The following is a 72089-nucleotide window of genomic DNA, read 5'->3' as shown; positions in this document are numbered from 1 at the left end:
ATGACTTACGTTACAAATAATGTAAAATACTTAGTCTAATCAATGTGACATGTGTACTCACCAATTTGGTCAAGCTTTAATGCTTGGGATAGTCAGTTAACATTACTGATGATTTGAAGAGCATATTTTAAAAAGCTTCCTTAGAGGGGGCTAAAACAAGAATTTCCACTATTGATATCTGGATCTCTCAAGAAATTTCACTAGTTTGTATAATGAAAGAAACATGGATTTTTTTGAGGAAATTTAGCAATGTGTTAGTTAAAATGGTGAGTAGACAGATTTTCTTTTCTTTCTTTTCTTTGAGACAGAGTCTTGCTCTGTCACCCAGGCTGAAGCACAGTGGCATGATCTCGGCTCACTGCAACCTCCACCTGCCGGGTTCAAGCAATTGTCCTGCCTCAGCCTCCCAAGTAAGTGGGATTACAGCTATGTATAATCATGCCCATGTAATTTTTTGTATTTCTTTTAGTAGAGGTGGGGTTTCACCATGCTGACCAGGCTGATCTTGAACTCCTGACCTCGTGATCCGCCTGCATTGACCTCCCAAAGTGTTGGGATTACAGGCGTGAGCCAGCGCATCCAGCCTGACAGATTTTCACTGGTAAAATTAAGCCTACTCAAGCCATGGATTGGTGATTACGGTTTAGAAACATGCCCACTCTTCTCAAACAGGCTAATAGTCCACTATAACCTCTCTCATGCATCCCTTATGGATAAATGTCCACAGCTTGGTCCCTGGTCAGCTCTGCATCCAGCCATTGGCTAAGAAGAATATCTGATTGTGTGATTCATGGAGAATGAGTGTCATTGTGTAAATACTTGAAAGGACAGGAGGCTGGTAAGTCATTGAGCTATGAAACAGGCGCATGGATTAGTTCCTGTTAACAGAACGTTTGTTTAATAAATTTCTTTTGCTGTAGCCTCTTTAATTAACTCTTATATCTCAAGTGACTTTGATAATCATCATTATTGGCCAAAAAATATTTATGATACACTGTTAGGTATATATGAACATAATTGAAAATAGATATTCAAATACATGCACACACATATTCAAAGCAGCAATATTAACAACAGCCAAAAGGTGGAAACAATTGAGATGCCTATTGATGGATGAATTAATAACCAAATTATGCCATGTACATACAATGGGAAATTATTCAGCCACAAAAAAGAATAAAGTACTGATCATGGAACACCTGCATGAACCTTGAAAGCATCATGCTAAGTTGAAAAACATGCAAAAAATGATGTATTTTATGATTCTACCAATATAGAATATGCAGAGTAGGTAAATCCAGGGGCTGGAGGAAGGTGGGGGAGAAAAGGAATAACTGCTTATAAGACACAGGGCTTCCTTATAGGGTGAAAAAATATTTTGTAACTAGATAGAGTTGGTGGTTGCAAAATATTGTAAGTGTACTAAATGCAAATGAATTTCCACTTCAAAATGGTTATTTTCATGTTATGTGAATTTTACTTTAATTAAATATATAAGCATATATTTTATATATAATATATATTTATGTATATATCATATATTATGTATAAATATATAATATATATTTTAAATATATAAAATATATAATATATATTAAATAATATATATTTTAAATATATATTTATACATAATATAAGATACATACATAAATATATACACATAAATATATATATTTTAAATATACATATTTGAAAGCATATATATAGTAGGCATATATATATATATATAAAAATATATATATGCTTTTTTTGCCCTAATTGGTTTAGGGCAGCTTACAGCAGCTCAAGTCACATAATGCGTATTAAAATGCTTTCTAAGTATTAAAATATTCTGAAATCCAAAGTGTCTTTTTCTTGCAGGGAAACCTTGATATTTTCAAATTCACGAATCTTATTTTGAACTACTTTTAAATAATCCCTGCACATTCTGATTTACAACAAATTATAATGCCAATAAAAATAACTACTCAAGAACTTGTGAGAATACATGTGCCTTGGGTGGCTTGTGCGCTAGTCATTTAATTAGCTGGTTGCCTAGTATCCTTCAATTAGTGGTAGTGCAGTAGTTGAGGACTGCAGAATACCTCTGGTTATTCCCAATTAAGGTGGCAAAGAACTACTCATGATTAGCATTGTTGCAGATGCAGTTATCACAAATGTCTCCTTGAATCCCATGCGACCTATTCTGTATGGGAAATACAGAGAGGAAATAAACAAAGGAGCTACTTTGTTCAACATTTCCCAGGTAGTAAGCACCAGTTCAAGCTATGCATTTTGCACTGTATAACAACCTCATTCAGTAGCTATCTCATTGTCCTTTCACAGAAGTGGACACAGAAACACAGAGAGGTTAAGTAATATGTCTGTGCTCCCTTTCTTAGTCAGTCATAGATCCATCCATCAAATTCTGGAGGGCCAGCTCTAGGAATTGTAGTCACACATTGCTTCTCACGTCAAGATCTTCAGGAGTGATGAGGTAACACTCCTTGTGAACCAAGGTGTGTTAATACTCAATGCGGCACAGGTATCTGACGACTTGAGGATAACCAGTTTAGTGAGAAAACTTTGCTCTTTCTTAGGTCACGTGGCATTTTGAATGTCTGCTTTCTGTGACCACTAGAGAGAAAAGTAAATATGTGAAGATAATCAGAGAACTTGTGTTTAGCATCTAATGAGCAGTGAACAACAAGCAAATGCATAAAGAGGAAAATGTTTAGACCCTTTAAGAATATAGGACAAACCCTTGGCAAACAAAAGGTCCAGCCCTGCCAGGATGTCAAGAAGCAGAAAATGGGCCATTCCAGGGAGACTGGTGAGTCTGAGATCATATCCCAGGACCACCTGCCCATTGTGGGACATAGGTTAGCTTGAGTCAAAAGCAGTATGCAGCCGTCAGGTTATTGTGAAGATTAAATGAGATGATATATAAAAGGTGCTCAATAAATGAATAATAATTTAAATTGTGTTCGATAAATAGCTATGGTGATAATGAAGATGGTTTTTATGTAGTTTGACTGTTGTGTAGGCATCTGCAGTTTCCTGCAACTGCAAAATGCCAGTGCGCTCATTACATACCAAAATCCACCCAAAATGCAAAAAGCAAATGGGATGGCTATATTATGGATTGAGAGGGATTTAGTGTAGGTCAGTAAACTTGAAAAGAAAGGAGAGTTTTAGACATAATTTCTCATAACTCCTTCTCCCCGTTTTGAGCACTTTCTCTGCTGAAACAGAAAGTATTCTCCTTCTGCATTTGAATCACTCCCATGATTAACAAATCACTCTAGTGGAGTCAAATGTCCTCAGTTCAATTACCTTTCTCAAGGACACACAGGTCAATTGCTTCTCCTTCTCCATAAATACTGAAGTCAAACGAAGACCATTTATTGGAATTTAACTAGAAATATCTTCAGCAAGATGAAGAGTTTCACATAGGGCCTATGACTAATGGCAACAATCCATTCTGAGCTCATTACACAAACCCACATACAGAACATTTATCCTTTCTGAAAAGAACAATGAAGTGCTTCAGGAGAGGGGTCCCTGAGGAGCTGTGCATAAACACGTGGAGATTTACAGTGAAGTCAGAGAAGAAATGGAAAAGGCCTTTGCCCTTTCTCTGTATTTGTTGATGGTTTCTCATAATATAAAATACTCCTTTAGCAAAGGCTAATTGCAAGCCCTGTTCTCCAGAAACAGTGTGATTGATTGATTTGGATTGTTATAAAAAACAATGATACAGAGAGAGCTGGAATGCTTCTTTTGTTTTCTGGTGGATTTCTCATCCAGATTCACAGCAAGCCCTGAACTGAAGACATGATGTGCAGCGTGCTCAACTGTAATTGTGAGTATTTGTAACACAACACAAACTTGCTTCATAACCAGTTTTCTGTTCTTTCTTGACAGACTGCATCAAGTATTCTCAGTTTGGGATTTTGGAAAATAGTGACATGAGTTACTCAAATCTGTTAACAGCACCGCAGGCCAGTTGTGCTCTCCTGTGATCGCTTTGAGCCTTGCTTTTTTGTTCTTGGGTTAGTAATGGAAACCATTAAAGCAGGGAGGCAAAATTATTCAAAGAGGTGCAGGAGAAACAATGTGTTCTTTCATCACAGGGATTTAATGCTTTTATTATGTATTTTTCGCTTCTCTTTCCACAGAATATATTATCCTTGGAGAGACATGGTTTTCAGTTTTAAAAAAATACCATGCAGCATATTTCCACTGTTGACTTTGGTTTGTATTTATGTTTATAAATGGTAGCCAAAAAGGGAAGCTGGGCTTTGTTCGTGGCTTCACTATGCTTTTAATTTTGTCAGTGCCTTTTTGCATATTAGTGCATTTCATACAAATCCACAAAATAGATTGCATTAGTTCATATTCAGATTATAGAGGTATCTCTGAATGAAATTTGTAACTCGGAAAGCTTGTCACAAATATTATTTTTAATATGTTCACTTTCTTAGAAGAAATAGAAATGAAATGCTGTGTAGAAAACATTTGATGTTTTACACTCAACATTGGTGATATCATCTATTTACCAAAACCCTGAAGGGTCCGACTGTGGTGGCTGCTGCCCTGCAGATCCCTGCTTGGGGACCTGCCCGGCCTCTGCAGCTCAGCTCAGCTTTCTGGTCTTGACCCCTGGTGAAGTCACTGATTTGGTCATAGTGCATGCCTATCCAAATCCCTCTAACCATCGCTCTTCACCTCCAATGAACTGATCTTCTTGGCTAGTTTACTTTGTATTTTTCTTCTCTCATTGCTTTTACCGTTTTCTGTCAATAGTGAAGCAAGGTGTCCATGTCTATTGAATTAAAAATAAACTAGGGTCTCTACGGAGAAAAAAAAAAAAAGCCAATAAAAAGCAAAGCTAATTTTGAAAATAAGCAAACAAAAAAGTCCTATTTATCAGTTCTTAGTTAAAATCATGTATCTAGTAAAAAATTCAAAAATGAATGGTGACTGGCAAGTCCATTGATACATCTGCCTTCATCCTTGGTCACCTCTAGAGGACATCCAAGGCTCCATCAGTCTTCATCTCCGCCACACACACACACACACACACACACACACACACACACACGTGGTTGTTGGCAGGATGCCTCCATTGCTCACCATGTGGTCTTATAGGGCTGTGTGTGTTCTCATGACATGGCAGTTGTCGTCCTCTCTAGAGGAAATAATCTAGGAGAGCAAGTAGGAAGACAACTCCTTTTATGACCTTATCTGGGAAATGACGAAGGCTACTTTCATCAAATTCTATTCCATAGGGGCAAATGACTGCATCTCACCAACACTCAAGAGGAAGACAATCAAACTCCACCTTTTGAAGGGAAGAGTATCAGTGAATTTGTGGACATTTATTTAAACCACCAAAGAACTCCCCAGTGGAAGACATCACAAAATTCAACCCGATCTTTGTATTCTGCTCACAGTTTAGTAACTTGGGGTGATATGAAGGTAACTCCATCAAGCCAAATATGGCTACCCTTAGTCCAGAAAACTAGATAACAAAAAGTTATGTTTCCTTAATTCTCTTACCTTACCCCCCAACACACAATAAACAATATAGGGGAAACAGGAAATTCCCCTGGGAAAACTCTTTGAGAGCCACCTACCCATTGGGCAAAAGATGATGGTTCATTATACAGTGTTTCTCCCTTTTTGAATATCATCCTTATCTTTTATTCTCTGTAGTAAAATCTGTTCCACTTTTGGGCCGTCATTTTTTTTTTTACTATCCTCCTTGTCCATATCTGAAAAAAGCATAAATGCATATACCCTCTTCGAGGGCTTCAAAACTTTCACAAGTCACTTCTGATCATAAATTGTAGACCCAAGGGTTATTCCTAGGCTCAGAAAGTCTAGGATTTTTTTATATAAGGCTCACAGTTTCTTTCTTTGGACATTCAACTTGCGAAACAACAACAACAAAAACAAACAAACAAACAAACAAACAAAAAACACCCAGTGGGCTTTTTTATGTCTCTGCCTGTGGTTAATTCGTAACTGTAGTTTCTTTCAACTTCTAATTCTCAAAGATGTTTTCTGTTACTTTCTCTTACCTATACTCCTTACCCACAGCTGTTTCTTCTAAGTTAATGGGCAATCTTCAGATTTGCATAACCAGGAATAATAAGTAGAAAGCAATGCCCAAATTTGCAGTAACAGTCATTACAGTACACATACCCTCAGTCTCATGTTTAACCTAAATCACTTGAGCCTGTGTTTCATAGACGCTTTTTCAGAAAGATCTATTTATTTGGAGAACTATAGTTATTGGTCTTCCTCATATTTGAAACAGTTAGATTGTTACACTTTTTCTAGAATCTTTTATTATTTCTGCTTGCATATTGACTGCTATTTGCAGAGCTCACATTTGTGTGTGTGTGTGTGTTGTACCTTGCAAAAAGCAGCCAAAAAGAACTATTATGCAGTATTATACTATTATTGGGACAATTTCTTTACATTTTCCCACAATGAAGCCTGATTGACATATACAAAATTCATGTCCCAAGAAATTCAAGTGAGAGTTTTACCTTCTTAAAATATTTTAGGTGTCAAAGTTTGTACTTTTGGGATTGTGTTTATCATATAGCCTTTCCCAGCCTAGATTAATGCAGCACTAGTACCAGGTGTCTGCGCTGCTTTTAAAAATTCTAACACATGTATCCAAAGAAGATCTATAAACAGCCAACAAGCACACAGAAGGATTCTCAACATTACTACTCATGATGAAAATAAAAATCAAAACCACACAGAGACATCACATCACACCTACTAGAATGGCTATATTTTTAAAAACTGGAATATCACACGTTGGTGAGTATGTGAAGGAATTGGAAACTTCATGCTTCATATTTGCTGGTGAAATTGTAAAATGGTTCAGCTGCTATGGCAGACATCTGGCAGATTCAGGTAAGGAACTGGAACTGGAACAATAGGAACCAGAGGCTCCTACAGTGAACTGATCAGTTGTGGCGATGGCCAAGGCTGCTGTGGCAATTATAGGAATGGCTGATTCTGTGAATGCCATATGGAGGAGGAGGGACCAGTTACTGTAAATGGGAAGGGAAGGGAAAATCTATCCAGAAACATTGTTTCAGGAACATGATGCTTACAAATTTTTCATGGTATAATTTCTAAAGACATGTGGTATTAGGGAAAAAAAAGAAAAAAAAATAAACTTTAGGAAATAGTGACTAGAAACATTAGTCTCACTATTACAGTGATTACTAGAAAATCACCAGGATCCTACCTCTTAATTACAACAAAAATATGGTGAGACACTTTTCCAGGTTTTATTATTTCACCAATTTATGAAATCAACAAAATTTAAAATATAATAATAATTATTGTTTACTCATACATATTGTTAAAGTTATGTTAATTTAATAATTAACATAAATGCTCATTTTATGGTCATAATGCAATATACTATTATTAATTTTTTCACTTAATATGTTTTATAATATACCAACTACAAGAGATTTTTTTTTCACATTTACGCATTTCTGAAATTTAGATGCAATGTCAAATTTTGGTGGTGTTGTGCTTAAAAAAACTATGTTAAAATAAATATTAGATTTTACTCAGATGGAAAGGACAGTAGAAGGAAACTGACATAAATAGGATCAAATCTCACATTTTTAAATACGGAACAATTTCCATTTTGTTTTGTTTTTTGATAACAGATTATCAAGGAGATCTAGGGTATCATGAGTAAACTTAAACGGTGAAAGTAGAAACTGCAATTTCTCACTGAGGGTTTTCTTTTTGGTGAGAATTAAATTTTTCAGAATAGTAGTCCATCCTGTGTGCACTGCTTCCCTCTATTGCTTTTAAATCCTGAGGGTGAAGACTGTATTCATTCTCGGACTGCTATAAAGAAATAACGGAGACTGGGTAATTTATAAAGAAAAGAGGTTTAATTGGCTCATAGTTCCTTCCACAGGCTATACAGGAAGCATGACTGGGGAGGCCTCAGGAGACTTACAATCATAGCCGATGGCAAAGGGAAGCAGGCACATCTTACATGGCTGGAGCAGGAGGGAGAGGAAAAAGGGGAAGAGCCACGTGCTTTTAAACAACTAGATCGCCTGAGAACTCACTCACTATCAGGAGAACAGCAAGGGAGAAATCTGCCCCCATGATCCAGTCACCTCCCACCAGGTCCCTCCCCCAACACCGGGGATTACAATTTAACATGGGATTCAGGCGGGGACACACACCCAAACCATATCAAAGATGAGTTAATCATCCCAGAAATTCACCAAACTTTCATAAATAAATTTTGATCCTTGTATCATTCATCATATGAGAAATAGGGAAAGTAACATAGATTTTGTAGTCATTGCTTGAAATGAGTGTGATGTGAAACCCATGTCTCAGATATATGTCTCTGAAGGGCTTTGATAATATATTGTAAGTTTCCATCTTAGAAGCAGCGAACAATGTATTAATTAATAAAATTATTCAGTCAGAGGGTGAGAAACATTATATTAGAGTTCAGAAGTGAGCTACTGCTATTAATTTTACCTAAAGCAACTGTCATAAGTACAATGGACTAATTGAAAGTAACATAAAATGTAAGATTCAATGTAGGTGTGTTTATGTTTAAATAGCTACAAGTAAATGTGAAAGTCTGCAGTTTATGAAAAAAGCAGTGAAGGTAAATATTCACCATCATGCCACTTGAATAGGTTAATTCTAAACCAGAATAGGGTATGATATTGGGTTTTGAGCTATGCAAAAGGTGAATATATGTGGGACATCTTGTTAAAAATAGATTCATTGTGATCCTGTATGCTAACCACAGATTGTCTTTTTATTATATTCTGTAATTTACTTTACCAACCTATAGATACATATATGAGTAAATTTACTCAATAATACAAAAATCACTAAGTGTAATTTATATCAATATTCCTTGATCTTGGAAATTCTTTCTCAAAAAAATAGGGATTCTAATAGATCATCTTCTTCAAATTGCTATTCACAATGAAGGAAACATAAATCAAGGGAGAAGTTAGCACATTTTAATATCATCCTTTTCAGGAAGATATATTTCACACTCTACATAAATGAATGAGTTCACAGCTTAGACAATATATCTCTGGAGGAAGCAGATGAAGGATAAGCATAAAAAGCTTACAATCCAGGGTAGAGAGGCACCAAATATACATATTTTGTCCAAATGTTATGTGACAAGATATTGACAATCGGTATTTATTTGAAGTCGGAACTGACAACAAAGAACATAATCAAAAATGAAATTCTGCTTATGAGAATAAAACAGAAATTTTATCCAAAATTAGTGCTTATTATTATACCAGTATTACCAAATTGTTAGTTGTGTTTCTTAGTTTCTTTTTGCAATAGGAACAATAATTTATTCATACTGCCAACTGTTCGATTGCTGCTATGATAATAAATTGACTTTTACTTTCAACTGAAGTTCTTGGAAGAGAAAGATACTTTCTGGCTACTTCAGCATGTATGCATTACTGCTGCTGATGATGTTGCCACCACGTTATTAAGCTTCTCATCCACTCTTTCTGTAATTCTATAAAGTAAAAATTTATCTCCTCTTCAACAGCTTTCAGATTTGAAGGTTTGGTTGATGAAATTGATGGAATTTCATCAGATCAATCACACAAACTGAACTGTGCTCACTTCTTGGAGGTGCTTGCTGAATATTTTCAAAAGCAAATTTAAGATTGTTGAGTACACCAATATTTTTATTTATGAACTTGTGGTTACTATAGATTGGTTTGGGGAGCATTGCCATTCAAACAATACCATCGTCCAATTCATAACCCTGGAATGGCTTTCAATTTATGCAAGCATTTTTAAATATTTTTAAATGATATTTTGTATGTTTCAATGCAAAAGTAGGGCAATTCTTTTGTCACATATATTGCTAAATATTTTCAGGGTATTTTAAATTACTGCCTTAATTTAATACTCATCTTTTTAATGCTAGTGTAAAGGAAAACAACTGGGTTTTGCATATTAATCTTTAATTCTGAAACCTTGCTGAGCTACTTCAATTTAAACATTTTTAGTGAATTCCGTAGGATTTTTTTTTTTTTTTTTTGAGACGGAGTCTCGCTCTGTCGCCCAGGCTGGAGTGCAGTGGCCGGATCTTGGCTCGCTGCAAGCTCTGCCTCCTGGGTTTACGCCATTCTCCTGCCTCAGCCTTCCGAGTAGCTGGGACTACAGGCGCCTGCCACCTCACCCGGCTAATTTTTTGTATTTTTTAGTGGAGATGGGGTTTCACCGTGTTAGCCAGGATGGTCTCGATCTCCTGACCTCGTGATCCGCCCATCTCGGCCTCCCAAAGTGCTGGGATTGCAGGCTTGAGCCACGGTGCCCGGCAGGATTTTTTTTTATATACAAAATCATGCCATCTGAAATACAGCTGTGTTTACTTCTTCCTTCCTAATCTCAATGACTTTTTTCTTTTTCCTTTTCATCTTCTTGATCATTTTTTAACCTCATTTTTTTCTTTCTTTTTTTTTTTTGCTTTTGTTAAACTTCTCCATTTTTTCAAGGTCAGTCTAGCTAAAGATTTGCCAATTTGATTAACCTTTTCGAGAATAACTTTAGCTCCATTATTTTTCTGTTTTTCTATTCTCTATTTTATTTTTCCTTAATCTTTATTATTAACTCTTTTATGCTTGATTTATGGTTAACCTATTCTTTTTTTCCCCAGTGTCTTCATGATCAATGAGGGTATTGATTTTGTTTCTATTTTTAAAGCTATTGATTACCTTTTAACCATTGATTTTTTACTGTACTCCATATTTTAGCATATCATATTTTTCTTTTAAATTTGTATTTTCATTTCATTGTATTTCAACAACACTCTTTATATATTTTAATTTATTTTAAATTTATTATTATTTATTTTATAACCTAATACATGGTCTGTCCTAGAGAATGTTTCATGTGTACTTGAGAATAATTTTCATTCTGCTGTTGTTCGGTGCAACATTCTATAGACGTGTGTTAGGTCTGGTTGGTAGACAGTGTATTTCAAGTCTTCTATTTCTCTTTTGCTCATCAGTCTTGTTCTATCCATTACTGAAAGTGAAGTATTGAAGTCTATAACTATTATTGTTGTCTACTTCTTTCTTAAATTTTGTCAGTTTTCCTTCATATATTTTGTTTTTTGTTTTTAATAGCTAAATATGTATCCATAATTATTATGACTTCTTGATGAATTTGTCCTTTTATTCATATAAAATATCCTTTTTGTGTCTGAAAACTGTCTGATAATGTAGATATTCAAGCTCTCTCTTAGTGACTATTCACTTGATATGTTCTTGTTGTCCTTTTACTTTTAAGCTATTTGTATCTTTTTAATCTAAAGTTACATTTGTAGTGGTAAGGCAGTAAGGAGTAAAATTAACATCTATACATATAATGATAAACTTTGAATTTATACCTAGTTAATTTCAATAGTCTACAAAACTTTACTCCTATATGGTTCCTTTTCTACTTTCCTCCTCTGGTTTTTATTATAACACCATCACAGATTTATACATTATAAGCCTTTCACAAAGTTGTATAATTATTGCTTCATGTAGTCATTTTTTGAAGTGGGTAGAAGATAAAAGAAACCGAAGTCACAAACAAAAAAATTTATTCCGTATTCCATATTTACACAATTATTTACTTTTCCTTGTGTTCCTTATTTCTTCATGTGAATTCAAGACTTTGTCTAATAGCCTTTTATTTCAGTCTGAAGGACTTTAGTATTTTTTGTATGAAAGATGTGCTGGTGACAAATTCAATTTTTATTAGTCTATAAATTCTTACTTTCTTCTCTGTTTTCTAAGTATAGTTTTGCTGGATATAGAATTATTGACTGACACTGTTTTTCTTCAAGCACATTGAATATATCATCCTACTACATTTTTGCCTCCATAGTTTCTGATGAAAAATTGACTCATTCTCTTTGAGAATCCCTTTATGTGATAAATTACTTCTATCTTCCCATTTTTAAGTATTTCTACTTGTTTTGGCTTTTGAAATTTTGATTATGATGTGGCCAGGTGTGCATCTCTTCAAGTTAATCTAATGGAGTTCACTCAGCTTCTTTTAAGTGCTGACAAATGTTTTTTTAAATTTTTTTTAGTCAAACTTGAGAGTTTTTAGCCATTATTTTATCAAATTGTGTTTCAGCTCTTTTCCCTCTATTTTCTCCTGGAAGTACCAACTGTGCACATGTTGGTAGCCTTCATGCTGTCCCTCAGGTCCCTAATGCTCTGTTATTTTTTCCTCATTCCTTTTTCTTTACTTTCCTCAGACTGAGTGATTCCTTTGACCTAATCCTAACCTAACCAAATCTGCTAGCTCAAATCTGCCCTTGAGTCCTTCTAGTGAATATTTTATTTCTATTATTTTGTTTGTTTTCAACTCTAATGTTTATATTCGGCTCTTCAACATTGCTTCTACATTTCTAAATTCATTCCTTTTTTGGCAATACATTATTCTCTTAATTTTCCTTAATTCTTTAACATGATTTATTTTAGCTATCTGAACATATTTTAAATTCCTGATTTAAAGTTTTGTTCAATATATGTCCCCCACACACACACACTCACCAGAATTGCTATTAATGGTTTGGTGTGTGTGTGTGGGGTGAAACTTTCTTATTTCATTTTAATTTGTTATTGTTGAAATGTTGAAAACCTAATATTTTAAATATTATAAAGTATATCTGGAACTCACATTTCCCCCAACCTAGGACTTACTATTGTTTTGGTAATTAATGTTAATGCTCTTTGTTTAAAAGTACCTAAACAAACAAACAACATTAACAATAATGACTGCTCTAAAGTATTTATTATTTATTTTGTGCCCAATGAACTGTCCTCATGATTAGCTTGGTGGTCAGCTAATGATTGGACAGATATTTCTTAAATGGCTTGAACCAATTAATCTCTTACCTCTACAGAGGGACACAATGTGTGTAATGAACTGTGTTGTATAATGAAAAAGAATTCCGATATCTGTTCCAGGCTCATAAATGAAAGAATATTGTTCCCGGCTCATAAATGAAAGGAATGTCTTTGTTATTCATAAGTCCCTTGGATCACACCTGAATATACTGACTATGCCAACAAGACAATTCAGGATGGGGGCTGGTAAACGGAAAGACCACACATATGATTAGAAGGCTGGGAATTTGAGCAAATCTGATTTTCAGTGAGTGAACAGAGGGCTGGATGTTGAGTCTAAACTGATTGACCATAGACATGCCCAATAAAATGTCTGGACATAAGAGCGTGGTGGGGCTTTCTGATGGGCGCTGCAAAGGGGATGCACCCTGATTTTATGAGGAGAGGTCATGGAAGCTCTCTATTTGGAATTCTCCCAGATTACACCCCATATGTCTTTTCATTTGGCAATTCCTGATTTGCATCCTTTATAATAAAACTATGTTCATACATATATACTTTCTTGATTTCTGTGTATTGTTCCAGTAAATTGTCAAAGTGTAGAGAGAGTCAAGGGGGCTCTCTGGACTTGTAGTCAGTTGGCCAGAAGTGTAGGTGTTCTGTGAACCCCATTTGCTATTGGTGTCTGAAGTGGGGTCAGCGTTGTTGGGGACTGTACTCTTAAAACTGCAGAGTTTGATGTTAATTCTGGGTAGTTGGTGTCAGAATTGAATCACGGTACAGAAACTGAAGTTAGAATAGGCACCCTTTTAATACTGCAGCCGGCAGTTTATAACCATGCCTTAGCCGTTTCTACTTTCCTGCACAGATCCTCAAGGTCAGCCAGTGGTGAGAGATTAGGCTTTCTCAGGTGTTTATTGGACATACATACAGCCCTGCACATGAGTGTGATCTAGATTCTCAGGAAAATATCTGAGCTTTTCAAAGACTTCTCTGGACATCTGATTTTCCATTTAAATGTTTTGGCCAGCTCTTGGCTAGCCTTAACTGTTATTGCTGCTTCAGATACCTGCAATGTAAAACAATTGCTGCTGTTTTTTTTTTTCCTGTAAACATCCAGGTGAAAAGCTGCTTGAGTGAGTGAATTCCGAATCATGTCAAATAAAGTCAAGGCCTCCAATGAGAAATTTCTAGGGAACTGCCAGAAAGGTCAGATACATTACAATTTTCTGGGGAGGGGGCTCTTGAGAACTCTAAGCCTTTCCTGCCTTGCTCAGTGGCTGAAAAACTGATCATATTCATGGATACTATGTTCCCTAGGCTGTTTTTTAAGGCTACTGTGGAACTAGGGAATAGGGCAAGTTGAAATGCTACAAAGCTCCATGTTCTTATCCACATTTGAAACTTTTACTTGAATAAATGCTCTTCTGAACATTGCAAGCCTTTGGTTAATTTCTGGAGTTCTGATAAAGATGACTTTGACAATTTTTCTAAGGTTCTCATTATTTTATGGATACGTTGAGTTTTCAGAGATACTTAGCCATTTCAAGTTGTTTTCATTTTCTGAAATTTTCAGTAAATGGGCTACATTCTGTATGAGAAAGTATAATTTTTAGAGGTCTTTCCTTGCTAGCTTTCTGACTCTTCTCTCTTCTCTCCCTATAATTCAATGTATCTAGCTCTAGTTTTATTCACTGTTGATTTAACAAGGCAGGCAAAGTCTTACCTCAGAGGCTTACCAAATACTATACCTTCTGCCAGTAAAACACCTCTTCTACATATTCATATAGGTAACTTAAATGCAACAGTTATTGGGTTCCTACTCTGACCACCCTGTTTCAAATTAAAAAGTCTTTTTCCTCCCTTGATTTCCCAAAGAGAAACCTGCTTTTATTAGCGTTTTGTTTTGTTTTGTTTTTTTTAACATACAGTTCATTCATTTAATTATGCATACTATCTGAGTCTGTCTTCTAGAATAAAAGCTTCATAGGCAGGGATGTCTGTCTGTTTTTGCTTTTGTTTTGTTTTATTCATCTTAATCCCCAGGGATACAACAGTACCTAACACCGTGAATGATGCAGTTAATATTCAATTAGTAAAAATAATAAAAATTGGTTGACCCTTTATTATTTAATTCTATAAATACTTGATCAATTGTAGTATGCTAAAAGAAGACACATTATTAGTTTCAACATTAAGCCATTTTGTTCTCAATGTTTTTTGACGATCTATTTTTAAAAATCACTAAACATTTTAGTGTATGTGTGTCTGTGTGTCTGTGTGGGTGGGTGTGAACATCATAGCACAATTTCTGACCATGTTTTTCTATTACTTATTCAGGAGAAAACTTTTTGCTTAGATCCATAGTTTAGTCCATTTTCAAAAATCCTTTGTTTTTAATAACTAAAAAAGTGAAAGTGTATAATGCATTTTGATAAGTTTCTATTGACTCAAAACTATAAAGATTAATAGTTTAAAGTAATGTCAAAAGTCGTGTTTTTGAAGCTTGCAAGAAAAAAATTTCATTATTAATATTCTCTAACATTTCCTTCTCTCATTCATACAATGAATTCATTACTGTGTTTGAATAATAAATAATTTATAGTGGCCTTTATTAATAGATTTGAAGTTCTTTCCTTTGCAAATTCTTAAAATAGTAAAGTGAAAATTATTCTCATTTTGTTAAGAATAGGACTTTTTATTTAAAAATATATTGCTTAAGTAGAACTGAATAACTAAAATTTAGACACAGTTTCAAAATATTATCTCATGTAATGTCTTTTATGCTAAAATACAAAACCATTTTAACAACATTACAATTATGATTAATTTAATTGCTACCTTTCTGCCTTGTGTTGCTTATGTTTTATACACTTTTTTGCTTAAATATTTAGTATTCTTCCATAACTTCACTAGCTAATATCATGAGAAGAAAAGGCTTAGCAGCTGAACTACTATTCATTTTCTTGCTTTGCCAGATGTAACATAGCCAGGAAAGAAAGAAGAACGGTGTTAGGATATATCTTCATGTAAACATGTTAACACTCTCTTTGTTAAGTATACAAATAGTATTTGTTAGTAAGAGAATTCTTACTTATGGAATGTTTTCAAAGGTATGTCCTTGAATGTCTAGGATTGATTATAATAAACTAACCTGCAATCTATGGTTTTATGGAGAACGATTCCCTAATAAAAATGCCATGTAAGTTCTGTGAATACCTAAGTATACAATGGTGAAATTTTATAACTAAGACAGATTCATTTTATATTAGTAATGTGGCTGCCAACACTACTTTTTCAAATAATCTCTTTATTTGAATCACTGAGAATTAATCCTAGGGCAACAGGAAAGGACCTGGGTTGCTATGCCAGCTAGATTTCTCTTGCTTCTTATGTGCCTGTGTTTGCTTCTATCCTGGAAATTATTAGCCCAGCTTGGTATTGGGTGAGATCTTCAAATCTTGTGAATCCAATTTGGCAACCTCATCCTTTGTGTAATTTCACACACTCTCAATATTTGTATTGACTCTAATCTGTTTTCCTATGCAAGTGTTTGAAGATCTTAATGATCATTTTGAAGGTAAATTAATAGCTTTCACTATCTTCTTTAATTATTGAAGTATTTTACTCTTCTAGTAAATGTACTTTTACACTTCAACCAAATGAGAAGATGTTTACTAAAAGAAATGTACATAAGGAGAAATTCCATGGATGTTACATAAAAAGCCTATCTATTTTGTAAGTGAATATTCAAACAACACCACCTCCAAATGGCATTCCTTGTTTGTATTATGGACATTTTACTTATTAGATATGATTGCAACCTCCATGATGACTTAGTCATTGATCAAGCAAAAGTGTGGAGGTGCTAGAAACATCTTCAAGCTATGCAAATGGGCCTTCAAAAGACAAAAACTTTACCTACAAAAGCTGAACATAAGCAAATCCTGTGACCCTATCATTCCCCTCCTATGAATAAACCAAACAGAGTTGTATATACATATATATGGGGTTTACTAAAATGCATGTGGAAAAATGGACATAGCAGCACTTTTTGTAATAACTGAAATCTGGAAATAAGTCAAATTCCCAATAAGAAGAGGATTATTAAATAATTTTAAAATGGGATATTATAGAAATATGAGCATGAATAAATAGTAATTATTTGCGACAATATGAATGAACCTCATAAACATAATATTGAGCAAAAGAAGTCAGATGAAAAATAGTATTTTGTTTATTATTACATTTATTTAAAGATAGGTAGAAAGAGAAGTAGGACACCAAACGAGTCTTCATGAAGTCAGAGACGTATTCATCTGTGCGCCTCAACAGGTACATTGGAATGGGTTGTAACTTGTTTGAAATGAAGACTTCAGCCTTGGTGTAGTTTCTAGAGTAATGGCAAGATTTGGGATGTGACTAGGTAGTGAAGGAAAAGGACAAAAAACGTTATTGAAAATAAAACAGTCGAGGAAGTGAGAGGCACCCAAATATATTTTTAATAATCTGAAAGTTTGGCAATAATCAAAGTGGAGGAAAAGTTGGGAAGAAATGCTGAGGACAGAACAGTGACAGGGCCTGGTCCTATCTTAATGAACACCTCCGGGAGAAGGGCTAGCACACCTCCAAACTGACCAAAATGTGCATTCCTTGAGTGGCATGATGTGTTTTGCAAACTGTATATGCACTGTTTCAACGTGAACACCAAATATGTCACTGCAACAGACATTCTGTTCAACCATTTCAGTGGTCTTGGGTTCCAGTTAACAACCAAACCCCTGAGACACCATAGGTCTGTGCAGCCTTAAGTTCATCAAGCTTTATAAAAGAATCTGAGGTACTAACTAGAGCAGTACACTCAGCAACTGCATAACAGACATCTGTGACTCCGAGCGCTGTTTCTGATATCCCCGTCACCCTGTGTTTGGGACAGTGTGGTTGCCAGTGATGACGCAGAGGTGAGTGTGGGCTTGGAGGAGCCATGGGCTCTGAGAGCCTTCAGCTTTCATGCCTGCTAGTCACACTGCCCTTAAGGTGAGTGATGGGTTCCCATTTCCACGTGCAGCTGCATCTTAGTTATTCATTCCTAAGTAAACAGACTCAGCAGTGAGGTGCGAGGTCTTGGTTGTATTCCGTTTCATCTTAGCCCTAGGATAAGAAAAATCTTCATAGCTTTGTGAGGTACCTTTGCCAAAAGATCAGATCAAGGAACAAATTCTGAGGTATGAGGCAACAGGCAAGGCCACAGAACCTGCTCCTAATCCCTTTCTTCCAGACACCAATAAAATTCCAATGTCACATGCAATATCTTAAAAGTTACATAATGACAAATGCACAGAACTTTTAGGTACAACAGTATTTGTAAAACAGTAGCAACAATAACAACAACAATAGTAACCTTTACAAAGTGAAATTGAAGGTTGCAATGAGGAATTCATCCAAGATTTGAAATTCCTTTTAGAGATAGCAGAGTGTAGTTGGAAGAACAAGAACTTCAGAGTCAAAGAGACCTGCTATTGGGTAATTATGTGATGTTGAAAAAATAACTTAGCGTAATTCCTTCCAATATGTTTACAGCTATACAATGCATTTTAAATGTGTTAAATAGTAACAACATGTTAACAAAATGAAATGAATACTAACATATACATTACTCATCATTCATCCAATGCTCAATAACTGTTTAACCATTTCTATTTTCATGCTATGGCTAATTTTTCAGAGGAAATCTGAGATACATGCCTTTCTTCCCTGAGTTTCTCTTCTGAGTTTTACTGCCAGTAATGTAAAACAAAACAACAACAACAAAAAATCACATCCTTCAACAAATAATTGTTTCGCTCTCTCACTTTGTCCCACTCTCTTTCTCTCTAGTTCTTTCTTTTAAAATAAATATAATGTCTTTCTCACTGATTAAATATGTCTAGCTTATGTAGAAACCATAGATATTAGTTAGAGAAAAACAACTAAGTGTGTATGGTGCTCTAATCACAACTGATTATTGGGTCCTTGTAGACCTAATCATACAGTGCTCCATACCTCAGATTTCTCATAGATAAAATGAAGGTTATTGGTCGTGATGAATACTCAATCTTTTTTAACAGTCAGATTTTAATGATTTTTTTTTTCATTTTGATATCTAGTCAGCAGTAAGATATTATCATATGGCTATCTCAGACTGCAAAAAAAAAATGCAAGTCTTCAGTGATTTTAACTTAATTTCAATATTGCTCAGAATATTTTACCAGGACATTACTTAGAAGGAGGACAACAAACCTACAGCAGCACTGGGTAGTGGAAGCATGGGAGAAAAATCATAGCCTCTTCCCAATCCCTCATGCATGGAGCAGAGATTTCGGACAGTTCTCAACCAGGAAGGTGAGTTGTGCAGTATGGCAAGGGGTACAGAGTTAAGTTGAAGGAGGAAATATTTATAAAAGTGAACAGAACAGGTATTTAGCATGTGTGTAAGCCATTTTTATATTTTTTACTTTATTTTTAATATTAAATTTAAATTAAGTTATATATAGTTTAATTATATATTAAACTATAATTATAATATAATTTAAATTAAGTTATATATATACACTCGCATACACATATATATAATGTAAATAGTGTAGGGAAATGTCTGATATGTGGCCTTCAGTGTCTCAAAATCCAGATATTCCAAAAAACCTGTAAGTTTCCCTTCTAATCTCTGCTTGGCAGTGTGATGTGGTATGCTCCATGTCTTTTGAATATAATTATTTTTCAAGCTGCTGCATATGGTGATGAACGTCTGCAGATTCAAGATAAAGCAAATCTCTTAAAATATACAACTGAACATTCTAGTCCTTTAGGCAGAGAGGGGAAAATAGGAGTTCCAGACAGACCCTGAGCATTTCACACACTGGTACTGTTCAGTGGGTAAGTGGCAGAAGCATGAGTAATGCAGGAATGTAATTGTCCTTAATATTCATATGCATTTGAAGGTTCAAAGGACCTCAAGCCTACTTTACTTGATAAGGAGAAAAGAACACGTGAAGAGGTGCAGTAGGTTTGGAAGAAGGGTTTGATCCCCTACCAGACAAGGCTTGCCTGTGGGCATGTTCAGGCTTTCTTGAAGCAGAACCAGGTGAGGTGCAGGCGGTAAATGAATTGGGCTGGGCACTTAGTACCAGGTCACTGCTCACTGGCTTACTCCAATCCATTCTTGCCTCCATGAAGACAGAGGGAAAACCCGTTTGGGCAGGACTTTTAACCTCTCTGTGTTTAGTAGCACTTTAGTGGCAGAACAGAAGTGCCGTGTGAAAATCATTCCTTTCTAAACGGTCTCCAGGCGGATATGCCCTCACAAATCTCCCATCCCAAACACACACAGAAATCGCAGTCTTTGTTTTTGTTTTTGGTTTTCTTTTTCCCCGTGTCTAAAAAGTGTTTCTTTTTCATTTCAGATGATTTATTCCAGGAAGACATGGCCTGAATTTTGACTTTCCATCTCAGCCTCTTTGAAGAATCCATAGCCCACACTGACGTCTCCCCTTTTCCTTAATTTGATTCACAAACTGTCCCTGCAACACAGTTAGCAAGTAATCCTGAGCCATGCTGTCTTTCAATGTGCAAACCTTGTAAATGGTAGGTTTGGTAATGGTTGTTGATAGATGAATTGACCTTTACGATGACTGAGTTCATTTTAACACAGCATAAGCAAAATAGACCATATATTATAAAATTCTGTAAGGCAAATAGTAATTCAATATTTTACTTTTTATTACGTAAAAATGATTATACAGATGAGCATTTAGGAAAAGTATTTTTAGTGATTCTTAATTCTAAAATGTCACACATTTCTAAGAAGTTGCACGAGACAAACAAATAACATTATTGAAGTTTTATAGAGTTAAAGGTCAAAAACAAATGCTGAACTAAAAACTATTCTTATCAGTCACATGTTCCTATTTCTGGTGTTCACAGCAACTTTTATTCAGTAATGAGACCAGTACTTTTTGATTTATAGATTCTCTAAAATTATCAAACAACTAACTGAATAAGGTGCAAGGAGGATTATGAACTCTCAAAACTCAAATGATAATAGTGACTCTTTAGGTCTGTACAAGATTTAATGATTTGCCATAATGATGATGATGATGTACAGTGTCTCCAATGCTCAAACTTCACTAGGAGTTAGATTTTTGTAATTCTGTTTTAACAAAGGTCTGCCTTCAAACTCACTTTCTGTCCTACTACTTGATGTATAATATATACAAAGAAAGTAGGAGAGAAATCTTATATCACCCAAACCATTATACATAATATGACCACATTTTGGTTCTGAAACATTTTAAATATGTCCTATCAAACTGTTCAGTAGAATACAATGCCTTAAATTGCTTAGTTTTCCACTATATCTCCACCTTCTATTTAAAACTTGGTATAAATAGTAATGTTTATTAGTGACTAGTGAATAAATACTGAATTTAAATAGTGATCCCAAAGGTGGCCTATGGCGAACACTGCTAGATGTAAGCCAAGGGCCTCTTCTTCCTCGCTATTTTGTTAACTTACTCATTTCACAAAGTACCCAGGTGCAGAGCATGAATCATGATTGATCTGAACTATGAGGTCATAACAGGGTGAGATCAAACCCAAGGAGATGGTAATAGATTCTTGGGAAGAAAAACAATCCTACAATTTTCATTTATAAAACACAGATATATATATAGTACAAAAACAAGTATACGAGGAACAATGACATGAACATTTCATAGTGGACGTAATTGGAAAAAATATCTACAAAGGCTTCTTGGGGAGTAATAAGGTGTAGATTGAGAAACAGTGGTTAAAATCAGTCATGTGATCTTGGTCCTCTCTGCTAGTAAGCTGCTGGAAAAGACTGAGTTCTGGCCAAAGAGATAAACCAGGATTAGAGAAAAAGTTTTGTGTTTTCCTGGTATGCTAGTGTCCTACAAGGGCCTTTACCCAGCACTCTCTCAATTTCTACTTTGAATAATGCTATATGATGAAGAAAATATAGAACTTTGGTGGTCATTTCATTACCTAAAGGATAAATTAAATAAACACTGGTTGAAAGTAAAGCAGGGCTAAGACTTCAGTTCAGTCATTATGGCTCTGAAGCAACATTGAATCTGCCTAACTACATGTTGTTCCCTTGTTAAGCAGAGAGCCTTATGGTTTTGCACGGCAATGTACCAGGATGGCTATCAGGCCTCTGAGCCCAAGCCAAGCCATCACATCCCCTGTGACTTGCACATATATGCCCAGATGGCCTGAAGTAACTGAAGAATCACAAAAGAAGTGCAAATGCCCTGCCTCGCCTTAACCGATGACATTCCACCACAAAAGAAGTGAAAATGGCTGGTCCTTGCCTTAAGCGATATTATCTTGTGAAATTCCTTTTCCTGGCTCATCCTGGCTCAAAAAGCTCCCCCACTAAGCACCTCGTAACCCCCACTCCTGCCCGCCAGAGAACAACCCCCCTTTGACTGTAATTTTCCTTTACCTACCCAAATCCTATAAAATGGCCCCACCCTTATCTCCCTTGGCTGACTCTCTTTTCAGACTCAGCTTGCCTGCACCCAGGTGAAATAAACAGCCATGTTGATCACACAATGCCTGTTTGGTGGTCTCTTCACACAGACGCGCATAACAATGGCTGTACTTGGTAACTTCCTGTAAGAGCTGAGTCAGACTCAAGTACAAGGTCTAGACCAACGTCCAGAAGAGTTTCTCCTTGGTTTTTGTCTAGGAATGTTATAGTTTCAGGTCTTATTTTTAGGTCTTTAATCCATCTTGAGTTAATTATTGCATATGGTAAGAGACATGGGTCCAGATTCATTCTTCTGCATATGGCTGGCCAGTTTTCCCAGCACCATCTATTGAATAGGGTGTTTTTTCTCTATTGTTTATTTTTGTCACCTTTATCAAAGATAAAGAGAAAATACTCTGGGGACTCCAAAAATGGGGAGGGAGGGATGGGAGTGAGAGTAGAAAAATGACCTATTGGGCACAATGTCTAATACTTGGGTGATGGGTACACTAGAAACCCAACTCCCACCATGATATATATAATACCCATGTAACAAAAAAGCATATGTGCATATGTACCCCTGAAACTAAAGTTCACTTTTCTGCAAATGAAAAGAACAAGGTCAAAGGCTCAGAGGTGAGAAGTCCATGACAGAGTCAGGTATCATGTGTAGATGACTTTTTAAACTTATCGTCTCTCCTCAAGATACATTTCTGACAAAGGACTGTTCCCTAGCCAAATGAATGGTGTGATTGAGAACCGAATGATAAATAATGTCAACAAATTTTAAACTTAAGAGCTGTATTCTTTTCGGGGACCAAAATATGGTGACCAATTAATCCTGATTGGCCCAAAATTTTGCCAGTTTTAGAACTGAATATCTCCCCCAGAAGTCACTTAGTCCTGAGGGGAAATTGGAGGGCTGTTAACTCTAGGATCAAAGACAGCTTTCTATCAGTGACTGAGCAGAATAAAATGGGTTTACCTCCTCATTTACCTCCAAAAAGAATGAGATGAGCTCCAGGTGCCTGGGTGTCTGAGGCTCAGGGCAGGCAGCAGCCATGAATGGAACTTGGTTGGTGGTTCTGAAAAATCTATTAGAGAAACAACAGGTCCGTGGTGGTGGTGAGCGTGAACTTACTTTCAATACTTTTGAGTATATACGTACAGTGGAATTACTGGATCATATGGTAATTGTCTTCAACTTTTCAAGGGACTGCTAAACTGTATTTCACAGTGGATGCACTATTTTATATTCTAACTAGTAACACACCAGGGTTCTGATTCTTTGACGTCATAGCCAGTACTTATTATTCTCTTTTTCATTTTGTTTTGTTTTTATGTAGCCATACTATTAATAAGTATGAAGTAGCAACTCATTGTGGGTTTGATTTGCATTTTCCTCTTCACTTGGATATTAATCATCTCTTATTGAATGAATACAGAGTTTATGTTTGAAATGATGAATAAATCTAGAAATGGATAGTGGTGATAGATTCACAACATTGTGAACGTACTTAATGCCACTGAATGGTACCTTTAAAATGGTTAAAATAGTAAATTGTGAGTTATGTATATTTTACCATAAAAATACACATTTACGAGGAAAAACAAGGAGTAGGCATGTGAGAGAAGAATACAGGAGTCAAGAATTATTTAGAGTAGGTCAAAGTCTCGGTTACTGTGCCATAGGTGTCTCCCAAACCAAGGTACTTTGGAGTCTGAAAGAATGGAGTGGCCTCCTTCAACTATGACCAATAAGGCCTGGGAACAATGGGAGGTGGGAGCAAAAATTCAAATTAAGTCTTGAGTCTTCTTCACCATGAAACTGTAATACCCACAGATAATTCCTCAATGCAGGTATTTCACAAATGCAGCAAATTTTGATCCATGAGATTTAGAATTACAAGTTTACCTAAATTATCCCTACTATATTTTTATCTCTAAATTTAGGTATTTTCATTTGAAAGAGCACATTAAGTAAAATTTGTAAAAATAAAATAAATAAATAAAATACAACTTATAAAATCTTTCCATAAGAAATGAATCACTTTGTCTTAAGATTCTGAAAGCAATTTTGTAGGACAACATCCTTGTAAATAAAGACAACTGCTAACCAAGGATCATTCACTAGTTCGCATTCTCTGTCTTGAGGTTCTAAGGGGATCAAGTGTACTTTGATGAGTAAAATACTTTGAAATAATGTATTAATAAGGTGTCTGAGGCCGGGGGTGGTGGCTCCTGCTTGTAATCCTAGCACTTTGGGAGGCCGAGGTGAGCGGATCACCTGAGGTTAGGAGTTTGAGACCAGCTCGACCAACATGGAGAAACCCCATCTCTACTAAAAATACAAAATTAGTTGGGCATGGTGGCACATGCCTGTGATCCCAACTACTTGGGAGGCTGAGGCTGGAAAATCACTTGAACCTGGGAGGCGAAGGTTGCAATGAGCCGAGATCATGCCATTGCACTCCAGCCTGGGCAACAAAAGCCAAACTCCGTCTCAAAAAGAATAAAATAATAATTTTTTTAAAAAGGTGACTGAAAATTGACCTTCATAAACTAAAGATAAAACTTACATCTGCCATCCGCAAAGTTTTGCCATTTTTAAATAATAATTGAAAATAACCTTTATTCACCTATTCACCACAAAAATAAAACTGTCATGCATAAACATTGCGTTCATTTGATTTTCACTACAACTCTTTCAGTCAGGCATTTCAAGTACACCTATTTTTATTTTCATTTTTCACAGATTTAACCTCAGTGGGAAACTTGCCCAAGGTCACATAGCCAATATGTGAAAGACAAAATATCAACAAATTTTCCCTCTTGACTTTGTCCTAAGTTGTATTACACTTGCTTCTGTTCACCATGTTGTATCTTTTTTGTTTGTGTTTTGAGACGGGGTCTACCTCTGTCACCCAGGCTAGAGTGCAGTGGCATGATCTTGGCTCACTGCAACATCTGCCTCCCGGGTTCAAGCAATTCTCCTGCCTCAGCCTCCAGAGTAGCTGGGACTACAGGCATGCACTACAATGAAAGGCTGTTTTTGTATTTTCAGTAGAAATGAGATTCTGCCACGTTGACCAGGCTGGTCTCAACTCCTGGCCTCAAGTGATGTGCCCACCTCGGCCTCCTGAAGTGCTGGGATTACAAGTGTGAACCATCACGCCGGGTCCCAAGTTGTATCTTTGATTAATATCCTGGCATTATCTGTGTGACTCTGCCCATGAGATTCATAAAAGTAAATGAAGAGAAGTCCCTTTTCTTGACATTGAAAAAAATGTGGACATTGATGTCATTGGAAAGAATTTGATCATTTGTTGCTATCCCGTTGATGAATAATTAGAAACAGATTACTTTTCAACCTCCAAAACTTTACTGCTAAAGCAAAAAAGGTGGGCTGATTAATAGGTCCAAGTGGAAAATATTATAGTAATGCCACAGTTCAACCAAAGGTGCAAAAAAGGGATATGAGATACTGCACTGTCCAATATGACAGCTACTAGCTCCATGAGGTCATTGAGCACCTACAATGTGGCCAGCTCAAAATAATAGTTGTGGCAAATGTAAAGTAAATAACACGTTTCAAGACAAATGACAAAATCAGTTATATGTTAAAATGGTAATACTTTGAACATCTTGGATTAAATGAAATATATTATTTAAGTTAAATTTAACTATTTGGTTTTCTTTTACTGTTTTAACGTGGCTACTAGAACATTTAAAATACATTTGTCACTTGCTTCTATTGGACAGTGCTACTTTAGAGAAAGGAGGGTTGGAAAATGCATCAAGGACCAAACTCACAAAAAGCATTTATATATATATACACATACATATAATGCTTCCATATATATATATATATATATATATATATATATCTATATATATATTTCTATGAAATCTACAAAGACTTTCACTTCCCTAGGTCATATCCCTAATAAATATAGTGACCACAGAGTTTAATATCAAATGGTGGTTGTTTTGGGAGATAATGGAGGTACTGTCATTTACCTGGGACCCTAGGCACAAACTGCAAATGTTCTTGGAAACGAAAGGATGCATTCATTTCCATAGACGTACCCCCATCCATCGTGATCTCCTTTAGCCATAGTGCAATTTCCAGTTCCTTGACTGCTCTCCCCTGCTTCAAGTGTTTCACACATGCTCTTCTATCCATTCGGAACCCACTCTGCACCCTCATGTGCCTAACTAACTTCCACCATGCCAGGCCTCTATTGAGCACACTGATTTATTTAGGCCCTGCTGTCTTATACTATATTGACAACACAAACCTCTCCATCCTGAAACTACACACAAATTAATTCTTATTCGGTGTCTGTTTTTCTATTAAAATGCAAAGTTCATTAGAACAGAAGTGATATGTGTTCGTATCTACACCAATACCTAGGCAGCTTAAAGTGTGTAGTAAGCACTAAAGAAATATGATCTACATGAATGAATAATTGTATGGTCCTTAAATACCTGTATGTACCTGATGGCTCTCTTATTCCTAATGTACACAGTAATTCCTGAATACCCACTTATTCTCTCCTCCAAAGGATTATCATAAAGCTTTAGATTTTTTTCTTTAAAAAGCAATTTTCATTTGATATTATGTAAGTAAACTGCATTTTAAGAAGTAAAATTTACATTGATAGTAATGGGGTTTTTTTTTGTTTGTTTGTTTGTTTTTTTTGATACAGCGGAACTGGTCACATTATCTTCCATGGGTTTTGTCAAAAATAATGTATGTGTATATATTGAGATTAAATAGTTTCTAACTATGGAATGTTCCACTTATGAGAATTTAAATAAAAAAAGAAAATCGGAAAAATAAAGAATAAGGAGTTTCTTCATATGCCTTTACTTTGGGTCTCAATTCATTAGAAACCAAACTAATTAACAGCATGGGACAAAGCCAATATATTGGCTTTATTCAAAATACAAGTAAGGTTTTTATATTAAATTGTCTTGTACCTTAGTAAAATGCTCCCGTACTTTGACACATCCTGGAAGAGCCTTGGAGGAAATATATATTTCCTAACAACAAAATCACATAAGTTAGGAGAAACAATCACCTTCCAATTTATATATATATATATATATATATACACACACACACACACACACACATATATATATTTAAGACCCTATTTAATATATATATTTAAGACCCTATTGCCCTTTAAGAGTAGTGAGTTTTCAGCAACGAAGCAGGAATTATCAGTTATCTAAGAGATATATTTTAAAGGTTAAGTATGTTTTAGAATGAGTAATTTTATACATTAGAAACTGTTTCTTACTGTTCATAGAATGGTAATGAAATGGTAGAGCATATGTACCATTATAGCAGCTTCAAAAATATAATGTCACTGCCAAATTATATTACTTCTCTTCTTCAGTATTTCTTCATGCTTTGAAAAGAGCTGATCTGAATACAGAGATATGTTCATAGCTATAAAATAATTCTTACTCTACCCTGCCCTAGCTTTTATCAAGATATGGAATTTTTAAATTAAAATAATAATATCTAACATAAATAGCCAACATTTCTTTGAGTGTTTGCTGTGGGCTAGATACTATTTACACCATCTGTACACCTTTAATCTGTGAATAATTCTGTGCAATAGTTTGACTGTTACACCTATTGCTGGATGACAAGAATGGGGTTAAGTAACTGTCTCATAGATGTAGAAACCCATACAGTAAGATTTTGGATCTACACATAAACATTTAAATAAGATGTTAGGGTTCAAATAGAAATTTTATTGTTTACATATTGTATTGTATTGAAATCAGGGAATAGAAATTTTGAAGTTGCGCTACAGAGTATTTAGGGAAAGGTCATTTGCTGCATTGGAAAAAGCCACAAATCACATTTAAAAAAATTACATTAGACTTGTTTTCATTATACCTTTCCTTGGAATCTCATCATGCACCTTCAGTCTGACCGAAATTGAAGCTCAGTAAATGCAAAGTAAGTGAATGACTGGAAGCATGTCTCAATGTTGACTTCATTGTTACTTGTATCAGCTAGTTGTCTGGATTACAGAGTCTCTAATAAATGAGCTCTCTTCCCACTTGATAAAGCACTGATAAAACTGTTATATCAAATGATAAGAGAGCTCATTTATGTCATTTATATGTTATCACTGAGTTGGAGGTCTTCACACCACTTATAAGGTATATTCATATAGAACATATACAATATAAAAAATGTATTAATACTATACTCCAAAGACCCAGCACTTACCAGGAGATGGGTCTATCCCCTCACAAGCGTATTTCCATAATCACTTCTTCCTGCTTTCAAACTAGGTTTTCTTTCAAACTGTCGATGCCTTTAAACATGTTTCCTGGCTTTGATATGCAGTGGCTGAATATCTACCCTTCCAGAATCAGTATACAATCAATGATGAAACATTTTATTTGGATGTATAAATTCTAAAATTATTACATATGGAAAAAGATGACATATGGCAAACATTTTTCTGAAAATCTCTTAGGAAGGTACCATTTTAGATAACAACATACTTTCTCTTTAGTAAGTCCAGCAAAGTAAAGTTTCTTACAAGTTTAGAATTGGCCACTGTTTTTGCTGCTTACAAACTGCAGATTTACTTGAGGGGATTTTCTATGAAGAAAACACTTTAAATATTAGACTAATTAAGACTGGTTAGAAGCACAGATTTTGAAAGGCCCATGGAAGCTGAGACCAGCTGCGACAACAACTTCACACTGTACACCTTAATTTCACTGAGCAATCATCTCCACTATCTGCATCTCTATCTCTAGCTAACTCTACGTGTCTGTATACTTTTTTGTGATTATTTTAGATTGTATGAAGTAAGGCTCAAAATATGACATTCTAACACATCAATTTCCACGTGATGCTTTTCCCCACCTTACCTAGAATAATCAAGCCCTTTTTCTTTATACTGTTGTTGTAGCACTACCAAGTATTCCTCATCAACTGCATCCACTGCCACCGGAAAGGCAGTGTAAATGCACCCGCTCCTGATATATGCATCAAAGCCCATGGGACTGGGGGAGTTGACAACATTTTTCATGAGTGGCAAACTTTCCTCTACACCTTAGACTAGAAGTCAGCAGACTATCAACCTTGGCCTGATTAATTTTTAGACCCATGAGCTAAGAATGGAGTTTACATTTTTAAAGAGTTGTAAGTGTGTGGACACACATGTGAGTATATAACAGAGGCCATACATGATCACAAAGTCAAAACCCTTTACTATTGCGACATTTAAGAAAAAGTTTGCTGACCCTTACCTTAGATCACCATCTTATCAATTTGATTTAATTGTTCAAATATTTGGCATTCTTGTGAGAAAATATTTGATTTGAGGTGTGATGAACAGTTTTGTTATTTATTTTCACCATTGACTGCCAGCCAGGGGTGGGTAGACAACCCTGAAGACCCGAATGGCCTGGAAAATATTGCTTGTGGGCATCCCCAAAGCACCTGCAGGAAGCTCTAGTTAGCATTTATTTATTTATAAATTCTTGTCCTCAACTTAATGTTTTCATGCTTTTCTGTTTCACTGAGAGTCCCCTGAAGGTACAGATTGTAATGAAATGGAATACCTCCAACATGGCTCACTCTAGCATAAGCTTTCTCTTCCACCCACATTGTTTAGGGATAAGATTCCTATACCACTCAGTGTCTCAAAAACATGTCATAAGCAATGCCAAAGTCAGAAAACAAAAAGGAAAAAATTTTCCCTACCACATGAGGATAAAGTTTTAGAATTGAGAAAGAACAGGAGGAAATGTCTATAGTAAGACAGAAAGAGTATCTTAACATTTGTTGTGAGTAAATTCTCTATCCAGAGATGTGTGTGAAAAGTAAAAATGAATTTTTCTAGAACCCAGTTTTAACACCCGTGCTGCATGTGTGATGGAAATCTACACTCCATCATTTGGGGAATTGTCCTTTCTTTAAAGGACGGTTGTTTCTCAGGTCCTGGGCCTTATGCAGTGCCAGTGCGGTGTAGATCCCGGTGCAAACACACACAGTGCTGCCTTGCAGGTGCCCTCAGCCCAAGGTGCCTTCTGCTGTTCTGGACCAGGAGTGCCCACGGGAGCCCTTTGTGCAACTTGTGACCTGTTTGTGACCTGGAAGTTTGGAAATCACTGGTTTTAATTTTACTTGCTTTGATTGTTAAACTTTTTCAATAGCAACACATTTAACATGATTATCTGTGGCCTGCTGTGATAGTACCATTGATTTTGTAGTTGTTTTTTTTTCTATTTCCTAACTATTTTCATTAGAAACATTGCTTGATAAGAACACGAGAGCTAAGAAAACAAAAGGCCAAATAATAACTCCTCCCATATGAGGAAGAGCTCAGGCATCCTGCCTTTTTCCCACCTCAGAGGAGACTGCAGTACTGTGTATTTGAAGCCCGCTTATCTGCCCAATCCTGTGAATTAGAGGAACAGGAAGTCTTGAGTAATGCCCAGTTCGTATGAATCATAGTCCTGAAGCATCACCTTACTCAGTGTGGGCCTGTTCAAATGTTGCAGTCGCATTCCCCACTGATCCCTGGATCTTTCTCTAGCCATGCTTCTCAGAGTCATTCATCTTTCTTGCTGATTCATCCTTCCCCAAACCTCAGATTCAGATGAGCTCCACTTGTCAATTTCCTAAAACTTTAGGAAACCAAGTTCTTTCAGATACTCAAATTTATCTATTTAGGTCACAATGGCTTTCTACAATCACTCTCAGAAGATAATTTATCTGTAAAGGTAGAGATCCACGCGCAACAGAAATGCAGGAGCCAATGAGATGCCCTTCAATGTCATTAACATTTGTCTCTTTTCATCTCATTGTTCTGTTCTTATAACATTTATCTCATGGAAAATGGGATTAATGTCTAATTTAAGAATATATTTTGCATATTAGTCACACTTTAATCAATCACGGTTTCTAACAGAGTTAAGTTATTGATGCTGACATGAAAAATAAAATCTGTATCGCCAAGAATGACCAAGGCATTGAAGGTTCTGGTTAAACTTGCTTTGCTCTAATCAGATAGAAATTTTTGTCAGAGATGCACCATCTCAAGAGTGTGAATTTTGGTAGTTTTCTTAAAGTGAGGTCATGAGGACAGAATGTCGTAATTCAGATAGTTTATTGTGTTGTGAATGGTATGAATTTTTTCTGTAGATTATGATGTTTTGACATCTTTGAAAAACTTTTTCTGGCTGGGGAGAAACTGCCTCTCTTGGAGCTGGAAGCCTTTGATATGTAAACTAAACAATCACCAGCCCTCCCTCCTCTCTCTGGCCCTTACATCCCAGGAAGCAACATTCCTCTGCTTTAGTCATCCCAGGATCAGGTATCAGGCAATCATGAATCCCCTCTATAATCCAAAGCCCGCCACAATTACTCAGACTAGCCATTTCTAAACTCTTCCGCCTCCTTGCCTTCCCTTTCCCATGGAAACCCAATGAGGCACTGACCTAAGCCTTCTTGTCCTGTCTTTCAGCTGCTGACCACACCTGTGCCTTCCCTATGAGGAACCGCATGGTGCTGTGCCTGCTGTTCCGAGGACCTGTCAGCATAATAAACTTTGTTTTTTCCCTCAGTCTATTTTGTTTCTCCTCTTGTGGCTGCATGTGACTCTCTCGAAAAATAATATAGAGCATATCTAAGTTATTTGCATTTTTTTGTTAAATATTGAAGAAGTTCTACCTGAAAATCTCTGAAGTTGTTATGGCCGAAGACTTAAGGTGCCCCCCTAAAAATATATGTAAGCACATATTTGTATTGCAGTGTTTATAGACAGTAAACTTGTGTGAGATTATGTATAACTGATTGATTTACTGAACATAAATGTAATGTAAGTGAAGAGAGAACTGCTAACTCCCTGGCAGACAATGCACTGTGCCTAGGATGGGGTGCTGGATGAGACACAGTTCTGCCCTCATTAAGTTCACAGTGGAGCAGGTGCTATACATTGAGTGTATAATTCTGAGTGTAATAAGTACTTCAAAGGAGCAGCTCGAGGCATCACTGACAAGAACGTCCAAATATTCCATATTCCACGTATGCGTGAGTCCACATAGGTGTTCTGTGTGGTCCAGCTTCAGCTTCCCAAGGTCTCGTATGTTCCTGGTTCTTGCCAATAGCCATTATCCTCCAATTCTACTTTAGGTAGTTTATTAGTTTTAGAGGTAGCTTAATGCTTCTGTTTCTTATTGATCTTCTCATCTCTTTGATCTTCTCATCAGTTGATAAGGTTTACTTCTATTTCAAAGTAAAAGCAAAGGAAAAAAATAAAGTTTATTTTGTTTTGTGTGGTAATTACTGAAGTCAAGCACCTTTTTCTATACCTGTGAGCCATCTTATGTTTTCTTTATAGAATTGTCTATTCAGGTCCTTAGCTCATGTTTTCTTAATAGAGTTATTTCACTTAGCATAATGTCCTCCAGGTTCTTCCATGTTTTGAGTGTCTTTTTCTAAGGCTAAATAATATTCCAGTGTACACACACACACACACACACACACACACATAATCACATTTTAAAAATCTGCCAAGGGATATTTGTTATTTCCTTATTTAGCTATTGTGAAGAATGCTGAAATGATGGGAGTGAAGATATCTATTTGAGATCCTCATTTCATTCCCTTAGGATATATACCCAGAAGTGAGATTTCTAGATCATAAAATAGTTATATTTTTAGTTTTTTGAGGAATCTCCGCACTGTTTTCCATAATGGCTGTACCAGTTGATATTTTTTCACCAACAGTGTCCAAGCATCTTTGACTACCATATCTCAGCAGAAAAACTTCAGTATTGTTTAGTTTTTTCCATTGATTGTGATGATAGCTGTGAGATTTTCACATGTGACCTTTCTTATGTTGAGATAGTTTCCTTCTATGCCTATTTTTGGGGAGTTTTATTCATTTACAGATGCTAAGCTTTGCAGATGCTTTCTCTTCATCTGTTGAAGTGATTGTGTATTTTTTCATCTTGTTAATGTGTTATACCACATTGATTGATTGAAGTGTGTGGAATCTTCTTTGAATCCAAGGGATAAATCCCACTTGGGGCTGGTGAATGATCCTTCTAATGTGCTGCTAAATGTGGTTTTCTACTATTTACTGAGGATTTTTCATCTGTATTTATAAGGGCTGGTGTACTGCAGTTTTCTTTTTGTGTGCCGTCATTGGCTGTGTTTGACATAAGACTAATGCTAACCTCATAAATGAGGCAGACAAAAGATCAGACAAAAAAAAATGTAAAGTTACATGTCTGGATTAAAAACAATACAAACAAACAAAACAACTGGATTTTAAATGGAGAATATGTTAGTCTGGTGGCATATAAATATGTATGTAAGAGTATGTCAACCAAGAAAAATTACCATGGGAAAATCACATCTTTTGTTGGTGACAGCCTAGTTCAGTTTATTTAGACCAAACTTCTCAAAGAGAACAACTTAAAAGCCAGAAAATTTTAAAATCATTTTTAAAGACGTTAAATAGCTAACAGGGTAATTAACAATTATCTGACCAGTATGTAGGGACAGTTGCCAAATCCTGAGAGAGAGCTGAGAAGAGGCGGCCAAGTCACTCCTTTAGGAACCACAGCTCAGCTTTCTATCACCAGAATCCCCTTTTATGCACAGCTTTGCTTTCAGTAGTGTGTTACCCATAGCTAAACTTGGTTTAAAAATATTGCATGGGGCCAGGTGCTGTGGCTCACGCCTGTAATGCCAGCACTTTGGGAGGCCGAGGCCAGTGGATCATGAGATTGAGACCATCCTGGCCAACACGGTGAAACCCCATCTCTTCTAAAAATACTAAAATTATCTGGGTATGGTGGCATGCACCTGCAATCCCAGCTACTCAGGAGCCCGAGGCAGGAGAATAGCTTGAACCTGGGAGGCGCAGGTTGCAGTGAGCTGAGATCGTGCCACTGCACTCCAGCCTGGGCGACAGAGCAAGACTCAGTCTCAATATATATATACATATCACATGGAAAATTCCAGCTGTACACAATTCATATGTTTTAAATTGTGCACCATTTTGTGTAGCGTAATAAAGTCTCATGCTGCTCTGTCCAGCCCTACGCATGAATCATCCTTTGTCCAGTGTGTCTATGCTGTGTGTGCTACCTGCCCATTCTTCATTGACCTCATCTGTGTCTGACATCCAGTCATCCACATCATCACAACTTGATGATCTGGGATCTCCCTAAGCAGATTATCCTGCTTCTGACATATCCTATGAAGGTCAATAGTAGCTTAATGCCACATCACAGTACATGCAACATTCACCCCACTTATTCACATCACACAGGCATTTTATTATCTCGTATAATCACCAAAATAAAATGGAGAGCACAGTACAATACATATTTAGAGAGAAACAGAGAGAGGGAGAGAGAGACCACATTCACATAAGTCTTACTAGAGTATATGATTATGATTCTTCAGTTAGTTATTGTTGTTAACCTCCTCTGATGCTAATTTTCAATCACACCTGGTCATAGATACGTATGTATAGAAAAAGCTAAAGTATATATTGAGTTCTGTACTCTCTATAGTTGCAGGCATCTGCTGGGGTTCTTAAGACATACTCCATGTTGATAGGGGGAACTACTATATTCCAGTTGCTAAAATAAGACTGAGTTGATGATGAGTATTATTGTTACTGAGTGCTTGCAGGAAAATGTTTTTTACCCTAGTTTAACATATATAAAACCTGTTTTACAAATACAATCTCATCTAAAAATAAAAAATAATAAAGTATAAGGGGAACATCAACACACCCTGCAGAAACACCAAATGAAACGAAACCGCAAGAGACTCTGGGTATAGGGATTGTCAATAAAGGCTTTAATATGAGCATGCTTCCTACGTACAGAGAGACAGGGAAAATTTTAAGAGTTTTAGTAGATAACTGGAAGCTATGAAAATGAAATGAAATTAAGAATTTAATGGACAGGTTTATAGCAGATAGAACAAAGCTGGAAGAAGAATTAGTAAACTGGAAAACAGATCACAAAAATATTCAGAAAAAATCACAAGGATAAAAAAGAATGGAAAATTAAGAAGAGGAAGTAAGAAACATAGAATAAGCATGTTAAGAAACATGGAATTTGAAAGAGAGGAGAGAGCTGAAGATTCAAGCAATATACATTTTTTAATTATTCACAATTTGTCAAAGTAAAACTTTTGATAACCAAAGACAATTAGGAAAGTCCTCAAAGCAAGCAGAAGATGTGAAAAACAAAAAGAATTATCTTCAAAATGGGAGACTTCAACACCCCACTGTCAACATTAGACAGATCAACGAGACAGAAAGTTAACAAGGATATCCAGGAATTGAATTCATCTCTGCAGCAAGCAGACCTAATAGACATCTATAGAACTCTCCACCCCAAATCAACAGAATATACATTCTTCTCAGCACCACATCATACTTACTCCAAAATCGACCACGTAATTGGAAGTAAAGCACTCCTCAGCAAATGTACAAGAACAGAAATTATAACAAACTGTCTCTCAGACCACAGTGCAATCAAACTAGAACTCAGGACTAAGAAACTCAATCAAAACCGCTCAACTACATGGAAACTGAACAACCTGCTCCTGAATGACTACTGGGTACATAACGAAATGAAGGCAGAAATAAAGATGTTCTTTGAAACCAATGAGAACAAAGATACAACATACCAGAATCTCTGGGACACATTTAAAGCAGTGTGTAGAGGGAAATTTATAGCACTAAATGCCCACAAGAGAAAGCAGGAAAGATCTAAAATTGACACTCTAACATCGCAATTAAAAGAACTAGAGAAGCAAGAGCAAACACATTCGAAAGCTAGCAGAAGGCAAGAAATAACTAAGATCAGAGCAGAACTGAAGGAGATAGAGACACAAAAAACCCTCCAAAAAATCAATGAATCCAGGAGTTGGTTTTTTGAAAAGATCAACAAAATTGACAGACCACTAGCAAGACTAATAACGAAGAAAAGAGAGAAGAATCAAATCGACGCAATTAAAAATGATAAAGGGGATATCACCACCGACCCCACAGAAATACAAACTACGATCAGAGAATACTATAAACACCTCTACGCAAATAAACTAGAAAATCTAGAAGAAATGGATAATTTCCTGGACACTTACACTCTTCCAAGACTAAACCAGGAAGAAGTTGAGTCCCTGAATAGACCAATAGCAGGCTCTGAAATTGAGGCAATAATTAATAGCCTACCAACCAAAAAAAGTCCAGGACCAGATGGATTCACAGCTGAATTCTACCAGAGGTACAAGGAGGAGTTGGTACCATTCCTTCTGAAACTGTTCCAATCAATAGAAAAAGAGGGAATCCTCCCTAACTCATTTTATGAGGCCAACATCATCCTGATACCAAAGCCTGGCAGAGACACAACAAAAAAAGAGAATTTTAGACCAATATCCCTGATGAACATCGATGCAAAAATCCTCAATAAAATACTGGCAAACCGGATTCAGCAACACATCAAAAAGCTTATCCACCATGATCAAGTGGGCTTCATCCCTGGGATGCAAGGCTGGTTCAACATTCGCAAATCAATAAACATAATCCAGCATATAAACAGAACCAAAGACAAGAACCACATGATTATCTCAATTGATGCAGAAAAGGCTTTTGACAAAATTCAACAGCCCTTCATGCTAAAAACGCTCAATAAATTCGGTATTGATGGAACGTACCTCAAAATAATAAGAGCTATTTATGACAAACCCACAGCCAATATCATACTGAATGGGCAAAAACTGGAAAAATTCCCTTTGAAAACTGGCACAAGACAGGGATGCCCTCTCTCACCACTCCTATTCAACATAGTGTTGGAAGTTCTGGCTAGGGCAATCAGGCAAGAGAAAGAAATCAAGGGTATTCAGTTAGGAAAAGAAGAAGTCAAATTGTCCCTGTTTGCAGATGACATGATTGTATATTTAGAAAACCCCATTGTCTCAGCCCAAAATCTCCTTAAGCTGATAAGCAACTTCAGCAAAGTCTCAGGATACAAAATTAATGTGCAAAAATCACAAGCATTCTTATACACCAGTAACAGACAAACAGACAGCCAAATCAGGAATGAACTTCCATTCACAATTGCTTCAAAGAGAATCAAATACCTTGGAATCCAACTTACAAGGGATGTAAAGGACCTCTTCAAGGAGAACTACAAACCACTGCTCAGTGAAATCAAAGAGGACACAAACAAATGGAAGAACATACCATGCTCATGGATAGGAAGAATCAATATCGTGAAAATGGCCATACTGCCCAAGGTAATTTAGAGATTCAATGCCATCCCCATTAAGCTACCAATGAGTTTCTTCACAGAATTGGAAAACACTGCTTTAAAGTTCATATGGAACCAAAAAAGAGCCCGCATCTCCAGGACAATCCTAAGTCAAAAGAACAAAGCTGGAGGCATCACGCTACCTGACTTCAAACTCTACTACAAGGCTACAGTAACCAAAACAGCATGGTACTGGTACCAAAACAGAGATATAGACCAATGGAACAGAACAGAGTCCTCAGAAATAATACCACACATCTACAGCCATCTGATCTTTGACAAACCTGAGAGAAACAAGAAATTGGGAAAGGATTCCCTATTTAATAAATGGTGCTGGGAAAATTGGCTAGCCATAAGTAGAAAGCTGAAACTGGATCCTTTCCTTACTCCTTATACGAAAATTAATTCAAGATGGATTAGAGACTTAAATGTTAGACCTAATACCATAAAAATCCTAGAGGAAAACCTAGGTAGTACCATTCAGGACATAGGCATGGGCAAAGACTTCATGTCTAAAACACCAAAAGCAACGGCAGCAAAAGCCAAAATTGACAAATGGGATCTCATTAAACTAAAGAGCTTCTGCACAGCAAAAGACACTACCATCAGAGTGAACAGGCAACCTACAGAATGGGAGAAAATTTTTGCAATCTACTCATCTGACAAAGGGCTAATATCCAGAACCTACAAAGAACTCAAACAAATTTACAAGAAAAAAACAAACAACCCCATCAAAAAGTGGGCAAAGGATATGAACAGACATTTCTCAAAAGAAGACATTCATACAGCCAACAGACACATGAAAAAATGCTCATCATCACTGGCCATCAGAGAAATGCAAATCAAAACCACAATGAGATACCATCTCACACCAGTTAGAATGGCAATCATTAAAAAGTCAGGAAACAACAGGTGCTGGAGAGGATGTGGAGAAATAGGAACACTTTTACACTGTTGGTGGGATTGTAAACTAGTTCAACCATTATGGAAAACAGTATGGCGATTCCTCAAGGATCTAGAACTAGATGTACCATATGACCCAGCCATCCCATTACTGGGTATATACCCAAAGGATTATAAATTATGCTGCTATAAAGACACATGCACATGTATGTTTATTGCAGCACTATTCACAATAGCAAAGACTTGGAATCAACCCAAATGTCCATCAGTGACAGACTGGATTAAGAAAATGTGGCACATATACACCATGGAATACTATGCAGCCATAAAAAAGGATGAGTTTGAGTCCTTTGTAGGGACTTGGATGCAGCTGGAATCCATCATTCTTAGCAAACTATCACAAGAACAGAAAACCAAACACCGCATGTTCTCACTCATAGGTGGGAACTGAACAATGAGATCACTCGGACTCAGGAAGGGGAACATCACACACCGGGGCCTATCATGGGGAGGGGGGAGGGGGGAGGGATTGCATTGGGAGTTATACCTGATGTAAATGACGAGTTGATGGGTGCAGCACAGCAACATGGCACAAGTATACATATGTAACAAACCTGCACGTTATGCACATGTACCCTACAACTTAAAGTATAATAATAATAAATAAATTTAAAAAAAAAAGAATTATCTTCAAATGAGTAGTGATTAGAATTACTACTTCCTTTTTAACAGAAATATTACAAGTATAAAGATAAATGAAATTTAAAGTGCTGAAAGCAAATAACTGTCAATTTAGTATATCTATATCCATAAAAAATGTCCTCCATGAAGAATGTGAAACAGATATCTTTTCAGAAATTAAGAGCATTCTCCACTGGCAAACACCGACTAACATTCAGAAAGAACAAAAGGACATCAGTGTACATCCCTCAGCTGTTTAAATGATAAGATAATATGCATGAAAATTCAGTTAAAATAGAAAAAGTTCTAAAATATTAAAACTTTGTCAAAGTGACATAAGAAATACTTGAAAACTTAATGAAGATAATTGCATACATTATTATTTTTTCATATAAATAGAAGTTTATAATTCATTGAAAACTGTATAGATAGCATTTAAAGAAGAAATAACATTAATAAAAGAAGCTGCCAAAAAGAAACATTGAAGGTGTTATGAGGTCAGCGTAAATGTGACAAGAAAATCTGACAACAATAGTATTAGAAGGCATATGTCCTTATTCATGAACATGGCAGAAATTTACAACCCTCTCCCAAAAATATTCAGGTCCTGAAATCTAAAATCTGTGTGTTTATTACTTTTCACGGCAAAATTAACTTTAGAGATATAAGTAAAGTTATAGATCTTAAAATAGATTTTCCTGGACTATCTAGCTGGACTCTATCTAATCACACAAGTCTTTAGAATCAGATAAATTTCTCCAGCTGGAGTCAGAGAGATTTGGCAGAAGGTGAAGTCAGAGAGATGTGAAGTGAGAGACTCGACCTGCTGTTACAGGATCATAGCCACACGGAAAGCATGAGAAGGAATCAGGCAGGTTCTAGGAGCAAAGACTGGGCCCCACCTGATTATCGGCTAGCAACAACCACATTTATCCTACAACTGCAAGAAACTGAGTGGGCCTACAACCTGAATCGACTTGAAAATGAATTCATCCCCAGAGACTGCAGAAGAGAATGCTGTGCCAACACCTTGATTTCAATAGCTTGAGACTCAGGAAGACACAGCAGCTGAATCACACTGTACCTGGACTTCTGACCTACTGGACTATGAGATAACAAATGGGTGTTGTTTTAAGCCAGTGAATTTTGGTCACCTGTTATGGCAACAGTAGAAAACTAACCCAGAGACTCATGCATATGTATATACGGATGCTAGATTTATGACAAAGATGGCCTTGCAGATCAGTGGTGTGGAAGTTATTTCAAATAAATGTTGCTGATATAATGGTATATCTATATAGAAGAAAGAAATGAAAATACGTTTCCGATCTCATACCATGCATACAATTCCACTGAGATTGCAGATCTAAAGATGAAAGCAAAATAATAAAGTATCTCAAAGACAATGTGAAAACATACCCGTCATTTGCAGATATGAAAGACTTTTTTAAAAGACACAAAATCAGCCGGGAGCGGTGGCTCATGCCTGTAACAGCACTTTGGAAGGCTAAGGTCAGAGTATCACAAGGTCAGGAGATCGAGACCATCCTGCCCAACATGGTGAAAACCAATGTGTACTAAAAATACAAAAATTAGCTGGGTATGGTGGCACATGTGTGTAATTACAGCTATTTGGGAGGCTGAGGGAGGAGAATCGCTTGAACCCAGGAGGCGGAAGTTGTAGTGAGCCAAGATGGCGCCACTGCTTTCTAGCCTGGTGACAGAGCAAGACTCCATCTCAAAAAGAAAAAAAAAAAAAAAAAAGACACAAAATCTATAACCGCAAAGGACAAGATTGATATGTTAGACTATGTTAACGTTAAGAATTTCTGCTCATTAAAAGGAAGCAAGAAGGAAAGATGCAGACTGGAAGAAAACAATGGTAACTCATATAAGAGACAAAGGACCAAGACAAAAGTCCTATAAATCAACAGGGAGAGACAAAATACTCAATACACAAAAAAGGGGGGGCATAGACTTGGATAGAAAATTAACACAAAGAAATTACACGCCAGGGATCAATAACTATTTGACAAGGTGCTCAATCTCAGCTGTAATCAGAAAAAAGTTAAATCACACTACATTGAAGTGCCAATATATATACCCTGCAGAATGGCTTGAAGTATATAAAGAGGCGATCTGATGTGTAGGAAAGGAATTTGATTGTCATACATTGGTGGAGAGAATACATTTTTATGCAATCCCTTATGAAGAAGAACAATTGAAGAAGAATTAAGTGGGCAAGAAAGTGTTAACAAAGATGCCGGGTAGTGGTGCCTTTGTGGGTGGCTTAGGAATGGTTACAGAGGGGTTTTGTGTTGCTATCAAATATTCTATTTTTTTTATTTAATTCATGATTACAGAAGTGCCTGCTTCTTGGTAAATCTTTAAGCTTTTGATTTTTGTTCTGTACCCTCGTCTGTAGGCATATATTACTTCATAATTAAATAGAAAAGAAAAGTTCTTTCACATGACCTACAAATAATTTTTGCAAATTGCAAAGTATAATATCATTTAGTATATCTGTGCTAATTTCCTTTGGAAATAAGATGGTATGATATAAATTGGTCACTAATATGATACATATTTTGTCTCAAAATTGTTTGGGGATCTTTAGTTATAACTAAAATTTGGGGTCACATTGATGTGAGGGTAGTCATCACTGTTAAAGAAAAATCTCTTTAAAAGAAGATCTCCACTTTAATCCACAGTCTCACTGGAAGGTTTTGTAAAGATCACACTGGGCAATAGCTTTCAGGCCCTGGATTTGTGGATGAGAAATTAAGTTTAGTTAATCTAGAAGAAAAGTTTCCTCTCAATTTATAAAAAGAGAATTACGAAAAGGCTTAGGTAAATGGGATTGGTTTTGCTAATTTGAACTGGGACTGTTGTTAAAGATAATGGTGATTCACACTAAATCAAAGTAGAAAAAAAATACAGCAAATTTAGTTTTCTTGTAATATTAAGATGTTCTTGCTAAAACTGCGATGAGGTATATTTAAAATATTTGACATCCAATTCTCCAGGCTCATGCACTATTTTTGTTGATGACTGGGTTGTGACTATAGCTTCCTAATTTTGTGTAATTGTTTTTAGTCTTTCCTTCCTTCAGTTCACTTTTGTGTGTGTTTGTGAAACATAAAACATTGACAAAAGTGAATTTATACACATATACACAGAGTTTAACAAATATTTATAAACTGACACCTGTATAACACTCACACATGGTAAAATACAATAGTTTAAGCTCCTGAGAAGATTCTTGTTTCCTTTTCCAATTTCAATTTATTCATCAGTACAAATATAGTAATTCTTATTGCTTTCACAGAAAATATTTCCCCTATTTTCTTCAGTTTTACCATCTGCATGTGATGTATTTGTCAGCCTTGTCTAGAGACAGAAGCAATAGGAGATAACCACAAAGATATAGTTGTAGATATAGATATGGATATAGATATATATAGATAGATGATATAGGTAATGTATATATATAGAGATGATAGTTATAGATACATATAGATATACATACAGATATAGATGTAGATATAGATATCTAGATAATATAGATATAGATTATAGATATAGATGGTAGACAGGTGATATAGATGATATGGAAGGGAAATCATTAACAGAATTGGCTCACATGACTAGGGAGGCTGGGAAGTTCCATGACAGACCGTTTTCAAGCTGTAGACCCCAGGGAGCCAATGGTGTAACTCTCAGACTGAGGTTGAAGGTTGGAGAACCTGGGGCCTGTTGATGCTCCTCCCAGAGTCCAAAGACCAGAGAACCTGGAGTTCCCGTCTACAAGGTTGAGAGAAGAAGGGGCTGGATGCGGTGGCTCACGCCTGTAATCCCAGCACCTTGCAGGGCCGAGGTGGGCGGATCACGAGGTTAGGAGATCGCAACCATCCTGGCTAACATGGTGAAACTCCGTGTCTACCAAAAATACAAAAAAATTAGCTGAGTGTGGTGGCGGGCACCTGTAGTCCCAGCTACGTGGGAGGCTGAGGCAGGAGAATGGCGTGAACCTGGGAGGCGGAGCTTGCGGTGAGCCGAGATCACGCCACTGAACTCCAGCCTGGGCGACAGAGCAAGACTCCTTCTCAAAAAAAAACAAAAAACAAAAAACAAAAAACAAAAAAAAAAACGGGCAGCTTCAGAAGAGAGAGAAACTTTGCCTTTCCCTCACCTTTTTGTTCTATGTGGGCCCTCAGCTGATTGAATGTTTCCTGCCCACACTGTTGAAGATGGATCTTCTGTACTCAGTCCACTGATTCAAACGTCAGCCTCTTCCAGAAACAGCCTTACAGACACACCCAGCAATCTCGGATTATCAGCTACCTGGCTCTCCCCTAAGCTAGTCAAGTTGACACCTAAAGTTAACCATCACATATAGCTATATCCCTGAACAATATAGCTTAGATTTGCTTGTTTTTGAAGTTGATATAAATATTATCATACTCTATATATCCCTTTGGATCTCCTTTTTCTTTTCTGATGTGATTGTATGATTTACACATGTTTTTACTTATAGTTGTAGCCCATTCATTTTCATTGATATATAATATTCTATTACATAAAATATAAAATTTTAATTATCTGTGTGATTGTTGGTGACTATGTGGTGTTTTTCCATTTTGAGAAACTCTGAAGAGTGTTTCTATGAATCTTTTTACACATGTATCCTACCACAGGTAAAATCAGCCTTTGTAAAGAATAAACCTAATATTTGAATCTCCAGGCATAGAGTACAGATGTCTTTAATCTAATAACTAATAACACACTGCTTTCAAAGTGGTTCAACAAATTCTTCTCACAGTAGCAATCTACAGGAGCATCTGGTTCTCTAAATCTTGGCCATCACTTGGTATTGTATAACATTTAAGCATGTATCACTCTGAAAAGGATGTAGAGGTATTTGTCGTTTTATTTGTACATCCATGAAGATTGTGTTTATATGCTTATTAATTATTTGGCTTTCCTTTTCATAAAGTGCCTGTTTATGTCATTAGCCTATTTTCTTTTTCTTCTTTTTTATTCTTATTTCTGTCTCATTCTGTTACCCAGGCTGGAATGCAGTGATACAATCACAGCTCATTGCAGCTTCAAACTCCTGGGCTCCAGTGTTCCTCGGGCTACAGCCTCTTGCATAGCTGGGATCGCAGACATATGCCAAGGTGCTCAGTTATTTTTTTTAAGTTTTTTATAGACATGGGATCTTGCTATGTTGCCCAGGCTGGTCTCAAGCTCCTGGTCGGAAGGGATCCTCCTGCCTCAGCCTCCTAAAGTGCTTGGATTATGGGCATAAGCCACTGAGCTTGGCCATTGGCCTATTTTCTTATGGGATATATTAACTTCTTCTTACTGATTGGTTGTGGTTCTTTTTTACATACCAGCTATGAGTTATCATTGTCAATAAATACTACAAAATCATTTTCTGACTGTGTAGGTTATCTTTCACTTTACTAAAACTATATTTTTTACAAGCAGACATTCTCTTGTGTTTTTCAATATATGGGTAGTTTATTTTTAGTAGTTTTGTATTTTATTTTAAAAATGTGTTTCTATTTACCAGAATGTATCAAGAATATATTCTCAGATCTTTCCAGCAAAAAGGTTTGGGAATTCCTCCGTACAGGATGATGGCACGAATGTACTTTTCACTCTTCCTACCACTAAAAACAACTTTCAACTCTTGAAATTTTATATAAAACCAATGAACGAAGACTCTGAAAGGTGGAGAGAAGAAGATAGGAAAGCTAGGGACCTCAGGACCCTATAAATGGCTGGTGGTGAATTCTGTTTTTGTTGTTGTTGTAACACTACTGGGTGCAGACAAGAAAGCCCCAACAAAGCCTCATCTTTACATTAAAGGAGAAAGCAAGGGGCAGCCCAGAAACACAGAGCACTTTAGGTAACAACTGCTCTACTGCAACTAAACTGTGACTACACACTCAGGCACAAGAGTGGAAGAGGAGTGGGGACGCTGGATATCTCCCATGCTAGGCTGCAACAAGGGATCCAAGACCTCCCGCCAGGATGGTGTCAAGAGAAGGCCAAGTGGGGATCCAAGCCTTCCTCCCCTCTAGCCACAGTGGAGCCACTTTATTCATGGTGTCTGTGGAGACCATGTGGAAACATTGTTTCAGTGGCTTCCGGCAGGGCCAGAGAAGGCCAAGTGGAGAGTCAGGGTTTTCACCACTGCCAAGTGCTAAAAAGCTCATTTGGGCCGCAGTGGTTTTGCTGGAGAATTTTACCAGATGTTTATGTTGCATGTGAAGAGCAGGCAAAGACACTCGGCACACTGACAGACAGTTGTAATGTGTAGTTTCCATCATATTTTGTTGTTTTTGATTGAGGCTTATGTAGATAAACTAAATTTTATCCACATAATTATCATCTTTCATCACACCCAAAATTCCTTGTCCTGTGGTAGGAACATGATATGTCATCAAACAGGATTTTTTTCTCAGTTAGTCATCAATATATTAATTTTAGAACAGTTTTTGAGTGCTCGCTATGGGCATGCATTGTTCTAGGAGCTTGGTAAACATTCATGAAAAAAAACAGAAGATCTCTCTCTCTCTTCATGAGGCTCTTGGTCTAATGGAGAGGGGTAGGAAATATTCCATAACATTGCATTAGTCATACAAAATGATAAAAGAGGACGATCGATATGGCAAAGCCAACCCATAGACAAGGGGCCAGGTGGCAGTGCCTCAGTGTGAAGAGGCTGCCTGGGCATAGGTGCCAAGTTGGAAAGGAATTCCACCCTGAGGATGTTCAGATGAGGATGGCTGGCAGTGAAGACAGGCATTCGGCCTGAGGATGTGCAAATGAGGACGACTAGCGTGAAGAAAGGGATTCAGCCCTGAGGATGTGCGGATTAGGATGGCTCGCAGTGAAGACAGGGATTCAGCCCTGAGAATGTGCAGATGAGGACAGCTCGCAGTGAAGAAAGGCACTCAAAGACCCCAACGAGGGAGGAACAAAGGCTAGTTTGGTATTGTGATGAAGGGAGCAAGGGTTGGGGTAGCAGGCAATTTGGTAGAAGGATGACTAGGGCCAGATCCCAATGGACAGTAAGTCATGGTGAGTTCTTCAGCTTTCACTTGCAGGAAATAAAGTTATGGCAGGGTGTGCACAGAGGACTGATGTCATCTGACTTCCTCTGTGAAAGTGAACAGAGGAAAAGGGCAACCAGGTGAGAAGCACTTACAGTTATCCAGGCAACATTTCAGGAAAGACAACATTTCAGGCCAAGCAACATTTCAGGAAAATGGACAATTAAATATATTTAACCATAAATATTTAAAACAGAAACAATTTCTGTGGGCAAATAAACTCAGAAGAAAACATTTTTATGAAAGTAGGATTTGCCTCTTAGTTCTCTCATTTCATTTCATTCCGGCTCACAAGCACGCATCAAAAGAGAGAAGACAAGAGACGCAGAGGCAGCAAATAATATGAAGGATTGCGTTCCGTGCTTGACTGCACTTACCTTACGGAAACCCGATAGGTAATCCACTCAAGTCAGACTCTGAACTAGTGAGAGATTACAAGTACAGGCATTGGAAGATGAAAATGCTTATAATCATGTTTCCTCGTGGTTGAGTTTTTGATAACTTGTTTCTAACTCCCCGACAGATGCGGATCAGGTCTTTCAAGTGCAGAGATGCAAGTATCATATCTAAGCCTGGTCAAGGAGATTGAAATGATGTGGGATGCTTTTGGCCATCACTTCTCAGAAATTCACAGCATGTATGGGCTGGCTTTTGATAATGGCAATGGCAGCTCCTGCAGGCATAAGTACTATAACTCTCTGTGTCTTTGAGGTTAGTCAGTGGGAGTATTTCCTCTCAGACTAAGCCACTGATCTCATATTTAAATGAGACTGATTGTCCCACCCCTGGAGTGTGTACTGCACTAACTATGAACAGATCGCCCACATATTTATTGATTTCACTTCATAATGTCATCAGAAGCAAGTAGACCAATGTTTTAAGTATTTATAACTGCCTGCTACAGAGATTTTTCTCCTGATTCAGAGTTTCAGAATGCACACCTGTCTTTTGTGTGACGTGTGTTTACTTGCAGCCTGAGGACTTGCAGGTGCAATCTCAGAACTGGAAGGAAGTGCAGTAGAGTTCACTAGGCCATGCGACACGTGGTCAGATCTCTACCTTCTCTGCCTGGCCATCCTCCAGTTTCTGCTTTGGCTTTTAATGTGACAGAGGCTTGAGGTTTTTGCTATGCAGTGTGTCCTATTTACCGATTCTTCCAGTAGTTGGACATAATTTTTTATTGGTCCTAATTCTGAGTTCTGGAATCATGTGGAATATTCAAGCACCTCCTCTGTTTGAAGGCAATAGCTCTCTTATCCCCCAAGTAATTAAAATGTTTGTTTAGAAATCATGTTAAATAAAACTCCTATGGCCTGGTCATTCTTCTATGGACAACTTTTCGTCCTCTAATGCCCCTCTTAAGTACTGTGAATAGACTGGAGCCAGCCAGACCTTTGAGGGTGGAGTCCTGTCCAGCCTTATTGCTGGGTTTTGCATTCACCCTCCTTAGGACTGAGGCCTCATGGGCCCCCTGTTGGCTGGGCTAACAGCTGAGTCCATCAGATGGCCCAGAGAAAGCGTATGGGACATTACTGAATCTCTGCACTCTGTCTTAGGACTCAGGCCTCTTTAGTTAGATCCATCCCTCTAGAGAGTCCATAAGGAGAGGCCCTACTCATGTTTTCTTTTGTCTCCCATTCAGAAGATAAACATTAAAAAAATATCCTTGAGTTTCTGAGCACTTTTGAGGCTCCTACTCAATATTATACCTGTTTTTCAAATGAGAAAACAGAACAAAGTTATTGAATTGTTACATATAGAAATAAAGTTTTAATTTCATTCTGCATACTTGCAAAGGTTGCCTTATAATTTTATCCCTGTGCTTCCCATTCCTAAATTGTCCTGCCAGCATTTGTAAAGTATCTCATATTTACTATCTACTTCTTTCTTATTTTGCATACCTCTTTAATTTAGGAGTAGATACTTTGTATAGTATCATCGTTTATAACTTTTGGAAAACAATTGTGTATTCTAATGTTAAAAATACCTAGTCATTGTTATACATGTGAGAAAATAAAAGGCTATCAATACTGGGGAGAAAGGGGACCTTGTGGTCCCTGAAAGCACTCCCACCTCCAGCTCCAGACTCCTTGTCCTCCATAGCCACCTCTCAAAAGAGCCACCCATACTCACTGTCCATGGCTTCACCCTATCCCTGCTCACCCGACCATGGAGGCTTTCCAAATTCAACAGTGTTGCCAAAACCAACATTTTCTCTTCTCATGATCCTTGATTGAACTACTGATTCAAAACATCTGACCTTTAAGAAACATATACTTATTTTGTCTGTGCCTCCTTTCTGTTGATTTCTCCTTGTCCAGTTTCATGCTCTCTTCTCTGATCCCTCCTTTTTTCTCCTCTGTGGGCTTTCTCTCCTGAACGTTTGGTAGTAGTCAGCCTTGTTAGCCTTTATTCTCTCCTTGGGCCATCTCATGCATGGCTTAAATTTCAGTTATTACGTGTATTTAGAGAACTATTATAAAACGTGGTGACTTCAGTGAACAACGATGTATTTTGAAAATCACTAAAAGTGTAGATTGTAAGTGTTCTTACCACCAAAATGATGAGTATGTGAGGTAATATATATGTTAATCAGCTCAATTGTAACATTCCAAAATGTATGCATATATCAAAATATCATGTCGTGCATGGTAGGTTTACGCAATCCTTGTATCAACTATGAGACAAAGATTAACCAAAACATAAAGAATTAAAAGAAATGAACAAAGTCTCCAAGAAATAGGAGATTATGTAAAATGGCCACATATAAGAATCATTGGTGTTCATGAGGGAGAACAAAGAGCAAAAATTTGGAAAATGTATTAGAGGGAATAGTTGAGGAAAACATCCCTGGCCTTGCTACAGATTTAGACGTCCATATACAAGAAGTTCAAAGAACTCCTGGGAGATTCATTGCAAAAAGGAAATCAACAAGGCATAAGGTCATAAGTCTATCTAAAGTCAACATGAAGGAAAGAATTCTAAGAGCAGTGAGACTAAAGCATCAGACAACCTATAAAGGAAAACCTATGAGACTAATAGCTGACTTCTCAGCAGAAACCTTACAAGCCAGAAGGGATTGAGGTCTGATCTTTAGCAACCTTAAGCAGAATAAGTCAGCCAAGAATTTTGTATCCAGCAAAACTAAGTTTCATAAATGAAGTGGAAATAAAGTCTTTCTCAGACAAGCAAATGCTGAGAGTATTTGTCAATACCAGCAAAATCCTACAAGAAATGCTAAAAGTAGTTCTGAATCATGAAACAAAAGGTTGATATGCACCAAAATAGAACCTCTTAAGAATATAAAATTCACAGGCCTATAAAACAATGACACAAGGAAGAAAATAATGTAACTAGGTAACAATCAACACAACTGGAATAATACCTTACATCTCAATATTAATTTTGAATGTAAAAGGTACAAATGCTGCACTTAAAATATACAGATTGGCACAATGGATTAAACACATCACAAGCCAAATATTTGCTGTTTTCAAGAAATGCACCTAACATATGAGGATTCTTATAGACTCAAGGTAAATGGGTAGAAAAAGATAATCCATGCAAATGAAAAGCCAAAGCAAGAAGGAGTAGCTATTCTTATATCAGATAAAACAGACTTTAAAGCAACAACAGTAAGAAGAACAAAAAGTTATTACATAATGATAAAGGGTTCCATTCAACAAGAAGATATAATAATTATAAATATATATGTACCTAACTCTGAAGCTCCCAGATTCACAAGACAATTACTACTAAACCTTAAAAAAAAAAAAGATAAACAGCAACACAATAATGGTGGGAGACTTCAACACTCCACTAATAGCACTCAACAGATCATTGAAAGAGAAAGTCAACGAAGCAACACTGCACTTAAACTACACTCTAGCACAAATGGACCTCATAAATATTTACAGAACATTCTACCCAAGAACTGCAGGATATACATTCTTCTTATCAGCTCACGGAACATTCTCCAACATGGATCATATGGTAGTCCATAACACAAGTCTCAATAAATCTGAAAAATATTAAATTATATCAAATATCTGCTCAGACCACAGTGGAATAAAACTAGGAATCAACTGTAAAAGGAACCCTCAAAACTATAAAAGTACATAGAAATTAAACAATCTGCTCCTGAGTGATTTTGGAGTTAATAATGAAATCAAAATGGAAATAAATAATTATTTGAAATGACTGATAATAGAAACACAAGCTATCAAAACCTCCAGGATACAGCAAAAGCAGTGCTAAGAGGAAAGTTTATGGTGTTAAATGCCTTTATCAAAATGTCTGAAAGATTAAAAATCAACAACCTAATGTCCCACCTCAAGGAACTAGAAAAACAAGAATAAAACAATCCAAATCTAGCAGAATAAAAGAAATAACAAAGATCAGAGGAGAACTAAATGAAATTGAAAAAATAATACAAAAGATCAATGAAATGAAAAGTTGTTTATTTAAGAAGAGAAACAAAATTGATAGATTATCAGATAGATTAAGAAGAGAGAAGATTCAGGTGAGGTCAAATAGAAATGAAAATGGGTACATTACAACTGACATCACAGAAATACAAAAGATCATTTGAGACTACTATGAATACCTCTATGCACACAATCTAGAAAATCTACAGGAAATGGATAAATTTCTGGGACCATACAACCCTCTTAGCTTGAATCAGGAAGAAATAGAAATCCTGAACACACCAATGACAAGCAATGAGATTGAATCAGTTTAAAAAAAAAAAAAAAGACCGGGCACGGTGGCTCACGCCTGTAGCCTGTAATCCCAACACTCTTTGGGAGGCTGAGGTGGGCAGATCACAAAGTCAAGAGATTGAGACCATCCTGGCTAACACGGTGAAACCTCATCTTAATTAAAAATACAAAAAATTAACTGGGTGGGGTGGAGGGCTCCTGTAGTCCCAGCTACTCGGGAGGCTGAGGCAGGAGAATAGCGGTGAACACGGGAGGAGGAGTTTGCAGTGAACCGACATAGTGCCACTGCACTCTAGCCTGGGCAACAGAGCAAGATTCCGTCTCAAAAATAATAATAATAATAATAATAATAATAAAAATAGAAATTAAGAAAATTTTAAAAAATAGAAATAAAAATAAAATAAAATTGTCACCAAAAAAAAAAGCCGAGAGCCAGGTGGATTAACAACTGAATTCTACTAGACATTCAAAGAAGAATTGATACCAATCCTAATGAAACCATTCCAAAAGACTGAAAAAGAGGAAATTCTCTCTAACTCATTCTGTGAAGCCAGTATCACCTTGATACTAAAGCCAGGAGCGGATATAACCAAAAAAGTAAACCACAGACTAATATCTCAGATGAATAGAGATGCAAAAATCCTCAACAAAATGCTATCAAACTGAATCCAACAGCAGATCAAAAAGATAATTCACTGTGATGAAGTAGGTTTCATCCCAGGCATGTAGAGATGGTTCAACATATGGCTGTCAATAAATTTGATTTTTCACAAAAAATTTTAAAAAACATATGATCATCTCAACAGATGCAGAAAAAGTATTCCATAAAATCGAGCATTGCTTTATTGCTCAACAAACTAGGAATAGAAGGAGTATACTTCAAAATGATAAGAGCCATGTATGACAAACCCACAGCCAACATAATACTAAATGGAGAAAATTTGAAACATTTCCCTTAAAAACTAGAACAAGACAAAGACATCCACTTCCACCACTTCTATTCAACATAGTAATGGAAGTCCTGACCAGAGCAATCAGGCAAAAGGAAAAAACAAAGGGCATCCAAATTGGAAAACACATAGTCAAACTATCTCTGTTTGCTGATGACATTGTCACATATCTTAGAAAACCTTAAAGAATCCTCCAAAAGAATGCTTACATCTGATAAATGAATTCATTAAAGTCTTCAATTCCAAAATCAAAATACATAAATTAGTAGCACTGCTATTCATCAATAACAACCAAGCTGAAAATCAAATCAAGAACTCAATCCCTTTTACAACAGCTGTGAAAAATAAATACCTAGGACTATACTTAACTAAGGAGGTAAAGTATTTCTACAAGGAGAACTACAAAACATTGCTGAAAGAAATAATATATGATACAAACAAATGGGAATACATCACATGCTTATTGACTGGAAGAATCAGTATCATAAAAATAACTATACTGCCCAAAGCAATCTATAGATTCAATGCAATTTCTATCAAAATACCTATATCATTTTTTACAGAATTAGAAAAAAATACTACAATTCACATGGAAACAAAAAACAGCCTGAATAGACAAAGCATTCATAAGCAAAAAGAACAAATCTAGAGGCATCACATTACCTGACTTCAAGTTATACTACAAAACTATAGTTATCAAAAAAGCATGGTACTGGTATAAAAGTAGATACATAGACCAATGGAACACAATAGAGAACCCAGAATTAAAGCAAATGCTAACCAACTGATCTTTAATAAAGCATACAAAAACACAAACTGAGGAAAGAATACCCTATTCGATGAATAATGTTGGAAACTCTGGATAGCCACATGTAGAAGAATAAAACTGGATCCCTATCTCTCACTGTGTACAAAAATCAACTCAAGATAGATTAAAGACTTAAATCTAAGACCTGAAATCATATGATTTCTAGAAGAAAATCTAGGAAAAACTTTCAGACAATGGCGTAGGTGAAGAATTTATGACTAAGACTCCAAAAGCAAAAGAAAAAAAAAAAATAAATGTATATACATTTATACAATTCATTCATGTAACCAAAAATCACTCCTCCTAAAGCTATTGAAATAAATACTAATAATAAAAATCTAAATAACCTACCACTTTAAATATTTATAAGTATACACACAAGTATGCACATCACTTTGGACATATCTTATTAGTTAAACCTTGAATTAGCATGTCTATTACATTTAATAAAACATTTCACATATAATTATGTATGTATTACATATTAATGGTTGCAGTATTTTTATTCTACATATATATACACACATATATAGATATATACACACATGATAGTTGATATCAAACAATTCCTTATTAGGGGCACTTAGGGTGCTTATAGTTTTCCCATCATGAAATAACACTGAAATTGAAAAATAATTGTCTTAAAATTTTGCATATGTCTCTGATAATCATAGAAGTCGAAAATTTTGTCAAAGAATGTAAATATCTTCAGAGACTAAGGATAATGCCAAAATGACCTTTCAAATATTTATACTAAATCACACTCCTACTTATAAAATATGAAGGTCTATATCTTCCAAAATGTTTCCATCTCTGGTTGATAAAATTTGTCTTCATTTTTTCTAATTTAATAAATAAATTTTAATTTTTGTTGTTCTAAATTTTGTGTGCTTCAATCAGGAGTTCTATTAATACGTTTCATTTTTAAATTAAAATTCTAAATTTTTTAGATGTACTTTTCATTATTAAGTACTTTTTTTATTAATTATAATCAATTTATTAAGGATATTAGCCCTACATACACACACGCGCACACACACACACACATTTAAAGTCATTATTTGTCTTCACAATCTTTTCTTGTTTACTTATTTATTGAAGTTTTTATACTGTGCATTTTAATTGGCTTGGGTATTTTTGCCATTATTTTCTTTATGGAGCTAATTATGTATAGCATAATGTAGGGACTGTAGGCTGTAAACATAAATTAAATGAGTCTGTTTATACCTGAGGCAAGAAACTAGGGAAGATGATGAAAATATGCCCAGCATCATTTGCTAGTGAAAGTGTGGGAAAAGTGCCAGTTCAAAAGCTTTACAATGGCACTAGACCTTGACATCTCTTGTACAAAGACTCATTGAAGAGTACTGCTGCAAAAGTGCCCTGCTGCTCCAGCAGGCAAATCCCAAGTGCTTATTAACTTTGAATTTTGTGCTGAAAGGAAATATTGCACAAATATACTGAGAGTCTGTTGAATCAACAAACAGAAGTTTATTATATTTGGTACAATTCAAGCTATGGCCCTTATCTCAGCCTGCATTAATTATACGCCTACCTCCAGTCTAAACTAAGTTTAGTTCATTTGTTTTTCTAATGTAGTGCTTGTAAAAATCTGATCTTGTTTATAACACATTTTGTTTGTCATCCACTGATGAACACTTGGGTTGTTTCCACGTTTTGGCAATTGTGAAAAATGTTGTTATGAAAATGATGTATAAATATAAGGTAAATGTGTTTTAAAAATCTCTGCAATAGGTATACTTGGCAACTTCCATTCATTTTTTTAAATGTATGTAACCCATAGATACATTTTTGTTCTTCAAGATTTAAACGATATAATGTATAGACAGCAAAACATAAAATTTCCATTCATTCTCTTACTCCACACCCATCTTCAATAACTAAAGTTAAATTTGCCATATGACCTTCCACCTGTTTAATATATACTTTTAAAATATTATTTATTTTAATGGATCACACAGCACATCTTGATCTACATTTTCCTGTCTTTTATTTAGTAATGTCTTGGAGATCTTTCCAATCTTATTTTTGTTTTCTGTTTTTAACAAATGTGTGTATTGCACAATGCTGTGTTAACTAACCATGTGCTTATATATTTATACACATTGGACTCTTTCTGCAGATCAGATTCCTAGAAGTAGAATCCCAGGCCCAACACTTTCTTAAACTGTCTATCAGATTTTCTTCCTTAAGATCCCTTGTGGCTTGATTATTATTTTTCTTCAAAATGTATTATACAGTTCTATAAATTTGGAAAACTCTTGGAAATTGTGTTCTGAAAAATTTTTCTGATGGTGTATTTGTTTCTGTTGGCCAACGCATTGTAAACCATGAGTTTTATAATCTTAATGAATTTATTTGTTTTAATGAAAATTATTTCTCACTCCAGGCCCTTTAGCTGGCACATGGGAGATATGACCCTTATCTATGGAACAGTCTGGGATGATTTTGAAGGTATAATGAGAAATGACTCTTGAGAAATGTATTATAATGAAGAGGCTATTTTTACAGTGGAAACAGCACCTTATCCAGTGAACAAGTTAACATCACAAGCAATAATCTTGTTGATCTCGTGCAGTGAAATGGGGCATGAGCTCTGTGATATTTATTCCCTAGAACCTATTACCCCAGTTCAGTCATGAGAAAACATCAGGGAAGCCCATTTGAGAGACATTCTAGAAAATAATTGACCAGTACTCTTCAAAAGCACAAAAGTCAGCCAAGACAAGTAAAGACACAGTACCTTTCATAGATTGCAGCACACTAACGAGCCAGTGAAAGCTAAAGGCACCATGATAACCTGGGTTGGATTCTGGGACAGAAAAAAAAAATGCTAGCAAAAAAAGTGATGCAGTAGGAAAGCAGTCTGTAGTTTAATACTGTATCAACGTTAAATCATTAGTTTTGTTAATATACCACGGTTATATAAGATGCTAACATTTCCTTCACTTTTATTTTATTTTTTACCTACCTTTCTATTTATTTGTTTAGAGACAAGATCTCTTTCTGTTGCCCAGGCTGGAATACAGTGGCGTGATCATAGCTCACTGCAGCCTTGGACTCTTGGGCTCAAGCGATTCTCCCGCCTCAGCCTCTCAGAGCTAGGATTACAAGCATGATCCATCATGCCTGGCCTGCTTTATTTTTAGAAAAAACTTTCACTAGAATGAAATTGGACAGGTATCTATATTTTTCTTACATTCTAATCTAGTTTTCTTTTTATTTGTTCTTATAGTTAGCTCTTCTAAACATCTAGATAAGCAATGACGAGTCAGTATAAATGTTCAAAAATGTTTATATTGAGGTCTTTATTTTAGAATGCTTTAAAATATATTTTCATTTTCCTCGAATAGAAAAGGGAAAGTGTGATGTAGACAAGATAACTGATTGTCAAAAAATTAGGCATTTAGAATGTTATTAAACGAAGTGATTTAAAAAATCCAAATTTAAATAACAAATTAAAAATTCATTTAATTCAAACTCAAGGGAAATTACTACTTTTTGCTATAAATATGTTAATGCAACAAGGATTTATTAAAAAATCTTTAAGGCTCAGTGTGATGCAGTTAGTGTACAAAAATATAAGGCTCAGTATTGCCCCAAAAGTAGCAAAACATGTGGGGAAAACATAGTTAATATTTGAATAGTTTGCTGTGTTTCACAAAACTGAGTTTACACATATTCTCTCTCCTAATTTTTTTGTTTTGTTTTGTTTTGAGACAGAGTCTCACTCTGTTGCCCAGGCTGGAGTGCAGTGGTGCAATCTTGGCTCGCTGCAAGCTCCACCTCCCAGGTTTTGGCAATTCTCCTGCCTCAGCCTCCCAAGAAGCTGGGACTACAGGCGCCCGCCACCACGCCTGTATTTTTAGTAGAGATGGGGTTTCACCGTGGTAGCCAGGATGGTCTTGATTTCCTGACTTCATGATCCACCCGCCTCAGCCTCCCAAAGTGCTGGGATTACAGGCATGAGCCACTGTGCCCAGCCTGTTAATTTTTATAAAAAATACTTTACATATTATTGTTTTTAGAATTACTTTTGCAGATGAAATTGAGGCTTAGAGACATTCTAAGTGATTAACTTATGCTAGTTACTTTGTATAAGAATTGAGGCACAGGTCACATTTTTAACCAAATTACATAATTCTAGTTCTGCACTGCGCACAGAAGCTTCTCCTATATATTAAATGTATTCATAATATTATTTTTCAGAATAATTAATACTATGATAATTAGATATTGCTAAAAAACTGAAAAAATCAAATATGCAAATACTCTGATGGGGCATTTTCCAATAATGCAACAACTAATCAAAGCTCCTGAAAGAGAGCTTTGCCAGCAATGATTATGGCAGGGGATTTGAACCCCTGCACTTTGGAATCAGTATTCTCCGAAAGACTTGTTTTTAAAAATGAAATAATTCTTGTTATAGATACATTGGAAATACTGTCTGTCTCGCTTTTAGCTCAATGTGATGCTTGTCAGCGGTTCCAGGCTAGGTAAAGCTAAGCCAGCATGTTCCTGGAGGTGCCAATTTGGGGGATAATTCATGGAAAAAATTAATTTGTTATTGTGATGACAGTAAGTTCCCACCTGTGTATTTCTGACAGGAATATGTGAGAATATACAAATAGCTGAGTTGTGTCTTTGTCCATCTTAACAGCCAAACTGGATCAGCTGCACAGGTTGGCTGATTGATTAGGCAGGGATTATTTAAGACAGCCAAAAAAACCAATTTGGCAAAAACATATCAATTTAATGGCCGTGGGGCAAGACAGGTGAGAAGGATGGAATCACTAGAAGATGTGAGAAACCCTGAATTCCAAGGTGCTCCTTTAAATCTTTGTGAAAGTGTGCCATGTTGGTCTCCCTACGAAGATAAATTATGGCTGCATTGATCTGTTGCCAAAATAATGGCTGGAAAATAAGAATAAGTTTAGTTACTTGAAGCCAACTAACTTTTTACACTGATTTTCTTACACTGTTCTTTGACTTTCTGAGGGGACAGGGTGTGGGACTCTCCTGTGTCTGTCTGATAGTGAGGGTTAGGAGATCCGGCTTCAGGCTCCCCAAACCTGGCTCCTTGTACACAGGGCCCTAGGAAAAGGAGCAGATGCATTTCCCTGGTCCACGGCTCCTTGGTACTGATAATGGTGACTGGTGTGAACATAAGCCATGTGTCCACTCTCCCTACCCTAGTCCCGGTCTTTCTCACAGTAACCCCCTTTGCTGGTATTACCGTGCATTCTATTATGGGGACTTTATTAGATCTACTCTTACTTTCCCTCTTCCTTCGATTGTTGTGCTGTTATCACCTGAGAAGCAGTCTGCTTTCCCAGGAATACTTCCTTGTTTGGAACGCCAACAGTAATGGTTTCCTTCAAACATGTAGAGTTCATTTTCAAAGCCCATTGTTGTATGCCCCATAATCCATTTTTTAAATGTGAATTTTCTCCTTTCATTTTGTAAGACTTAACATTTCTTCAAGCGTACACTTTCTCACCCTGTTGTAAAGAGACCTTCTGTATATCTTTTAAGACCACAGGATCTCCAAATTGTTAACCACTGGTAGATGAATCGCTGAAGAGATAGAAGAAACAGATGCCAATTAGATAAAGGAGTAAAATATAGGAATTTAGAAAAATTGCTTTTTAAATAAAATTGGACTGTAAAACACTTATAAGAAAAAGGGTATAACCCAAATTCAGTTACAAATAAAGGTGTTTCTTAAATATTGCCTGTAAAAGCAAAACAAAAAAGCAAAACATCTTTTTGAGACATCTTAGCTTCAATACCCTATGAGAAACTACTTATTTTGCATATTTTTGTGAGCTTTGAAACACTGTAGTAAAGTATTTCGCATGGTTATTTGCATTCAGTGAACTCACAAAGCCTATTACATATTATTTGAAGTATTATTTCTGTCTTAGCAATGTTTTCAGCTTATAATGGAATAACTTTTTGTTTGCACAATTAGTGGCCCAGAGAAAGGAAACCCAGAGAAGTTTAGGAAATGCAGGAATGTGTCCAGACTATGGCAAGTTCCATCTTTCAACTCTGTTGCACTCAAATGTCGGTGTTGTGCTAAGGATTGTTGCTTCTTGGTATCAAGAAAGCTTCCACAGTCCCAGAAATCAATTTCTAAAATGAATGTGTCCAGTATAAGAAGGGAGGCAGAAGGGCAAATGGGCTTTCTTACTGCATATCTGTCTCTTATATGGGAGGAAATTATTCTCAGAAACGGAAACTATGGGCACCCCTAGGATTTTGGAAAATCAGTCTGCAGTACCTTAAAGACTCTAGCCACGATGTCAGCAGCTTGAAGAAAGAGAAATAAGTTGAGACTGGCAATTGTATAATCATCCAGCAATATTTATATTTTATTGGAAGTAAACAAATTTTATCTTCTAAAATCATTTACCTTATCTTCCATCTTTCTATTGTCTTCATTTCAGTTAATAAATTGTTAGTGTCTTTTAAAATGTTTTTCATTCTGATTGTTGCAAACTCAGGTGAATTACATGAAGTGGATACCACACGTTATTAGAATACAGAATAAGGTTTGTTTATTGAGCAAGGTCAAATGGCAGTTGATTGCAAGGCCAGGGATAAGTTCTTTAGGGTACAGAGGTTTCAATATTAGGCAAATTGTCGCATTGGACACTTCTCTGCCAAAGCATGCATGAAGAAGTGTTGCAATAAATTTCAAGGATCTAGGAAACAATAAAGTCTATCACTTGCCCTTATTCGCATTGAATAAGGTACTCTCAATATTCCAGGCTGACAAAATAATATAAACTGAATTATACACAGGGAAATTATATTTTTAGCAATGCTTTCAAGTGCTGTTTATAGCCTAAACGTATCTCTCACATACCTATTTTGTCAAAGACACTTAACACATTTTGAGGGCTCAACAAAAATTGCTTAATAAAAGAATGGTAGATTTTGACATAAAAATATTTTTTCTTCAATAGTTATAGAGTAAAAATAATAATTGTTTTTAAAAATGGAATTTTGTAATTGCCTCTGTTTTGGCATATGCTGTGTATGTACAATGTAAAGCTTATTTTTCCATAGCCAAATGTTCCAAGTGATCTTAAATGAGAGGTTTGGTTTTTTGGTTTTTGGTTTTGTTTAGGTCTGCTTTTCTGGTAGACATTCCTACTTTAGGACACCTATTTCATGAATTGATTGGAAACTAGGAAAAATGAAAGACAAGAGCGAGAGAATTTTAGGAACAACACAGAAATAAAGAACATGCTAGTGTTGGTTTCCTAGGCTGGTCCCAGGCACTCTTTTTTACCCACATAGAGAAAAAGTAATAATCAGGGTTCTGTAGGAAAGTTGTCTGGCTTCAGTGGTTTCAGGTGGCAAAAGAGAACGCTGGGCATATAGTAGTCCCCATTTCTGTGAAAAGTATGGTGCATAAATAGAAATAAGAGGTAAGACTGAGGCATGCCGTACCTTTTCATGGCTCAGAGTGTGAAGCTTTGAATTACTTTTGATAGGAGATAAGATGTTCTCTGCCCTTGCAAAATACCACTACCAAGTGGATTTGATAATGTAGATATCAAAAAAATTGCCAAACTTTTTTGCCAAAAAAGTGAATGAAACTGACAGGAAAGGTTATTCATATAGAGAACAATTTTGATACTTCCAGAAATGAATGTACACACTTTGATGCTGTGCTGTGGCCTGACTCATAGGTGTGCAATATACTTAGTCAACTTTGGTTTACTGCTTATTGGCATGCTAGATTTGAACATGCTTAGTGAACTTAGAACATTAATGTAGAACAATACGGTAACATCTCAGTGTATTTTTCCTATAATTCTTCATATGTTTTGAGTTACATTGATTTATATGTTTTGAGGCTATGCTGTTTGACCTACTAAGATTCATACCTATTTAACTTTCTTGCACACCCATTATAAAATACAATGGTTTAAGACTCTGGAGTCAAATTCTTCACCCCTGAGAAGCCCTGAGTAAGTTTCTTCATCTCTGTGTCTCTCATGTTTCATGCATGTAAATTGGGGCTAATACAATTTCCTTCACAGACTAAGAAATGAGCAAAGTCTTAGCTTAATTCTTGTAATGTCTAAACACAAAATAGAAGTTAGCAATGATTCATATTACTACTATTAATATTAAAATTAGTATGGCATGGTAAAAGCAAACATTATCTTGAGATAAGCCTGGCATTCTTGTTTCAAAGACAATTTTCCCATGAGACAGGGAATCTTGTCACATACAAATAAAAGTCAAGGTCGTGGTGTGAGACTTACGTTGATTTCTAGTGATTGCCTTAGTTGATGAACCTGCTTTACTGTGGTGTGTGCCAGCAGTACTCAGTACAATTACGTGAAAAGACCCAGGGTGTTGACTATGCAAAGTCTTAATTTTATGATGATGAGCTATGCTTGGCAGTACTTTTTCAATTGTGCAGGTACATCTTTTCATTACCTAGAATAATGTTCACGAACCTTCTCTACGCTCTTCTGATCTTCTGGGGGGAATCAACCATTTATATCAAGGAGACATCAAATAACAGATTTCAATTTCAGAAGATGTGTCAAAATGGCTAAGATTACTTTGCTCTTCACAGACTTGAAAAATAAGACATGAGAGTTACTTTGATAAACATAAACAACTCAACAGTATATGCTCAAATAAATATGACATCAGTACTCTGTGGATCACCATGGAAGACGAGCTCCATCTGATTGCACTTCTCATAAGGCTATCTGGGGGACTGCAGGGGTAGAGCCCATGACAGCATATAATGGACCAAAAGAGAAAAATAAAAAGAAAGAAAGAAACCAAAAAGGGAAAAATCCTGCGGGCTGATATGATGAAACATTCATTACTTTGTGGGAAAGCAGCCAAAGTGATTTATACTTCAACACTCCATGCTGAAATCAAAGAGAATGGGATAGAAATGTCGATGAAACTCTGCGTGGGGAGCTCTTTGAAATAGGGCTGTGCAAAAGAATATTTTGATTGAGACACTTAATGGCAATTCAAACAGACTAATTATGAATTAAGGTACTAAAAATGCATGTGATTTCACTTCTGAGGCAAACAGCTGAATTTTTATTTCTAGACGCAGTATTTGGCTACTCATCCTAGTATGATTGGGACAATATAACTTTATTGTGTAAGTGATTTTGAGCCAACAATGTGAAAACTGATTTTCAGAGCCTGCTTATATATAAAATGGAACACATTCAAGATATTGGTTATTCTCTTTTGGCTCTTTAACATTTAGAAGCAAATCACAAGAGAACTAATGGTTTTTATGGTTTTCCAAAAATATTGTTATTAGAGAACATCATTGTCACAAAAGTAAACATTTTAATCTTGACTACATGCACATAATTCATCATGTTCAAATTTAGTTCCCTTTGTTGAGAATGTTTAAGCAACAATTATGATTATACACCAAGTCTAGGGCAATAATAGAAACTGAAATTACTGGAAATTTGTATTTGAAAATCTCTTGTTATCATTTATCTGTAATTTATCTTTAACATAAATACATAAATTCACATATTATATAATATAGTTATACAGTTGTCTATTTAGTTTATGTCGGTGAGGTAGCAGGTACGTGTGTGCTTGAGGTATGATGATTCTGTCTGTGACATGCCAGTTGTCAGAACAGCCATATAGAGTCTTAATCATTTTCATTCTAAAAATATTTTTAAAATATCTCTTGGCTTTCATATATAAGTAATTCTTGATGTTACTCTAGTTTTCTCTCTTTATTTTTTAAATTATGTTCTCATCAATCCTTACTAGATTTCCACTTCTTCCTGAGTTACGGAAGAGTAAATGTCCAAATCGAAATTATTGCATATCAACTTTTGTCTCATGACATTATGAAGACAGAAATGAACCATAGGTTGTACAGCTATTCAAACAAAATAAAAGTGCTCTGAAATTGGTTTAGAATAGTAATTTGAATATATTTTGCCACTGACTTGAAAATAACTAACTTTAATTTGGATCATGATATCACTTTTAAAGAAAATTCTATGTTAATAGAATAAAAATGTAGTAAGCATTCTAATAAAGGTAACATTTCTCAAATTACCCCATTAATGGGCCTTTTGTGTAAAATAATGGACATTTTATATTATTTAATTGTTTAGATATTCATAATATACATTAATGTTACATAATACATATTAGTATTATGTATCAAACAAAGAAATAAATGCCAATTTTAGGGAGGATTTAAATTTATCTTTTCATGATGAATAGAAACATTTCAGTATGTATTAGATTACTCCAAACTTGCATTCATGTGTCAAAATTTCATAGAGATAAATCTAATTACAACAGAATATTTCCCATGTAAACAATAAATTTATTTATGTATTTATAGATGTTTGGAACTTACTAACTTGAACATTTTTTAAAGTATTTGTCAACAGCTAAGCCTACAGAAGGTCACAGATATTTTAATTTTAATTTTTAATGCTTAAAATTTGGTTAAGAAATATTATTTTAATAAAATATATTTTAAAAAACTTTTCTTAATACTACCTATGAAGATAATCACGAAGACTAAAAAACATTTAAGTGTAAATTGAAAAAATCCAATTAAACATGAGTTAATTATATTTTGAATCACCTGGCTTTAGCATTGGAATTTCATTCAAAACTCTGTTCTTGAAATCTTCCTAGACAGCGGACAATACTGAAGATAATAAAATGTCATCACAAATACGGAAGTTTTTGGAATCAAAGGACCCCATCTTGATATCTTAGGATTCCTTTACATGGGTAAATGAAATGCCTTTTCTGTCTTGTTTACCTTATGAAATCCTATTGATCCTCTAATATTTTACTTGAATACCATTTACTCAAAGACACTTTTCCTTATCATCATCTCCCTGCTTGTACAACAAACATTGTTTATCACACTCTGTTGAGCTACAAATGTACCTTATTCAAGACACCACTCTTGTGTTTTATGGCATTAACAGAATTTTTATACATATCTGCTCCCCTGATTAGACTTCATTTTGAAGAAAGCAAGAATTATGACTCCTTCAACATATTTTGTTTCTTTAATATAATATCCAGCACAGTGTAAATGCTTTAGTAAATATTTGTGAATCAATTAAAGGCTAAGAGGGTGGGAGTGGTGGCTCATGTCTGTAATCCCAGCACTTAGGGAAGCTGAGGTGAGCAGCTCACCTGAGGTCAGGAGTTTGAGATCAGCCTGGCCAACATGGCAAAACTCTGTCTCTACTAAAAAATACAAAAATTAGTTGGGCATGGTGGCATGCATCTGTAATCCCAGCTACTTAGGAGGCTGAGGCATGAGAATCACTTGAACTTGGAAGGTGGAGTTTACAGTAAGCCAAGATCATGCCACTGTATTCCTGCTTGGGTGACACAGCAAGATTCCATCTCAAAAAAAAAAAAAAAAAAAAAATTAAAAGCTAAATTAGCTCTTTCCAGAGACTTTTGTCTTTGAAGAGAATATTTCCACTGAGCAAAATGACTGTGTTCCTCAGATTCCTTAGTGTTTAAATGCTGCTATGGGACTAAATTCTGGTCAATAAGGTAAAATAGGAGTGGTTTTTTCGACTTTTAGAAAGCCCTTTGAACAAAAAAAGGGATGTGTAATTATGTGTACTCTCCTCTTAGAGCAGGACTTAATGTGGTGCTAAATATGTGGTTTGTAATAACTAGAAATCCAGCTGTCATTGTGCACCATGAAGAAAAGGGATCTACTCTGAGAATATTAGAGAACTGAGCTTGAAAGATTATGTGTGGATTTTTTTTTTTTTTCCAACATACTAGGCCCGTGTCATGAGCTGAATCATGTCTTCCAAAAATTCATGGGCAGTCCCCTACCCCGGGCACTTCAGAATTTATTTGAACATAAAGTCTTTACAGAGGCAATTAGGAGGAAATGAGGTCAATAGGGTGGCCCTAATCTGGTATGACTGCTCTTTGTTTAAGAAGAGGGAATGAAGAGACAGACACACACTGGGAGAAGAACAGTGAAGACACAGGGATAAAATGACCACCTGCAAGCCAAGAAGAGAGGCTTCAGAAGAAACCCTGCTTGTGGTGACAACTTGATTGGAAACTTCCAGCCTCCAGAATCGTGACAAAGGACATTTCTGATGTTTAAACCACCCAGTCTGTTGAACTTTAACAGCCCTAGCAAACTACCATGGATTTTGGTGCAGGGGAGTCTGTGCGGCTGCAGCAAACACCTACCATGTGGGTGTGGCATTGGAACTGGGTGATGGGTAAAGGCTGGAAGAATTTTGAGATGTATATTAAAAAATGCTTAGATTGCCTTCAAGAAACTATTGGTATAAATATGGAAATTAAAGGTAATTCTGGTGAGGGTTCATACAGAAAAGAGAAGAGCTGTAGATAAATCTTCTACTGTCTTAGGATACGTATATATCATTATGAAAAGAGTGTTGGTAGAAATCTAAGCATTAAAGATATTTCTGGTGATGTCTGAGTCCCAAATAAAAAAGAAAACATGTTTGTGGAAAGAAGAGAAAAGATTATTCCTCTTATTATAAAGTGCAAAGAACTTGGCCAAACTTTGTTCTAGTGCTCTGTGGAAAGTAGAACTTGTAAAAGATGAACTTGGAAATTTAGTTCAGAATATCTCTAATCAAAGTGTTGAAGGACATCCTGGTTTCTTTTTGCTTCTTATAATAAAATATCAGAGAGGGGAAATAAAGAAGAAATTATTAAGCAAAAAAGAATTAGAACTTGAATATTTGAAAAATTCTCAGCTTAGCCATGTTTCAAAAAAAAAGGGAGAGAAAACGTGTTCTGGAAAGAACATCTATGTGTGGATGGACAACACTTTGCTAAAGATATTATGGTGCATGATGTAAGGACATAATCAGCCATCTCAGCAGAAGTCAGGAATAGAGATGGGGGATATGCAGGACAGATGCATGGAAGACCCTCTTTGATAGCTTGGACTCTTGTGAATTGCATGGGAGGCCATCAGGGGTTTGAGCCAGCAGAAATCTGCTGGCTTGAACTAAAGGAGATATAAATGGAGTGAAATGGAGGCAGGTTTTCAGACTTCTGGGATTCTACATAATCAATCAATGGAGTTCCCCAGTTACAAACTTCCATTATCCTTCAAGAATGGAGAAGAATGACCCCAAACTTAGTTCAGAGGTTGACAGAGCTGCCAATGGCACTACAGGGTATACACGGGCCCGGAGGGACTTGATTGCTTCCTCCTTGGTTCCAGGGAAGTTGGTCACCTCTTTAACGAGGGCAAGAAAACTAGCCCATGGCCAGGGAGTCAGGGCCACCTGCTGGCCCCAGAGGACAGATTATGGAACCAATGAAGTTCATTCTCAAGTCTTAAAATCTAATGCAACTTGCCCTGCTAGTTTTCAGACCTACTTGGAACCTATGATCCTTTTCTTATTTCTAGTTTTTTCTTTTTGGATAGAAATGGCTATCCTATGTCTGTCCCACAACCATGTTTTGAAAGCACGCAACTTGTCTGGTGTCACACTTTTACAGATGAAGAGACATTTTGCCCCAGATGAATCATACCTTGAGTCTCACCCATAGCTGATTTAGAGGATAGTAAGATGCAACTTTAGAGATGATGCTGGGATGGGTTAATACTTGGAATATATTATCATGGAGTGAGTGCATTTGCATGAAAAAATACATAAATCTTGGGGGACAGAAGAAAGAATGTGGTAGGCTTACCTGTATCCTCCAAAACCTCATATACTGAAGTCTTTACACCCAGTAACTCAAAATGTGACTGTATTTAAATATAGTAACATTATACAGGCAATTATGATTAAACGAGCTTATCAGAGTGAGCCTTAATTTAATATGATTGATATTCTTATAAGAAGAGAAGCTTAGAACATGGACATAGTGACTGAAGATCATGTAAAAACGTGGGAGGAAGATGGCCCTCTGCAAGCCAAGGAGCTAGGCCTCAGGAGAACCAACCCTGCCCGCACCTTGATCTCGGGCTTTCAGTCTCCAAAACTGTGAGACAGTACATTTCTTTTGTTTCAGCCACCCTATCTGTTGTACTTAATAATGAGAAGATTGGGTATGAAAGCTAAAAATTCTGTGTAACTGTAAAAAGGACATTATAATCATAAAAGTGAGAGGTAAAAGTGTGTGTGTGTACGTGCGTGTGTGTGTGAAAGAAGGTATAGGTAAGCTAGATCATTTCATTTTTCAAAGTAGCAAGTTAATAACTATATACATAACTGTAAAACTAATGACATTTTTAGTAGAAGCATGTTAATTAAAATTATAAGTTTAGATACTGGCAAACATTTCTAACAGTGTTGAAAATTATGTACCTCTATGGAGCAGGCAGGAGAGAGGGTTGGAGAAATTATGATGTTGCTTTTGTGTGTTAAGTCTAAAGTTATTTTTAAAAGAAATTGTAACTGTAATATATACCACTTTAATAAAAACTTAAATTGAAAAATAAATACTATAAGATAACATGAAGAATTACTAAGTGAATATTCAGTGAAAACATATCAACTGTTAAAAAACTAATATTTGTAGGTAGGAATATAGAAAAATAAAGTTTAATACGTTTAGGGGGTCACTAAGAAAATAGTGACTCATTTGTAGTTTACCCTTTTTCACTCTTCTCTGTTATGTTTTCTTTTTTCACCAATGTTATCAAGTGTGAAAATTTTAAGACTGCAGTCTTGCCTTTATTTTATTTCTGTAGGGTCCCCCAAAATGTCCTCAATGTCTGTTCAAGGGCACAGAAGAGTTCCTAAGCACGGAAAGCCCCGGTCAGTGCCATCATTATGTTTTGTAGCAAACATAACTTTGCCCAGATATGCTTTAAAAAAAAACATCGAACATCTGTGGATTTAGGGTATTCATTACGTTTAGGAGGTAAGTGTGTACAGATCTGTGAAAATTTTACAAATTGTAAAAAGCTGAAAATCTTTGAAGACGACCATGGACTGACAGTAAACAATCTGTTGTATTTTGATGTGCATTTTCCTGGATTTCTCCATCTTAAGTGAATAATTAGAAATAACACAAATCAGTTTATAGGCGTCCAACTTGATATTAATTAAATCCACAGTTCACAATAATTGCCAAGAAAGCATTTAATACCTGAAGTTTAATTACGTAAGGTTGTTCTATATCTCCAAAAAGACAGAACTGGTCAGACAATTGGGTCTTCGAGGGAACCAGTTCCTCTAAATAGTGTGTAGATGCATTCTCCTCCCAGATATTACACAAACCAAAAAAATTAAACTGTTATTAATAATAAATTTTAGAAAAAAATTATGGTCTAGTTAATGACTTTATAGAGAATTCTCTGTTGAGGGTGAAACATGGCACTCTGTAGTTTCATGCCAGCAAGCCTGCTCTTACATCTTTTTAATGTTAGCCAAGGGGAATTTCCTTGATATGGTGGAAAGGATGCAATACATCACTCTTCCCCCTAAAGACCATTAAAATGCTCATTAAATTAGTTATAAAAGAAAAATAATAGAAAAACCAACACCAATGAAAAATAATTATCCTAACTCATATAATAAAGTTTGTGTATCTTCCAGAGTCTTAGAAAATAGTCGCAGAAATTGTCTTTATGTATATACATATATATATTAGAATATCTAAAAATAAGTGTTCACTTTCCCCTGAAAAAGTTCATGCAACTGAAGAATACATAGGAATTCTAAAGTACATTTGACCAAAACATAAGGCTCAGCGTAGAGAAAGGTATAATGTTAGTGTCATTATAATAGTGTTATGATATCCTTTGATTGTATAAATGTTTGATAAAATACATACCTCTGAAATACATTTGTAAAAGGTTGACTGAAGAGGTGGGAATGACTACTCCTGGTTGTGTTCATTAATATTTTCTTTTCTCTGTCTCACTTTTTCAAACTAGGTATATTAAAAGGATTATAAAATTTCGATTGCAGATAGAGATTATGGAATGTTTTGTATTACATTTCTATTGCTACTGTAACTAATTACCGTAAGCTTAGTGATTTAAAACAGCATAAATGTGTTGTTTTATACTACTGGAGACTGGAAGTCTGAAATGGATCACACAGGGCTAAAATCATGATGTTGGCAGGGCTGCTTTACTTTGCGGAGCCTCTAGGAGAGAATTCAGTTTCTGCCTTTTTTGGCTCCTAGAGATGGGGTGCGTTCTTCGGCACCTGGATCTCTTTAATGTTCAAAGCAGCAACGGTGGTTTAAACGAATCCCTTTCATATCACATCTTTCCTAGCAAGCTGAAATAAGTACTGCATTTAATAATTTTTTTGACTAAATTGGGCTCACTCAATGATGCAAAATAGTTTCTTATTTTCAAGGTCCTCCACTTTAATCATGTCTGCAAAGTCCCTTTTGCCCCATAAGGTAACGTATTCACTGGGTCTGTGGATTAGGACATGGACGTTTTGTGTGGGTCATTATTCTGATACCATATACATAAATATATAGAATAAAACCAAATACCCACTTACATGTTTTAAATATAATGCAAGCATTAGAAGAAACTGTAGGAACACAGGCATTTATTTCACTTTTCTTTATATCAGTGGTCTTTAAATTATAATTATTATACAGCAACATCAGTTCCATTGGGAACTATATTAAAGTAGTTTGAGCACCACGCCACACCGAAACTACTGTAAGAAAAATTAGAAGTGAAGCTCAGTAACCTCTGTTTTACTAATACCACAAGGAAATGCAAATACAGGCTAAAGTTTAGGGCCAAACTCTCTATCTTGTGCAATTGCAGGTTAGGAGAATCTTTCTAAAAATAGTTTGTAAAGCACCCTTATTAATATCTCTGATTGAAGAATATCAACACGCTAAATATTGCATACTTTTTAATTGTGTGGTTATTAAAATAATCGTTTATTAAACTGCATTTTAAACTATTAGAATAATTTATAATCATTTGTTACTCATATATTATGCCTAATACAATAACATATCACATGTATCTCTTCCCAGCTCTCTCTTCTGATAACCTATTATAAGCTTCTCTTCCTAACCAAAAACATTCATTCATGAAGACTAGTAGGATGTTCAAAGAAATGTAGATTTCACTCAAAATATAACGAGATGTCCAGAAAAGTGAAAGCAGCCAAGAAATAGAAAACAAAATGAAAAAGTATAAATAATTAGAAATTGATGCATTATATGCATTTACATGCACGTGCGCACACACAGAGATACACACACACACACACACAGTTGTCTTTCAGTATCCATGGAGGATTGGTTCCAGAATCTATGTCAGATACCAAAAACCCAAATGCTCAAGTTCCTTATAAAAATTGTGTAGTATTTGCATATAACATGTGCACATCCTCCTGTGTACTTTAAATCATCTCTAGATTATGTATAGTTACTAATATACTGTAAATGTTACATAAATAGTGCTAATATTGTATTGGTCAAGTAACAATTACAAGGAAAAAATCTCTACATGTTTTATACAGACACGGTCTTTTTTTTTTTTTCCAAATATTTTTGATACGTGGTTGGTTAAATGCACAGGTGTGAAACCCTTGAGCAAACTATATATATTATAACCTTATATAAATAGATTGCATGTGTGTGTACATATAAACACACTTACAGTCAAACGTATAGGCAAAGATGATTCAACGTAACTATAATTGGAGCCATGGAGAAAGAAGACTAAAACAATGGAGAACAAATATACTAATATTTTGTCACTATAAGCCATGATAACATAGAAGGTGACAGAGCAGACAGCTCCAGAACCCATCATTTCATCCAGAAACTACTGTGCTGTTGAAAGCTATCTGAAGTAACTACTCTGGAACTCTTGCAGAATGTGGTTGAAACACGTCCAGTATCCAGGGGAGAATGTGATGAAGAGGCTAAGTTTCAGTCACTTTCAGCCTGTTGCATAAAAGCTACCCCATGTCATATATATGATAAGAGACTAACATTCAGAATACGTAAGAACTTCCAACTCAACAGTAGAAAAACAAGCCACCCAATAAAAAATGGGCACAGAACTCGAAAAGTGGGTATTTCTCCAAAGAAGATACACAAATATTTCTCCAAAGAAGATACACAAATGGTCAAGAGGAACATGAAAAGATGCTCAGCATCTTTTAGTTATTATAGAAGTGAGAATAAAAACTACAATGATATACCTCTTCACTTCTATTAGGACGCTCATTATTTTTTAAAACAACAGTAACATGAGTTGGTGAGGATGTGCAGAAAATGGATTATTTGTGTATTTTTGGTAGGAATGTAAAATGGTATGTACAGCTGCTATGGGAAACACGCAGTTCCTCAAAAAGTTAGGATTACCATACAACTCAGCAATTCCACTCCTTCGTATATACCCAAAAGAAAAACTCAGAGACTCAAACAGATTTGTGTGGACCAGTGTATACAACAATATTGAAAATGCACAATGGTAGAAACTATTTGTTCATCGAGATAGAAATGAACAAAATGTGATATATAGAAATAGTGGAATACTATTAAATCTTAAAAACAAATGAAATTCCAATATATGCTACAACATGAATCTATCTTGAAAATATGCTAAGCGAAATATGCCAGACATAAAATACAAATATTGTGTAACTCCAATTTTAGACGTAGGATAGTCAATTTCTTAGAAACATACAGCATAATATCAGTTACTTAGGCTGAGGATAGATTAGTGTGGCAATTATTCTGTAAGAAGTATAGGGTTTCTGTTTGGGATTATGAGTAATTCTGGAAATATGTAGTGGTGATGGTTACACAAAATTCTGAATGTATTTTATACCACGGATTTACACTTAAAATGATCATGTATATATTGACACACTAAAAATGAAAAAATGCTATCACACAAAAAATTTCTGTAAATAAAACTATTGAACTTCTGCTTCAGATCAGACATGTACACTGACAGACACTTATTCAAATCCTTACATGTCGAGAATTGGACGGTTCTTGGTCTCACTGACTTCAAGAAGGAAGCCACAAACTCTCGCAGAGAGTGTTACAGTTAAAATAAAAATAGGGTGTCCGAAGGGTTCCT

The sequence above is a fragment of the Macaca nemestrina genome, chromosome 4, assembly GCF_043159975.1.
Source record: "Macaca nemestrina isolate mMacNem1 chromosome 4, mMacNem.hap1, whole genome shotgun sequence".
In the NCBI taxonomy this organism is placed as follows: Eukaryota; Metazoa; Chordata; class Mammalia; order Primates; family Cercopithecidae; genus Macaca; species Macaca nemestrina.
The sequence above is the reverse complement of the archived record's forward strand: the minus strand, read 5'-3'. Positions refer to the sequence as shown.